Source organism: Xenopus laevis, chromosome 1S (assembly GCF_017654675.1).
Source record: "Xenopus laevis strain J_2021 chromosome 1S, Xenopus_laevis_v10.1, whole genome shotgun sequence".
Taxonomy (NCBI): domain Eukaryota; kingdom Metazoa; phylum Chordata; class Amphibia; order Anura; family Pipidae; genus Xenopus; species Xenopus laevis.
Genome location: NC_054372.1, coordinates 155349286 through 155421374, shown reverse-complemented (window position 1 = coordinate 155421374; position 72089 = coordinate 155349286). Strand labels below are relative to the sequence as shown.

Sequence of the window (72089 nt, the reverse complement as noted above, 5' to 3'; positions counted from 1 at the left end):
GTAAGAATGTAGGAGTCAAAACACTCTTAGTTGCCTTTATTGGCCTACGCCCTATATTGGTGTAGAAGGCAGATAACACCCAAATGTGAATTTCAGCAGTGGGCACCACTCGAGTGACAGACAATTACAGGGGTTTTGATTGCAGTGGTTTTCCCTGAGAGCACTGTGGATGTTAAAATACTACAGATGGAGTCACTCTGTTTTGTACATTTATCGCGCTATAACGCTAGATAAGCTGCAGCAAGCGCGATGTGTCACGAAGCCTAGTCGCGTTTAGTGCATTTACAGGCATGTATTACCAGTTTCTGCCACTAGAGGCCGCCAAACACAAGGCAATGTAGAAACGATGTTTAAGCTTTTCAAGTGGTGGCCTAACGGATTAAGCGCTTCATTTTGGACCAAGGAGTTTAGTGTTCAATCCCCATTTTAATATAACTTACTCCCCCTCTAATTTATACTAAGAACTGAAACGATTTATATGTCATACTCACTGACTTTTTTCTTTTTCTCTCAGCCACCTTCATGTCTTTCTTCCTCTCCCTGAATTTTCTTTGCCCAGTGTCTCACATTATTCCATGTGTCCATCTCTCAGCTCGTTTTTTCATCTGCCCTTTAGCTCTGCCCCTTTGTTTCCCCTATTTTACTTCATTCCATGTGTCCCTGTCAGTCCGATTTTACATCTCTCACCTGGTTTCTATTTCTTCATCGTCCTCCGTGTATCTTCCTGTTTACAAACTGAGCTGTAACCCTATTGTAGTATAGTGGTTAGGGAAACGGATTAGATAATGGAAGGTTATAGGTTCAAATCCCCTCTCAGACCTGTTTTTACTTTCACCCTCTGTCTCCCTGATTTTTACTTTATCCCCTCTGTCACTCTCAGTCCATTATCTGCTCTGTCTCCCCGATATTTACTTCATCTCTTGTGTCCCTATCAGCCCATTACATCTGTCACATGTCTCTCTATTTTTTCATATTACTCCATGTATCTTCCAGAATACATACAGAGCTGTAGTCCTATTGTAGTGTAGTGGTTAGGGAATTGGTTTTGATAATGGAAGGTCATAGGTTTGAATCCCCTTTCATCCTAATTTTTACTTTAGCCCTGTGTTCCTCTCTCAGACCAATTTTTATATTACCCTGTGTCCCTCTCTCGATTTTTACTTTTCTGCCCTGTCCCTCTGCCTCCCCAATATTTACTTCATCCCATGTGTCCCAATAAGCTAGATATTACATCTGTCCCCTGGTCTCTCTATGTTTCCCATCTGCCTCCATGTAGCTGTTGCATAGCAGTTAGACATCTAGTTTTACAAACGTAACATCATAGGTTTGAGACCTGCATTTTTTGTTTAAACTCTTTTTTTTTTTAATTTACAGCACTGAGCTAAACCATTGTGCCTTACACATTGCCAGTGTCTGCTGACACTCGAGGGGGAAGGGGAAAGACATGGACCTGCACAATGTTTGTCTCTATCCACTCAATAGACACTGGCAATGTGTAAAGCACAATGTTTCACTATTCATAAAAGATAATAGTATGTTAGAGTTATACTGTTAATCCACTCAATAGATGCTGGCATTACAGGGGCGGGTTAATGAATAGGCTAACATAGGCTATAGCCTATCTGATCTGATCCTATCTGATCCCCATTGTAAGCAGCAGTTCTGTCCTGCATTATGGCAGCTGAGATTCTAGCTATCTGTATAACAGAGCATTCTGTCCCAGTGGCTGCACAGATCCTGTCTGATCCCCATTGTAAGCAGCAGTCCTGCCCTGTTTTATGGCAGCTGAGTTTCTAGCTATCTGTATGACAGAGCATTCAGGCCCAGTGGCTGCACAGATCATATCTGATCCCCATTGTAAGCAGCAGTCCTGTCCTGCTTTATGGCAGCTGAGTTTCTAGCTATCTGTATAACAGAGCATTCAGTCCCAGTGGCTGCACAGATCCTGTCTGATCCCCATTGTAAGCAACAGTCCTGTCCTGCTTTATGGCAGCTGAGTTTCTAGCTATCTGTATAACACAGCATTCAGGCCCAGTGGCTGCACAGATCATATCTGATTCCCATTGTAAGCAGCAGTCCTGTCCTGCTTTATGGCAGCTGAGTTTCTAGCTATCTGTATAACAGAGCATTCTGTCCCAGTGACTGCAAAGATCCTGTCTGATCCCCATTGTAAGCAGCAGTCCTGTCCTGCTTTATGGCACATTTTAGTGGTGCCAATGATGTGTGAATGCTCGACTTATCCTTGTATTTTCAAATGCTAATTAGCTTTGGTTCTATTCCATTGTGAAACCATTGTGCCTTACACATTGCCAGTGTCTGCTGACACTCGAGGGGGAAGGGGAAAGACATGGACCTGCACAATGTTTGTCTCTATCCACTCAATAGACACTGGCAATGTGTAAAGCACAATGTTTCACTATTCATAAAAGATCATAGTATGTTACAGTTATACTGTTAATCCACTCAATAGATGCTGGCATTACAGGGGCGGGTTAATGAATAGGCTAACATAGGCTATAGCCTATCTGATCTGATCCTATCTGATCCCCATTGTAAGCAGCAGTCCTGTCCTGCTTTATGGCAGCTGAGTTTCTAGCTATCTGTATAACACAGCATTCAGTCCCAGTGGCTGCACAGATCCTGTCTGATCCCCATTGTAAGCAGCAGTCCTGTCCTGCTTTATGGCACATTTTAGTGGTGCCAATGATGTGTGAATGCTCGACTTATCCTTGTATTTTCAAATGCTAATTAGCTTTGGTTCTATTCCATTGTGAAACCATTGTGCCTTACACATTGCCAGTGTCTGCTGACACTCGAGGGGGAAGGGGAAAGACATGGACCTGCACAATGTTTGTCTCTATCCACTCAATAGACACTGGCAATGTGTAAAGCACAATGTTTCACTATTCATAAAAGATCATAGTATGTTACAGTTATACTGTTAATCCACTCAATAGATGCTGGCATTACAGGGGCGGGTTAATGAATAGGCTAACATAGGCTATAGCCTATCTGATCTGATCCTATCTGATCCCCATTGTAAGCAGCAGTCCTGTCCTGCTTTATGGCAGCTGAGTTTCTAGCTATCTGTATAACACAGCATTCAGTCCCAGTGGCTGCACAGATCCTGTCTGATCCCCATTGTAAGCAGCAGTCCTGTCCTGCTTTATGGCACATTTTAGTGGTGCCAATGATGTGTGAATGCTCGACTTATCCTTGTATTTTCAAATGCTAATTAGCTTTGGTTCTATTCCATTGTGAAACCATTGTGCCTTACACATTGCCAGTGTCTGCTGACACTCGAGGGGGAAGGGGAAAGACATGGACCTGCACAATGTTTGTCTCTATCCACTCAATAGACACTGGCAATGTGTAAAGCACAATGTTTCACTATTCATAAAAGATCATAGTATGTTACAGTTATACTGTTAATCCACTCAATAGATGCTGGCATTACAGGGGCGGGTTAATGAATAGGCTAACATAGGCTATAGCCTATCTGATCTGATCCTATCTGATCCCCATTGTAAGCAGCAGTCCTGTCCTGCTTTATGGCAGCTGAGTTTCTAGCTATCTGTATGACAGAGCATTCAGGCCCAGTGGCTGCACAGATCATATCTGATTCCCATTGTAAGCAGCAATCCTGCCCTGCTTTATGGCAGCTGAGTTTCTAGCTATCTGTATAACAGAGCATTCTGTCCCAGTGGCTGCACAGATCCTGTCTGATCCCCATTGTAAGCAGCAGTTCTGTCCTGCTTTATGGCAGCTGAGTTTCTAGCTATCTGTATGACAGAGCATTCAGGCCCAGTGGCTGCACAGATCATATCTGATTCCCATTGTAAGCAGCAGTCCTGTCCTGCTTTATGGCAGCTGAGTTTCTAGCTATCTGTATAACAGAGCATTCTGTCCCAGTGACTGCAAAGATCCTGTCTGATCCCCATTGTAAGCAGCAGTCCTGTCCTGCTTTATGGCACATTTTAGTGGTGCCAATGATGTGTGAATGCTCGACTTATCCTTGTATTTTCAAATGCTAATTAGCTTTGGTTCTATTCCATTGTGAAACCATTGTGCCTTACACATTGCCAGTGTCTGCTGACACTCGAGGGGGAAGGGGAAAGACATGGACCTGCACAATGTTTGTCTCTATCCACTCAATAGACACTGGCAATGTGTAAAGCACAATGTTTCACTATTCATAAAAGATCATAGTATGTTACAGTTATACTGTTAATCCACTCAATAGATGCTGGCATTACAGGGGCGGGTTAATGAATAGGCTAACATAGGCTATAGCCTATCTGATCTGATCCTATCTGATCCCCATTGTAAGCAGCAGTCCTGTCCTGCTTTATGGCAGCTGAGTTTCTAGCTATCTGTATAACACAGCATTCAGTCCCAGTGGCTGCACAGATCCTGTCTGATCCCCATTGTAAGCAGCAGTCCTGTCCTGCTTTATGGCACATTTTAGTGGTGCCAATGATGTGTGAATGCTCGACTTATCCTTGTATTTTCAAATGCTAATTAGCTTTGGTTCTATTCCATTGTGAAACCATTGTGCCTTACACATTGCCAGTGTCTGCTGACACTCGAGGGGGAAGGGGAAAGACATGGACCTGCACAATGTTTGTCTCTATCCACTCAATAGACACTGGCAATGTGTAAAGCACAATGTTTCACTATTCATAAAAGATCATAGTATGTTACAGTTATACTGTTAATCCACTCAATAGATGCTGGCATTACAGGGGCGGGTTAATGAATAGGCTAACATAGGCTATAGCCTATCTGATCTGATCCTATCTGATCCCCATTGTAAGCAGCAGTCCTGTCCTGCTTTATGGCAGCTGAGTTTCTAGCTATCTGTATGACAGAGCATTCAGGCCCAGTGGCTGCACAGATCATATCTGATTCCCATTGTAAGCAGCAATCCTGCCCTGCTTTATGGCAGCTGAGTTTCTAGCTATCTGTATAACAGAGCATTCTGTCCCAGTGGCTACACAGATCATATCTGATTCCCATTGTAAGCAGCAATCCTGCCCTGCTTTATGGCAGCTGAGTTTCTAGCTATCTGTATAACAGAGCATTCTGTCCCAGTGGCTGCACAGATCCTGTCTGATCCCCATTGTAAGCAGCAGTTCTGTCCTGCTTTATGGCAGCTGAGTTTCTAGCTATCTGTATAACAGAGCATTCTGTCCCAGTGGCTGCACAGATCCTGTCTGATCCCCATTGTAAGCAGCAGTCCTGCCCTGCTTTATGGCAGCTGAGATTCTAGCTATCTGTATAACAGAGCATTCTGTCCCAGTGGCTGCACAGATCCTGTCTGATCCCCATTGTAAGCAGCAGTCCTGTCCTGCTTTATGGCAGCTGAGTTTCTAGCTATCTATGCTCTGTTATATATGCGGGGCATGGCAGGCTTTGCACATCTGTTCACAAATGTTTATCTAATATTCCTCTGTATAATTATGTCCAAGGAACTGATTAAAAAACTAACTAGGGGTCGGGGGGACCCTGCCGAAAATGTAGCCAAGGGGCCTCATGTAGTGTTAATCCGCCACTGGCTGGCAATGTGCAAGAACTATGGAATCCCTAGTCGTGTGAATAAACTGGAAACAAAATATATTCCCAAAATGAAAATTGTTTATTTTTTTGCACACTAGTACAGAGTGATATTCACCAAAACACTATAAAAGAAGATTTTTTAAAAATGACACTGTTAAATAATTAGCCTACAGTATGAGTGTTTGTAACAAAAAACAAATAACGCATCAGGCTGTGGACACAATAAAACTTTTACTCTGAACCAGTGCCTGTTGGAAGTCTGCCTTCACTTAGTAAGCCCTTTGGGCTTGTACTGTCTGTGTAGTTTGAATAAACATTTAACTAAAGAACCTCCATTTTGGCTCATCTATTTAGGGCTAGTCCACACGGGGAGATAGCCACGCCGGCGCAGGCGACAGTTTTGTATGGGCGCCTATGTAAAAACGCCTGTGCTAACCACACGAGGCGATGCGCTTTTCAACAGTCGCCTGAAAAAGCCTGGCGAGGCATTTTCAGGCGACTGTTGAAAAGCGCATCGCCTCGTGTGGTTAGCACAGGCGTTTTTACATAGGCGCCCATACAAAACTGTCGCCTGCGCCGGTCGCGGCGACTGGCGCGGCGCTTTGTCGCCGCGACCGCAAACACGTGGCTATCTCCCCGTGTGGAATAGCCCTTAGTCTTAGAGGCCCAAAGGGCTTGTACAGCAGTATTACTTTCATGTACTGGAACTACTGTATATACATCCATTTTGCAAACCATTTGCCTTGTTTTAAATAGCTTTTGTTTAGCAGAGATCAAGCTCCGTCTGCCCTTGTTCAGATGATCTTGGTAGCCGAATAGAACCACAGCTAATTAGCATTTTAAAGCACAAGGATTAGTTGAGCATTCACACATCATTGGCACCACTTAAATGTAACAAAGGGTTTGGACTGACACACTTATTTGTGGATTCTGCAAAGAAAACAGTGAAGGGTGAAGAGAATTACTAGTACCAACGACTTCTCACAACTATAAAAAAGACAATAGTGATCATTAAGTAAGACACTTTTACCAGCTAACACTATTGTGTATTTTGTATCCATGGCAAGTAATTGCTGCTAGTAGCTTTTTATCTGGGTAGCTAAGCCAAGTTTGAAATGTACATCCATTTACTTTAATGTAGCTCAGTGACATGTAATTAAAATGTACTTTTTTAAGTTTGTAAAATTTAAGTTGGCCATAGATGTACAGATTTTTAACAGATCCAATCCTCATCGTGAGACCAAGATCTTCTGAGAACCATCGTACAAACGTTCGAATTGTCCATCAACTAAAACGACCAATTTGCCAGGAAAACAAAGGGGAGCCGCCTGCTTGGCCCTGCAAACACAGATAGATTGTACTGGGACCGACAAAGATTTTTTAACCTGGCCGATCAATTTCCTGACAGATGTCGGATGAAAAAATCGTAAGATGTTCCATCGTTCGAATCCCACTAACCTCACGATAATTTGACGGATCGGTCGGGCTGCGCTGAAATCGGTCGTTCGCCAACGAAGAATCGTCGCGTCTATGGGGGCCTTAACTGTCTAACTGCTATGCAACAGCTACAGCTTTATGTGTAGTGAGAAAGATACATGGAGGCAGATGGAAAAATAGAGAGACCGGGGGACAAATGTAATTTTGGGCTGAGACGGACACAGGGGATAAAGTAAAAATTGGGCTGATTGAGGTTTAAAGGGAATAAAGTAAAAATCAGGTTGAAAGGGGATTCAAACCTATGACCTTCCATTATCAAAACCAATTCCCTAACCACTACTCTACAATAGGGCTACAGCTTTCTTTGCAGAAGATACACGTAGAAAAATGATCAAAGTAGAGAGACCGGGGGACAGATGTAATTTTGGGCTGAGACGGATACATGGGATAAATTAAAAATTGGTGAGGCAGAGGGACAGAGCGGAAAATAAAAATCGGGCTGAGACAGGGACACAGGGATAAAGAAAAAAAATCAGGCTGAGAGAGAGATACAAGGAAAAAGTAAATATTGGGGTGGCAGAGGGACAAAGGGGATAAAGTAAAAATTGGGCTGAGAGAGGTTTAAAGGGAATAAAGTAAAAATTGGGCTGAGAGAGGTTTAAAGGGAATAAAGTAAAAATCGGGTTGAGAGGGGATTCAAACCTATGACCTTCCATTATCAAAACCAATTCCCTAACCACTACTCTACAATAGGGCTACAGCTTTCTTTGCAGAAGATACACGTAGAAAAATGATCACAGTAGAGAGACCGGGGGACAGATGTACACATGGGATAATGTAAAAATTGGGGAGGCAGAGGGAAAGAGCAGAAAATAAAAATTGAGCTGAGACAGTGACACAGGGTTAAAATAAAAATCGGGGCTGAGACAAGGACACAGGGATAAAGTTAAAATCGAGCTGACACAGGGACACAGGGATAAAGTAAAAATCGAGCTGACACAGGGACACAGGGATAAAGTAAAAATCGGGCTGAGACAGGGACACAGGGATAAAGAAAAAAAATTGGGCTGAGAGAGGTTTAAAGGGAATAAAGTAAAAAATTGGGCTGAGAGAGGTTTAAAGGGAATAAAGTAAAAATCGGGTTGAGAGGGGATTCAAACCTATGACCTTCCATTATCAAAACCAATTCCCTAACCACTACTCTACAATAGGGCTACAGCTTTCTTTGCAGAAGATACACGTAGAAAAATGATCACAGTAGAGAGACCGGGGGACAGATGTACACATGGGATAATGTAAAAATTGGGGAGGCAGAGGGAAAGAGCAGAAAATAAAAATTGAGCTGAGACAGTGACACAGGGTTAAAATAAAATCGGGCTGAGACAAGGACACAGGGATAAAGTAAAAATCGAGCTGACACAGGGACACAGGGATAAAGTAAAAATCGAGCTGACACAGGGACACAGGGATAAAGTAAAAATCGGGCTGAGACAGGGACACAGGGAAAAAGTAAATATTGGGGAGGCAGAGGGACAAAGGGTATAAAGTAAAAAATTGGGCTGAGAGGTTTAAAGGGAATAAAGTAAAAATCAGGTTGAGAGGGGATTCAAACCTATGACCTTCCATTATCAAAACCAATCCTCTAACCACTACACTACTATTGGGCTATAGCTTTTGGTGCAGAAGATACACGGAGGAAAATAGAGAGACCGGGGAACAAATGTAAGTTCGGGCTGAGACGGACACATGGGATAATGCAAAAATTGGGGAGGCAGAGGGACAGAGCGCAAAATAAAAATTGGCTGAGAGAGGGACAAAGGAGATAAAGTGAAAATTAGGCAGAGGGGGGATTCAAAACTATGACTTTAAATTACCAAAAGCAGCACCCTAACCACACTTCACTACAATATGGCTATAGCTCTGTTTGTAGTGTGAAAGATACCCTGAGGCAGATGAAAAAAATAGAGATATGGGACAGATATAATATTGGTCTGAGATGGACACAGGAGATTAAGTAAAAATCGGGGAGAAAGTAAAAATGGATCTGAGAGGGAGACGTGTATTAAAGATGTACACTGTAAATGAAGTGCCGATCAGGCGCCACCTGGTGGCCGTTTGTGTAATTGCGCCTATTTTAATTTATGCTCCTCTCTTTGGAGAACGTCGGGGCATCGTGTTTCCCTGCATGTGACGCGACTAGCGCATTTATCTTGATCCGTTACAGCGCGCCAGATGTACAATTCTTTCTGGCTCCATCTGTACATTTGCCATGAACCCAAGCCAGCAAGCATGGAGAGTAGGAAATTAAGAGTGTTTCAAAAAGCTTTGTGTTATATGAGGGTGTTCTCCCTTCTGCTCCAGGTTTTACCTTATTTAACTGCGTAAGTTGTTTCAGCTCCAAAACCCCCAAACCCCCCCGACCTGATCTTTTTTGACCTTTGCCTAGCATCAGCCTGCAGTTAACCTCGGTAATTGTTCATTGAGAAAGTGTTCTGTACAAAACGTGAAAAAATATTTGGAAAGCCGATTAGCAAAGGCAGCTGTGGCGCTTTACAGAATCCGAAGTATCGGTTACGCATTAACGTAGCCAAAAAAATAAGCATCCGGCGGCAAATGCCCTGGCTTCCAACAGACCGCCCCCAAACCGGGACTCAATCTCGGGCTCTTTTGGCGGGAGGTGTGCGATTGGACATGTGCGCCACAGAGAAGACAGACAAGAGCTATTTCGCCCTTGCCAGTTTTGCCTGAATTCAAAGTAGCCGCGACTGGTTAAAAGAGCTTGAAAAAAAAGGGTGGAGATGGCCCCGCAAGGAAAAGTGCAGCTTGTGCACATCCTCTAAGGTCCCACCCTGGATTTGAACTCTGGACTCTGCAGCTATGGTGCAGGCACCTTACCTATCGCCCCACAGAGTCTGTGCGGGTCTGTTTGGCTCTGGATGACTATTAAAACCAAATGTCCCTCTGATTAATGGAGCTTAAAGAAAAACACAGCTTGTGCATATCTTCTAAGGTCCCACCCGGGATTTGAACTCTGGACTCTGCGGCCATGGTGCAGGCACCTTACCTGTCGCGCCACAGAACCTGTGCAGAGTTGTATGCCTCCAGATGACTATTTTAAACAAATGTCCCTTTGTGCAATTGACAAGAGGCACCGGTAGGCAATCGTCTGTCTGACCGAGTCAATACTCCCCTAGAAAGCTTAGGAAAGAAGGCCTTCCGTATGGTCAAGCGGTTAAGGCGCATGTCTGGGGTGCCGATGGTCGTGAGTTCGAATCCCGCCTGCGACAGAAGCTCGTCGTCACTGGAATGGCTCGTTGGGTTAAGGAAGTAAGTCAGATGGCGTGTTGATCAGTGGAAGTTGCTTCGTGAAAGAAACCACTCCGGATGGGTCAGTGCAAGCCGCCGCCTGGGAAGATAGTGCCGCATGGATCAAAGGTAATTGGTAGAGGGATGAGCTGTCGCAATGGCCCAGGTGGGAGCTGCCGCCATGACCAGCGGGGGGGGGACCCCACGAGCGCCTGTGATGGAATGCAGGGGGTCTTGCTGAAAAAAATGGTGGGTGGCTGCTGGTCTTGCTGAATGAAATGGTATGGTTGGCCTGTTATACAAGCAGATGATACAGGGTTGATTAATCAATTCTGACGCTAGTTGCGCTGGTTTCTTTGCTGCCATGTAGTTATTATCCATATTAATTACTAATCAGCCTTATACTGTGACATTTATATTCTAAGTGTACTGTATATTTTGAGTCCGTCCCTACGCTCAGTAGCTGAAAGCAGCACAGAGCATGTGCAGTGAATCAGCTTAAATGAAGACGGGGAGCTACTGAGGTATCTTTGGAGACCCAGATCTTTACTGCTAAAGGGCTGTGGTTGCCTTGCGCTGGTACAGAAGCCCAAAACGTAACGTACAACATTTCTAGCTTACTTCTTTCGTTTCACTTTCCTTGTGCTTTAAACCACCCAGGTATCTGCTTTGGGTGGGTTTCCCATCTGGCCTTCTACCCAGACCCGGACTGGCAATCTGTGAGTTTGGGCAAATGCCCCATGGGCCGCAATTTTTGAATTGTAAATGGGTACCTGGGCCTGTAAATGGGCTCCTGGGGCTACCAAAAAGCCATTCCAAACTACAGCTCACTTACCTGTTGGCAGGAAAGGTGCATGTAGCAGTCAGGCTAAAGGTGAATGTTTATGTGGATCGGTGCAGAGTGGGAAGCTATAGATGAGGTGGAGCGTCAGGCGGAAGCAGCGTTGGTTCAGAATCGGCAGGCATTTTCACTGTCTGCTGACGTCAGGTAAGAATGTAGGAGTCAAAACACTCTTAGTTGCCTTTATCGGCCTACGCCCTATATTGGTGTAGAAGGCAGATAACACCCAAATGCGAATTTCAGTAGTGGGCACCACTCGAGTGACAGACAATTACAGGGGTTTTGATTGCAGTGGTTTTCCCTGAGAGCACTGTGGACGTTAAAATACTACATTTGCCATGAACCCAAGCCAGCAAGCATGGAGAGTAGGAAATTAAGAGTGTTTCAAAAAGCTTTGTGTTATATGAGGATGTTCTCTCTTCTGCTCCAGGTTTTACCTTATTTAACTGCGTAAGTTGTTTCAGCTCCAAAACCCCCAAACCCCCCTGACCTGATCTTTTTTGACCTTTGCCTAGCATCAGTCTGCGGTTAACCTCGGTAATTGTTCATTGAGAAAGTGTTCTGTACAAAACGTGAAAAAATATTTGGAAAGCCGATTAGCAAAGGCAGCTGTGGCGCTTTACAGAATCCGAAGTATCGGTTACGCATTAACGTAGCCAAAAAAATAAGCATCCGGCGGCAAATGCCCTGGCTTCCAACAGACCGCCCCCAAGCCGGGACTCAATCTCGGGCTCTTTTGGCGGGCTCTTTTGGTGGGCGGTGTGCGATTCGACACGTGCGCAACAGAGAAGACAGACAAGAGCTATTTCGCCCTTGCCAGTTTTGCCTGAATTCAAAGTAGCCGCGACTGGTTAAAAGAGCTTGAAAAAAAAGGGTGGAGATGGCCCCGCAAGGAAAAGTGCAGCTTGTGCACATCCTCTAAGGTCCCACCCTGGATTTGAACTCTGGACTCTGAAGCTATGGTGCAGGCACCTTACCTATCGCGCCACAGAGCATGTGCGGGGTGTTTTGGCTCTGGATGACTATTACAACCAAATGTCCCTTTGTTTAATGAAGCTTAAGGAAAAGTGTAGCTTGGGCATATACTCTAAGGCCCCACCCGGGATTTGAACTCTGGACTCTGCGGCCATGGCGCAGGCACCTTACCTATCGCGCCACAGAGTCTGTGCGGGCCTGTTTGGCTCTGGATGACTATTAAAACCAAATGTCCCTCTGATTAATGGAGCTTAAAGAAAAAGACAGCTTGTACATATCTTCTAAGGTCCCACCCGGGATTTGAACTCTGGACTCTGCGGCCATGGTGCAGGCACCTTACCTGTCGCGCCACAGAACCTGTGCTGGCTTGTAAGCCTCCAGATGACTATTTTAAACAAATGTCCCTTTGTGCAATTGACAAGAGGCACCGGTAGGCAATCTTCTGTCTGACCGAGTCAATACTCCCCTAGAAAGCTTAGGAAAGAAGGCCTTCCGTATGGCCAAGCGATTAAGGCGCATGTCTGGGGTGCCGATGGTCGTGAGTTCGAATCCCGCCTGCGACAGAAGCTCGTCGTCACTGGAATGGCTCGTTGGGTTAAGGAAGTAAGTCAGATGGCGTGTTGATCAGTGGAAGTTGCTTCGTGAAAGAAACCACTCCGGATGGGTCAGTGCAAGCCGCCGCCTGGGAAGATTGTGCCGCATGGATCAAAGGTAATTGGTAGAGGGATGAGCTGTCGCATTGGCCCAGGTGGGAGCTGCCGCCATGACCAGGGGGGGGTACCCAACGAGCGTCTGTGATGGAATGCTGGGGGTCTTGCTGGAAAAAATGGTGGGTGGCTGCTGGTCTTGCTAAATGGTATGGTTGGCCTGTTATACAAGCAGATGATACAGGGTTGATTAATCAATTCTGACGCTAGTTGCGCTGGTTTCTTTGCTGCCATGTAGTTATTATCCATATTAATTACTAATCAGCCTTATACTGTGACATTTATATTCTATGTGTTCTGTATATTTTGAGTCCGTCCCTACGCTCAGTAGCTGAAAGCAGCACAGAGCATGTGCAGTGAATCAGCTTAAATGAAGACGGGGAGCTACTGAGGTATCTTTGGAGACCCAGATCTTTACTGCTAAAGGGCTGTGGTTGCCTTGCGCTGGTACAGAAGTCCAAAACGTAACGTACAACATTTCTAGCTTACTTCTTTCGTTTCACTTTCCTTGTGCTTTAAACCACCCAGGTATCTGCTTTGGGTGGGTTTCCCATCTGGCCTTCTACCCAGACCCGGACTGGCAATCTGTGAGTTTGGGCAAATGCCCCATGGGCCGCAATTTTTGAATTGTAAATGGGTACCTGGGCCTGTAAATGGGCTCCTGGGGCTACCAAAAAGCCATTCCAAACTACAGCTCACTTACCTGTTGGCAGGAAAGGTGCATGTAGCAGTCAGGCTAAAGGTGAATGTTTATGTGGATCGGTGCAGAGTGGGAAGCTATAGATGAGGTGGAGCGTCAGGCGGAAGCAGTGTTGGTTCAGAATCGGCAGGCATTTTCACTGTCTGCTGACGTCAGGTAAGAATGTAGGAGTCAAAACACTCTTAGTTGCCTTTATCGGCCTACGCCCTATATTGGTGTAGAAGGCAGATAACACCCAAATGCGAATTTCAGTAGTGGGCACCACTCGGGTGACAGACAATTACAGGGGTTTTGATTGCAGTGGTTTTCCCTGAGAGCACTGTGGACGTTAAAATACTACATTTGCCATGAACCCAAGCCAGCAAGCATGGAGAGTAGGAAATTAAGAGTGTTTCAAAAAGCTTTGTGTTATATGAGGGTGTTCTCTCTTCTGCTCCAGGTTTTACCTTATTTAACTGCGTAAGTTGTTTCAGCTCCAAAACCCCCAAACCCCCCGACCTGATCTTTTTTGACCTTTGCCTAGCATCAGCCTGCGGTTAACCTCGGTAATTGTTCATTGAGAAAGTGTTCTGTACAAAACGTGAAAAAATATTTGGAAAGCCGATTAGCAAAGGCAGCTGTGGCGCTTTACAGAATCCGAAGTATCGGTTACGCATTAACGTAGCCAAAAAATTAAGCATCCGGCGGCAAATGCCCTGGCTTCCAACAGACCGCCCCCAAACCGGGACTCAATCTCGGGCTCTTTTGGCGGGCTCTTTTGGCGGGAGGTGTGCGATTCGACACGTGCGCAACAGAGAAGACAGACAAGAGCTATTTCGCCCTTGCCAGTTTTGCCTGAATTCAAAGTAGCCGCGACTGGTTAAAAGAGCTTGAAAAAAAAGGGTGGAGAATGCCCCGCAAGGAAAAGTGCAGCTTGTGCACATCCTCTAAGGTCCCACCCTGGATTTGAACTCTGGACTCTGCAGCTATGGTGCAGGCACCTTACCTATCGCGCCACAGAGCATGTGCGGGGTGTTTTGGCTCTGGATGACTATTACAACCAAATGTCCCTTTGTTTAATGAAGCTTAAGGAAAAGGGTAGCTTGGGCATATCCTCTAAGGCCCCACCCGGGATTTGAACTCTGGACTCTGCGGCCATGGCGCAGGCACCTTACCTATCACGCCACAGAGTCTGTGTTGGCCTGCTTGGCTCTGGATGACTATTAAAACCAAATGTCCCTTTGATTAATGGAGCTTAAAGAAAAAGACAGCTTGTGCATATCTTCTAAGGTCCCATCCGGGATTTGAACTCTGGACTCTGCGGCCATGGTGCAGGCACCTTACCTGTCGCGCCACAGAACCTGTGCAGAGTTGTATGCCTCCAGATGACTATTTTAAACAAATGTCCCTTTGTGCAATTGACAAGAGGCACCGGTAGGCAATCGTCTGTCTGACCGAGTCAATACTCCCCTAGAAAGCTTAGGAAAGAAGGCCTTCCGTATGGCCAAGCGGTTAAGGCGCATGTCTGGGGTGCCGATGGTCGTGAGTTCGAATCCCGCCTGCGACAGAAGCTCGTCGTCACTGGAATGGCTCGTTGGGTTAAGGAAGTAAGTCAGATGGCGTGTTGATCAGTGGAAGTTGCTTCGTGAAAGAAACCACTCCGGATGGGTCAGTGCAAGCCGCCGCCTGGGAAGATAGTGCCGCATGGATCAAAGGTAATTGGTAGAGGGATGAGCTGTCGCAATGGCCCAGGTGGGAGCTGCCGCCATGACCAGGGGGGGGGACCCCACGAGCGCCTGTGATGGAATGCAGGGGGTCTTGCTGAAAAAAATGGTGGGTGGCTGCTGGTCTTGCTGAATGAAATGGTATGGTTGGCCTGTTATACAAGCAGATGATACAGGGTTGATTAATCAATTCTGACGCTAGTTGCGCTGGTTTCTTTGCTGCCATGTAGTTATTATCCATATTAATTACTAATCAGCCTTATACTGTGACATTTATATTCTATGTGTACTGTATATTTTGAGTCCGTCCCTACGCTCAGTAGCTGAAAGCAGCACAGAGCATGTGCAGTGAATCAGCTTAAATGAAGACGGGGAGCTACTGAGGTATCTTTGGAGACCCAGATCTTTACTGCTAAAGGGCTGTGGTTGCCTTGCGCTGGTACAGAAGCCCAAAACGTAACGTACAACATTTCTAGCTTACTTCTTTCGTTTCACTTTCCTTGTGCTTTAAACCACCCAGGTATCTGCTTTGGGTGGGTTTCCCATCTGGCCTTCTACCCAGACCCGGACTGGCAATCTGTGAGTTTGGGCAAATGCCCCATGGGCCGCAATTTTTGAATTGTAAATGGGTACCTGGGCCTGTAAATGGGCTCCTGGGGCTACCAAAAAGCCATTCCAAACTACAGCTCACTTACCTGTTGGCAGGAAAGGTGCATGTAGCAGTCAGGCTAAAGGTGAATGTTTATGTGGATCGGTGCAGAGTGGGAAGCTATAGATGAGGTGGAGCGTCAGGCGGAAGCAGCGTTGGTTCAGAATCGGCAGGCATTTTCACTGTCTGCTGACGTCAGGTAAGAATGTAGGAGTCAAAACACTCTTAGTTGCCTTTATCGGCCTACGCCCTATATTGGTGTAGAAGGCAGATAACACCCAAATGTGAATTTCAGTAGTGGGCACCACTCGAGTGACAGACAATTACAGGGGTTTTGATTGCAGTGGTTTTCCCTGAGAGCACTGTGGACGTTAAAATACTACATTTGCCATGAACCCAAGCCAGCAAGCATGGAGAGTAGGAAATTAAGAGTGTTTCAAAAAGCTTTGTGTTATATGAGGGTGTTCTCTCTTCTGCTCCAGGTTTTACCTTATTTAACTGCGTAAGTTGTTTCAGCTCCAAAACCCCCAAACCCCCCGACCTGATCTTTTTTGACCTTTGCCTAGCATCAGCCTGCGGTTAACCTCGGTAATTGTTCATTGAGAAAGTGTTCTGTACAAAACGTGAAAAAATATTTGGAAAGCCGATTAGCAAAGGCAGCTGTGGCGCTTTACAGAATCCGAAGTATCGGTTACGCATTAACGTAGCCAAAAAAATAAGCATCCGGCGGCAAATGCCCTGGCTTCCAACAGACCGCCCCCAAACCGGGACTCAATCTCGGGCTCTTTTGGCAGGAGGTGTGCGATTGGACACGTGCGCCACAGAGAAGACAGACAAGAGCTATTTCGCCCTTGCCAGTTTTGCCTGAATTCAAAGTAGCCGCGACTGGTTAAAAGAGCTTGAAAAAAAAGGGTGGAGATGGCCCCGCAAGGAAAAGTGCAGCTTGTGCACATCCTCTAAGGTCCCACCCTGGATTTGAACTCTGGACTCTGCAGCTATGGTGCAGGCACCTTACCTATCGCGCCACAGAGCATGTGCGGGGTGTTTTGGCTCTGGATGACTATTAAAACCAAATGTCCCTTTGATTAATGGAGCTTAAAGAAAAAGACAGCTTGTGCATATCTTCTAAGGTCCCACCCGGGATTTGAACTCTGGACTCTGCGGCCATGGTGCAGGCACCTTACCGATCGCGCCACAGAGTCTGTGCAGGGCTTCTTGGCTCCGGATGACTATTACAAGCAAATGTCCCTTTGATTAATGGAGCTTAAAGAAAAAGACAGCTTGTGCATATACTCTAAAGGTCCCACCCGGGATTTGAACTCTGGACTCTGCGGCCATGGTGCAGGCACCTTACCTGTCGCGCCACAGAACCTGTGCTGGCTTGTATGCCTCCAGATGACTATTTTAAACAAAAAATACGCCACAGAGTCTGTGCGGGCCTGCTTGGCTCTGGATGACTATTACAAGCAAATGTCCCTTTGATTAATGGAGCTTAAAGAAAAAGACAGCTTGTGCATATCTTCTAAGGTCCCACCTGGATTTGAACTGTGGACTCTGCGGCCATGGTGCAGGCACCTTACCTGTCGCGCCACAGAACCTGTGCAGAGTTGTATGCCTCCAGATGACTATTTTAAACAAATGTCCCTTTGTGCAATTGACAAGAGGCACCGGTAGGCAATCGTCTGTCTGACCGAGTCAATACTCCCCTAGAAAGCTTAGGAAAGAAGGCCTTCCGTATGGCCAAGCGGTTAAGGCGCATGTCTGGGGTGCCGATGGTCGTGAGTTCGAATCCCGCCTGCGACAGAAGCTCGTCGTCACTGGAATGGCTCGTTGGGTTAAGGAAGTAAGTCAGATGGCGTGTTGATCAGTGGAAGTTGCTTCGTGAAAGAAACCACTCCGGATGGGTCAGTGCAAGCCGCCGCCTGGGAAGATAGTGCCGCATGGATCAAAGGTAATTGGTAGAGGGATGAGCTGTCGCAATGGCCCAGGTGGGAGCTGCCGCCATGACCGGGTGGGGGGGACCCCACGAGCGCCTGTGATGGAATGCAGGGGGTCTTGCTGAAAAAAATGGTGGGTGGCTGCTGGTCTTGCTGAATGAAATGGTATGGTTGGCCTGTTATACAAGCAGATGATACAGGGTTGATTAATCAATTCTGACGCTAGTTGCGCTGGTTTCTTTGCTGCCATGTAGTTATTATCCATATTAATTACTAATCAGCCTTATACTGTGACATTTATATTCTATGTGTACTGTATATTTTGAGTCCGTCCCTACGCTCAGTAGCTGAAAGCAGCACAGAGCATGTGCAGTGAATCAGCTTAAATGAAGACGGGGAGCTACTGAGGTATCTTTGGAGACCCAGATCTTTACTGCTAAAGGGCTGTGGTTGCCTTGCGCTGGTACAGAAGCCCAAAACGTAACGTACAACATTTCTAGCTTACTTCTTTCGTTTCACTTTCCTTGTGCTTTAAACCACCCAGGTATCTGCTTTGGGTGGGTTTCCCATCTGGCCTTCTACCCAGACCCGGACTGGCAATCTGTGAGTTTGGGCAAATGCCCCATGGGCCGCAATTTTTGAATTGTAAATGGGTACCTGGGCCTGTAAATGGGCTCCTGGGGCTACCAAAAAGCCATTCCAAACTACAGCTCACTTACCTGTTGGCAGGAAAGGTGCATGTAGCAGTCAGGCTAAAGGTGAATGTTTATGTGGATCGGTGCAGAGTGGGAAGCTATAGATGAGGTGGAGCGTCAGGCGGAAGCAGTGTTGGTTCAGAATCGGCAGGCATTTTCACTGTCTGCTGACGTCAGGTAAGAATGTAGGAGTCAAAACACTCTTAGTTGCCTTTATCGGCCTACGCCCTATATTGGTGTAGAAGGCAGATAACACCCAAATGCGAATTTCAGTAGTGGGCACCACTCGGGTGACAGACAATTACAGGGGTTTTGATTGCAGTGGTTTTCCCTGAGAGCACTGTGGATGTTAAAATACTACATTTGCCATGAACCCAAGCCAGCAAGCATGGAGAGTAGGAAATTAAGAGTGTTTCAAAAAGCTTTGTGTTATATGAGGGTGTGCTCTCTTCTGCTCCAGGTTTTACCTTATTTAACTGCGTAAGTTGTTTCAGCTCCAAAACCCCCAAACCCCCCCGACCTGATCTTTTTTGACCTTTGCCTAGCATCAGCCTGCGGTTAACCTCGGTAATTGTTCATTGAGAAAGTTTTCTGTACAAAACGTGAAAAAATATTTGGAAAGCCGATTAGCAAAGGCAGCTGTGGCGCTTTACAGAATCCGAAGTATCGGTTACGCATTAACGTAGCCAAAAAAATAAGTATCCGGCAGCAAATGCCCTTGCTTCCAACAGACCGCCCCCAAACCGGGACTCAATCTCGGGCTCTTTTGGCGGGCTCTTTTGGCGGGAGGTGTGCGATTGGACACGTGTGCAACAGAGAAGACAGAGAAGAACTATTTCGCCCTTGCCAGTTTTACCTGAATTCAAAGTAGCCGCGACTGGTTAAAAGAGCTTGAAAAAAAAGGGTGGAGATGGCCCCGCAAGGAAAAGTGCAGCTTGTGCACATCCTCTAAGGTCCCACCCTGGATTTGAACTCTGGACTCTGCAGCTATGGTGCAGGCACCTTACCTATCGCGCCACAGAGCATGTGCGGGGTGTTTTGGCTCTGGATGACTATTACAACCAAATGTCCCTTTGTTTAATGAAGCTTAAGGAAAAGGGTAGCTTGGGCATATCCTCTAAGGCCCCACCCGGGATTTGAACTCTGGACTCTGCGGCCATGGCGCAGGCACCTTACCTATCACGCCACAGAGTCTGTGCGGGCCTGCTTGGCTCTGGATGACTATTAAAACCAAATGTCCCTTTGATTAATGGAGCTTAAAGAAAAAGACAGCTTGTGCATATCTTCTAAGGTCCCACCCGGGATTTGAACTCTGGACTCTGCGGCCATGGTGCAGGCACCTTACCTGTCGCGCCACAGAACCTGTGCCAGCTTGTATGCCTCCAGATGACTATTTTAAACAAATGTCCCTTTGTGCACTTGACAAGAGGCACCGGTAGGCAATCTTCTGTCTGACCGAGTCAATACTCCCCTAGAAAGCTTAGGAAAGAAGGCCTTCCGTATGGCCAAGCGGTTAAGGCGCATGTCTGGGGTGCCGATGGTCGTGAGTTCGAATCCCGCCTGCGACAGAAGCTCGTCGTCACTGGAATGGCTCGTTGGGTTAAGGAAGTAAGTCAGATGGCGTGTTGATCAGTGGAAGTTGCTTCGTGAAAGAAACCACTCCGGATGGGTCAGTGCAAGCCGCCGCCTGGGAAGATAGTGCCGCATGGATCAAAGGTAATTGGTAGAGGGATGAGCTGTCGCAATGGCCCAGGTGGGAGCTGCCGCCATGACCAGGGGGGGGGACCCCACGAGCGCCTGTGAAGGAATGCAGGGGGTCTTGTTGAAAAAAATGGTGGGTGGCTGCTGGTCTTGCTGAATGGTATGGTTGGCCTTTTATATAAGCAGATGATACAGGGTTGATTAATCAATTCTGACGCTAGTTGCGCTGGTTTCTTTGCTGCCATGTAGTTATTATCCATATTAATTACTAATCAGCCTTATACTGTGACATTTATATTCTATGTGTACTGTATATTTTGAGTCCGTCCCTACGCTCAGTAGCTGAAAGCAGCACAGAGCATGTGCAGTGAATCAGCTTAAATGAAGACGGGGAGCTACTGAGCTATCTTTGGAGACCCAGATCTTTACTGCTAAAGGGCTGTGGTTGCCTTGCGCTGGTACAGAAGCCCAAAACGTAACGTACAACATTTCTAGCTTACTTCTTTCGTTTCACTTTCCTTGTGCTTTAAACCACCCAGGTATCTGCTTTGGGTGGGTTTCCCATCTGGCCTTCTACCCAGACCCGGACTGGCAATCTGTGAGTTTGGGCAAATGCCCCATGGGCCGCAATTTTTGAATTGTAAATGGGTACCTGGGCCTGTAAATGGGCTCCTGGGGCTACCAAAAAGCCATTCCAAACTACAGCTCACTTACCTGTTGGCAGGAAAGGTGCATGTAGCAGTCAGGCTAAAGGTGAATGTTTATGTGGATCGGTGCAGAGTAGGAAGCTATAGATGAGGTGGAGCGTCAGGCGGAAGCAGCGTAGGTTCAGAATCGGCAGGCATTTTCACTGTCTGCTGACGTCAGGTAAGAATGTAGGAGTCAAAACACTCTTAGTTGCCTTTATCGGCCTACGCCCTATATTGGTGTAGAAGGCAGATAACACCCAAATGTGAATTTCAGTAGTGGGCACCACTCGAGTGACAGACAATTACAGGGGTTTTGATTGCAGTGGTTTTCCCTGAGAGCACTGTGGACGTTAAAATACTACATTTGCCAAGAACCCAAGCCAGCAAGCATGGAGAGTAGGAAATTAAGAGTGTTTCAAAAAGCTTTGTGTTATATGAGGGTGTTCTCCCTTCTGCTCCAGGTTTTACCTTATTTAACTGCGTAAGTTGTTTCAGCTCCAAAACCCCCAAACCCCCCCGACCTGATCTTTTTTGACCTTTGCCTAGCATCAGCCTGCGGTTAACCTCGGTAATTGTTCATTGAGAAAGTGTTCTGTACAAAACGTGAAAAAATATTTGGAAAGCCGATTAGCAAAGGCAGCTGTGGCGCTTTACAGAATCCGAAGTATCGGTTACGCATTAACGTAGCCAAAAAAATAAGCATCCGGCGGCAAATGCCCTGGCTTCCAACAGACCGCCCCCAAACCGGGACTCAATCTCGGGCTCTTTTGGCAGGAGGTGTGCGATTGGACACGTGCGCCACAGAGAAGACAGACAAGAGCTATTTCGCCCTTGCCAGTTTTGCCTGAATTCAAAGTAGCCGCGACTGGTTAAAAGAGCTTGAAAAAAAAGGGTGGAGATGGCCCCGCAAGGAAAAGTGCAGCTTGTGCACATCCTCTAAGGTCCCACCCTGGATTTGAACTCTGGACTCTGCAGCTATGGTGCAGGCACCTTACCTATCGCGCCACAGAGCATGTGCGAGGTGTTTTGGCTCTGGATGACTATTAAAACCAAATGTCCCTTTGATTAATGGAGCTTAAAGAAAAAGACAGCATGTGCATATCTTCTAAGATCCCACCCGGGATTTGAACTCTGGACTCTGCGGCCATGGTGCAGGCACCTTACCGATCGCGCCACAGAGTCTGTGCATGGCTTCTTGGCTCCAGATGACTATTACAAGCAAATGTCCCTTTGATTAATGGAGCTTAAAGAAAAAGGCAGTTTGTGCATATACTCTAAAGGTCCCACCCGGGATTTGAACTCTGGACTCTGCGGCCATGGTGCAGGTACCTTACCTGTTGCGCCACAGAACCTGTGCTGGCTTGTATGCCTCCAGATGACTATTTTAAACAAATGTCCCTTTGTGCACTTGACAAGAGGCACCGGTAGGCAATCTTCTGTCTGACCGAGTCAATACTCCCCTAGAAAGCTTAGGAAAGAAGGCCTTCCGTATGGCCAAGCGGTTAAGGCGTATGTCTGGGGTGCCGATGGTCGTGAGTTCGAATCCCGCCTGCGACAGAAGCTCGTCGTCACTGGAATGGCTCGTTGGGTTAAGGAAGTAAGTCAGATGGCGTGTTGATCAGTGGAAGTTGCTTCGTGAAAGAAACCACTCCGGATGGGTCAGTGCAAGCCGCCGCCTGGGAAGATAGTGCCGCATGGATCAAAGGTAATTGGTAGAGGGATGAGCTGTCGCAATGGCCCAGGTGGGAGCTGCCGCCATGACCGGGTGGGGGGGACCCCACGAGCGCCTGTGATGGAATGCAGGGGGTCTTGCTGAAAAAAATGGTGGGTGGCTGCTGGTCTTGCTGAATGAAATGGTATGGTTGGCCTGTTATACAAGCAGATGATACAGGGTTGATTAATCAATTCTGACGCTAGTTGCGCTGGTTTCTTTGCTGCCATGTAGTTATTATCCATATTAATTACTAATCAGCCTTATACTGTGACATTTATATTCTATGTGTACTGTATATTTTGAGTCCGTCCCTACGCTCAGTAGCTGAAAGCAGCACAGAGCATGTGCAGTGAATCAGCTTAAATGAAGACGGGGAGCTACTGAGGTATCTTTGGAGACCCAGATCTTTACTGCTAAAGGGCTGTGGTTGCCTTGCGCTGGTACAGAAGCCCAAAACGTAACGTACAACATTTCTAGCTTACTTCTTTCGTTTCACTTTCCTTGTGCTTTAAACCACCCAGGTATCTGCTTTGGGTGGGTTTCCCATCTGGCCTTCTACCCAGACCCGGACTGGCAATCTGTGAGTTTGGGCAAATGCCCCATGGGCCGCAATTTTTGAATTGTAAATGGGTACCTGGGCCTGTAAATGGGCTCCTGGGGCTACCAAAAAGCCATTCCAAACTACAGCTCACTTACCTGTTGGCAGGAAAGGTGCATGTAGCAGTCAGGCTAAAGGTGAATGTTTATGTGGATCGGTGCAGAGTGGGAAGCTATAGATGAGGTGGAGCGTCAGGCGGAAGCAGCGTTGGTTCAGAATCGGCAGGCATTTTCACTGTCTGCTGACGTCAGGTAAGAATGTAGGAGTCAAAACACTCTTAGTTGCCTTTATCGGCCTACGCCCTATATTGGTGTAGAAGGCAGATAACACCCAAATGCGAATTTCAGTAGTGGGCACCACTCGGGTGACAGACAATTACAGGGGTTTTGATTGCAGTGGTTTTCCCTGAGAGCACTGTGGACGTTAAAATACTACATTTGCCATGAACCCAAGCCAGCAAGCATGGAGAGTAGGAAATTAAGAGTGTTTCAAAAAGCTTTGTGTTATATGAGGGTGTGCTCTCTTCTGCTCCAGGTTTTACCTTATTTAACTGCGTAAGTTGTTTCAGCTCCAAAACCCCCCAAACCCCCCCGACCTGATCTTTTTTGACCTTTGCCTAGCATCAGCCTGCGGTTAACCTCGGTAATTGTTCATTGAGAAAGTGTTCTGTACAAAACGTGAAAAAATATTTGGAAAGCCGATTAGCAAAGGCAGCTGTGGCGCTTTACAGAATCCGAAGTATCGGTTACGCATTAACGTAGCCAAAAAAATAAGCATCCGGCGGCAAATGCCCTGGCTTCCAACAGACCGCCCCCAAGCCGGGACTCAATCTCGGGCTCTTTTGGCGGCTCTTTGGGGGAGGTGTGCGATTGGACACGTGCGCAACAGAGAAGACAGACAAGAGCTATTTCGCCCTTGCCAGTTTTGCCTGAATTCAAAGTAGCCGCGACTGGTTAAAAGAGCTTGGAAAAAAAAGGGTGGAGATGGCCCCGCAAGGAAAAGTGCAGCTTGTGCACATCCTCTAAGGTCCCACCCTGGATTTGAACTCTGGACTCTGCAGCTATGGTGCAGGCACCTTACCTATCGCGCCACAGAGCATGTGCGGGGTGTTTTGGCTCTGGATGACTATTACAACCAAATGTCCCTTTGTTTAATGAAGCTTAAGGAAAAGCGTAGCTTGGGCATATCCTCTAAGGCCCCACCCGGGATTTGAACTCTGGACTCTGCGGCCATGGCGCAGGCACCTTACCTATCACGCCACAGAGTCTGTGCGGGCCTGCTTGGCTCTGGATGACTATTAAAACCAAATGTCCCTTTGATTAATGGAGCTTAAAGAAAAAGACAGCTTGTGCATATCTTCTAAGGTCCCACCCGGGATTTGAACTCTGGACTCTGCGGCCATGGTGCAGGCACCTTACCTGTCGCGCCACAGAACCTGTGCAGAGTTGTATGCCTCCAGATGACTATTTTAAACAAATGTCCCTTTGTGCAATTGACAAGAGGCACCGGTAGGCAATCGTCTGTCTGACCGAGTCAATACTCCCCTAGAAAGCTTAGGAAAGAAGGCCTTCCGTATGGCCAAGCGGTTAAGGCGCATGTCTGGGGTGCCGATGGTCGTGAGTTCGAATCCCGCCTGCGACAGAAGCTCGTCGTCACTGGAATGGCTCGTTGGGTTAAGGAAGTAAGTCAGATGGCGTGTTGATCAGTGGAAGTTGCTTCGTGAAAGAAACCACTCCGGATGGGTCAGTGCAAGCCGCCGCCTGGGAAGATAGTGCCGCATGGATCAAAGGTAATTGGTAGAGGGATGAGCTGTCGCAATGGCCCAGGTGGGAGCTGCCGCCATGACCGGGGGGGGGGACCCCACGAGCGCCTGTGATGGAATGCAGGGGGTCTTGCTGAAAAAAATGGTGGGTGGCTGCTGGTCTTGCTGAATGAAATGGTATGGTTGGCCTGTTATACAAGCAGATGATACAGGGTTGATTAATCAATTCTGACGCTAGTTGCGCTGGTTTCTTTGCTGCCATGTAGTTATTATCCATATTAATTACTAATCAGCCTTATACTGTGACATTTATATTCTATGTGTACTGTATATTTTGAGTCCGTCCCTACGCTCAGTAGCTGAAAGCAGCACAGAGCATGTGCAGTGAATCAGCTTAAATGAAGACGGGGAGCTACTGAGGTATCTTTGGAGACCCAGATCTTTACTGCTAAAGGGCTGTGGTTGCCTTGCGCTGGTACAGAAGCCCAAAACGTAACGTACAACATTTCTAGCTTACTTCTTTCGTTTCACTTTCCTTGTGCTTTAAACCACCCAGGTATCTGCTTTGGGTGGGTTTCCCATCTGGCCTTCTACCCAGACCCGGACTGGCAATCTGTGAGTTTGGGCAAATGCCCCATGGGCCGCAATTTTTGAATTGTAAATGGGTACCTGGGCCTGTAAATGGGCTCCTGGGGCTACCAAAAAGCCATTCCAAACTACAGCTCACTTACCTGTTGGCAGGAAAGGTGCATGTAGCAGTCAGGCTAAAGGTGAATGTTTATGTGGATCGGTGCAGAGTGGGAAGCTATAGATGAGGTGGAGCGTCAGGCGGAAGCAGCGTTGGTTCAGAATCGGCAGGCATTTTCACTGTCTGCTGACGTCAGGTAAGAATGTAGGAGTCAAAACACTCTTAGTTGCCTTTATCGGCCTACGCCCTATATTGGTGTAGAAGGCAGATAACACCCAAATGTGAATTTCAGTAGTGGGCACCACTCGAGTGACAGACAATTACAGGGGTTTTGATTGCAGTGGTTTTCCCTGAGAGCACTGTGGACGTTAAAATACTACATTTGCCATGAACCCAAGCCAGCAAGCATGGAGAGTAGGAAATTAAGAGTGTTTCAAAAAGCTTTGTGTTATATGAGGGTGTGCTCTCTTCTGCTCCAGGTTTTACCTTATTTAACTGCGTAAGTTGTTTCAGCTCCAAAACCCCCAAACCCCCCCGACCTGATCTTTTTTGACCTTTGCCTAGCATCAGCCTGCGGTTAACCTCGGTAATTGTTCATTGAGAAAGTGTTCTGTACAAAACGTGAAAAAATATTTGGAAAGCCGATTAGCAAAGGCAGCTGTGGCGCTTTACAGAATCCGAAGTATCGGTTACGCATTAACGTAGCCAAAAAAATAAGCATCCGGCGGCAAATGCCCTGGCTTCCAACAGACCGCCCCCAAACCGGGACTCAATCTCGGGCTCTTTTGGCGGGAGGTGTGTGATTGGACACGTGCGCCACAGAGAAGACAGACAAGAGCTATTTCGCCCTTGCCAGTTTTGCCTGAATTCAAAGTAGCCGCGACTGGTTAAAAGAGCTTGAAAAAAAAGGGTGGAGATGGCCCCGCAAGGAAAAGTGCAGCTTGTGCACATCCTCTAAGGTCCCACCCTGGATTTGAACTCTGGACTCTGCAGCTATGGTGCAGGCACCTTACCTATCGCGCCACAGAGCATGTGCGGGGTGTTCTGGCTCTGGATGACTATTACAACCAAATGTCCCTTTGTTTAATGAAGCTTAAGGAAAAGCGTAGCTTGGGCATATCCTCTAAGGCCCCACCCAGGATTTGAACTCTGGACTCTGCGGCCATGGCGCAAGCACCTTACCTATCGCGCCACAGAGTCTGTGCGTGCCTGTTTGGCTCTGGATGACTATCAAAACCAAATGTCCCTTTGATTAATGGAGCTTAAAGTTTAAGACAGCTTGTGCATATCTTCTAAGGTCCCACCCGGGATTTGAACTCTGGACTCTGCAGCCATGGTGCAGGCACCTTACCGATCGCGCCACAGAGTCTGTGCAGGGCTTCTTGGCTCCGGATGACTATTACAAGCAAATGTCCCTTTGATTAATGGAGCTTAAAGAAATAGACAGCTTGTGCATATCTTCTAAGGTCCCACCCTGGATTTGAACTCTGGACTCTGCGGCCATGGTGCAGGCACCTTACCTGTCGTGCCACAGAACCTGTGCAGAGTTGTATGCCTCCAGATGACTATTTTAAACAAATGTCCCTTTGTGCAATTGACAAGAGGCACCGGTAGGCAATCGTCTGTCTGACCGAGTCAATACTCCCCTAGAAAGCTTAGGAAAGAAGGCCTTCCGTATGGCCAAGCGGTTAAGGCGCATGTCTGGGGTGCCGATGGTCGTGAGTTCGAATCCCGCCTGCGACAGAAGCTCGTCGTCACTGGAATGGCTCGTTGGGTTAAGGAAGTAAGTCAGATGGCGTGTTGATCAGTGGAAGTTGCTTCGTGAAAGAAACCACTCCGGATCGGTCAGTGCAAGCCGCCGCCTGGGAAGATAGTGCCGCATGGATCAAAGGTAATTGGTAGAGGGATGAGCTGTCGCAATGGCCCAGGTTGGAGCTGCCGCCATGACCGGGTGGGGGGACCCCACGAGCGCCTGTGATGGAATGCAGGGGGTCTTGCTGAAAAAAATGGTGGGTGGCTGCTGGTCTTGCTGAATGAAATGGTATGGTTGGCCTGTTATACAAGCAGATGATACAGGGTTGATTAATCAATTCTGACGCTAGTTGCGCTGGTTTCTTTGCTGCCATGTAGTTATTATCCATATTAATTACTAATCAGCCTTATACTGTGACATTTATATTCTATGTGTACTGTATATTTTGAGTCCGTCCCTACGCTCAGTAGCTGAAAGCAGCACAGAGCATGTGCAGTGAATCAGCTTAAATGAAGACGGGGAGCTACTGAGGTATCTTTGGAGACCCAGATCTTTACTGCTAAAGGGCTGTGGTTGCCTTGCGCTGGTACAGAAGCCCAAAACGTAACGTACAACATTTCTAGCTTACTTCTTTCGTTTCACTTTCCTTGTGCTTTAAACAACCCAGGTATCTGCTTTGGGTGGGTTTCCCATCTGGCCTTCTACCCAGACCCAGACTGACTCTGCGGCCATGGCGCAGGCACCTTACCTATCGCGCCACAGAGTCTGTGCGGGCCTGTTTGGCTCTGGATGACTATTAAAACCAAATGTCCCTTTGATTAATGGAGCTTAAAGAAAAAGACAGCTTGTGCATATCTTCTAAGGTCCCACCCGGGATTTGAACTCTGGACTCTGCAGCCATGGTGCAGGCACCTTACCGATCGCGCCACAGAGTCTGTGCAGGGCTTCTTGGCTCCGGATGACTATTACAAGTAAATGTCCCTTTGATTAATGGAGCTTAAAGAAAAAGACAGCTTGTGCATATACTCTAAAGGTCCCACCCGGGATTTGAACTCTGGACTCTGCGGCCATGGTGCAGGCACCTTACCTGTCGCGCCACAGAACCTGTGCTGGCTTGTATGCCTCCAGATGACTATTTTAAACAAAAAATACGCCACAGAGTCTGTGCGGGCCTGCTTGGCTCTGGATGACTATTACAAGCAAATGTCCCTTTGATTAATGGAGCTTAAAGAAAAAGACAGCTTGTGCATATCTTCTAAGGTCCCACCCTGGATTTGAACTCTGGACTCTGCGACCATGGTGCAGGCACCTTACCTGTCGCGCCACAGAACCTGTGCAGAGTTGTATGCCTCCAGATGACTATTTTAAACAAATGTCCCTTTGTGCAATTGACAAGAGGCACCGGTAGGCAATCGTCTGTCTGACCGAGTCAATAATCCCATAGAAAGCTTAGGAAAGAAGGCCTTCCGTATGGCCAAGCGGTTAAGGCGCATGTCTGGGGTGCCGATGGTCGTGAGTTCGAATCCCGCCTGCGACAGAAGCTCGTCGTCACTGGAATGGCTCGTTGGGTTAAGGAAGTAAGTCAGATGGCGTGTTGATCAGTGGAAGTTGCTTCGTGAAAGAAACCACTCCGGATGGGTCAGTGCAAGCCGCCGCCTGGGAAGATAGTGCCGCATGGATCAAAGGTAATTGGTAGAGGGATGAGCTGTCGCAATGGCCCAGGTGGGAGCTGCCGCCATGACCGGGTGGGGGGGGACCCCACGAGCGCCTGTGATGGAATGCAGGGGGTCTTGCTGAAAAAAATGGTGGGTGGCTGCTGGTCTTGCTGAAATGGTATGGTTGGCCTGTTATACAAGCAGATGATACAGGGTTGATTAATCAATTCTGACGCTAGTTGCGCTGGTTTCTTTGCTGCCATGTAGTTATTATCCATATTAATTACTAATCAGCCTTATACTGTGACATTTATATTCTATGTGTACTGTATATTTTGAGTCCGTCCCTACGCTCAGTAGCTGAAAGCAGCACAGAGCATGTGCAGTGAATCAGCTTAAATGAAGACGGGGAGCTACTGAGGTATCTTTGGAGACCCAGATCTTTACTGCTAAAGGGCTGTGGTTGCCTTGCGCTGGTACAGAAGCCCAAAACGTAACGTACAACATTTCTAGCTTACTTCTTTCGTTTCACTTTCCTTGTGCTTTAAACCACCCAGGTATCTGCTTTGGGTGGGTTTCCCATCTGGCCTTCTACCCAGACCCGGACTGGCAATCTGTGAGTTTGGGCAAATGCCCCATGGGCCGCAATTTTTGAATTGTAAATGGGTACCTGGGCCTGTAAATGGGCTCCTGGGGCTACCAAAAAGCCATTCCAAACTACAGCTCACTTACCTGTTGGCAGGAAAGGTGCATGTAGCAGTCAGGCTAAAGGTGAATGTTTATGTGGATCGGTGCAGAGTGGGAAGCTATAGATGAGGTGGAGCGTCAGGCGGAAGCAGCGTTGGTTCAGAATCGGCAGGCATTTTCACTGTCTGCTGACGTCAGGTAAGAATGTAGGAGTCAAAACACTCTTAGTTGCCTTTATCGGCCTACGCCCTATATTGGTGTAGAAGGCAGATAACACCCAAATGTGAATTTCAGTAGTGGGCACCACTCGAGTGACAGACAATTACAGGGGTTTTGATTGCAGTGGTTTTCCCTGAGAGCACTGTGGACGTTAAAATACTACATTTGCCAAAAACCCAAGCCAGCAAGCATGGAGAGTAGGAAATTAAGAGTGTTTCAAAAAGCTTTGTGTTATATGAGGGTGTTCTCCCTTCTGCTCCAGGTTTTACCTTATTTAACTGCGTAAGTTGTTTCAGCTCCAAAAACCCCAAACCCCCCCGACCTGATCTTTTTTGACCTTTGCCTAGCATCAGCCTGCGGTTAACCTCGGTAATTGTTCATTGAGAAAGTGTTCTGTACAAAACGTGAAAAAAATATTTGGAAAGCCGATTAGCAAAGGCAGCTGTGGCGCTTTACAGAATCCGAAGTATCGGTTACGCATTAACGTAGCCAAAAAAATAAGCATCCGGCGGCAAATGCCCTGGCTTCCAACAGACCGCCCCCAAACGGGACTCAATCTCGGGCTCTTTTGGCGGGAGGTGTGCGATTGGACACGTGCGCCACAGAGAAGACAGACAAGAGCTATTTCGCCCTTGCCAGTTTTGCCTGAATTCAAAGTAGCCGCGACTGGTTAAAAGAGCTTGAAAAAAAAGGGTGGAGATGGCCCGCAAGGAAAAGTGCAGCTTGTGCACATCCTCTAAGGTCCCACCCTGGATTTGAACTCTGGACTCTGCAGCTATGGTGCAGGCACCTTACCTATCGCGCCACAGAGCATGTGCGGGGTGTTTTGGCTCTGGATGACTATTACAACCAAATGTCCCTTTGATTAATGGAGCTTAAAGAAAAAGACAGCTTGTGCATATCTTCTAAGGTCCCACCCGGGATTTGAACTCTGGACTCTGCGGCCATGGTGCAGGCACCTTACCGATCACGCCACAGAGTCTGTGCAGGGCTTCTCGGCTCCAGATGACTATTACAAGCAAATGTCCCTTTGATTAATGGAGCTTAAAGAAAAAGGCAGTTGGTGCATATACTCTAAAGGTCCCACCCGGGATTTGAACTCTGGACTCTGCGGCCATGGTGCAGGTACCTTACCTGTCGCGCCACAGAACCTGTGCAGAGTTGTATGCCTCCAGATGACTATTTTAAACAAATGTCCCTTTGTGCACTTGACAAGAGGCACCGGTAGGCAATCTTCTGTCTGACCGAGTCAATACTCCCCTAGAAAGCTTAGGAAAGAAGGCCTTCCGTATGGCCAAGCGGTTCAGGCGTATGTCTGGGGTGCCGATGGTTGTGAGTTCGAATCCCGCCTGCGACAGAAGCTCGTCGTCCCTGGAATGGCTCGTTGGGTTAAGGAAGTAAGTCAGATGGCGTGTTGATCAGTGGAAGTTGCTTCGTGAAAGAAACCACTCCGGATGGGTCAGTGCAAGCCGCCGCCTGGGAACATAGTGCCGCATGGATCAAAGGTAATTGGTAGAGGGATGAGCTGTCGCAATGGCCCAGGTGGGAGCTGCCGCCATGACCAGGGGGGGGGACCTCACGAGCGCCTGTGATGGAATGCAGGGGGTCTTGCTGAAAAAAATGGTGGGTGGCAGCTGGTCTTGCTGAATGGTATGGTTGGCCTGTTATACAAGCAGATGATACAGGGTTGATTAATCAATTCTGACGCTAGTTGCGCTGGTTTCTTTGCTGCCATGTAGTTATTATCCATATTAATTACTAATCAGCCTTATACTGTGACATTTATATTCTATGTGTACTGTATATTTTGAGTCCGTCCCTACGCTCAGTAGCTGAAAGCAGCACAGAGCATGTGCAGTGAATCAGCTTAAATGAAGACGGGAGCTACTGAGGTATCTTTGGAGACCCAGATCTTTACTGCTAAAGGGCTGTGGTTGCCTTGCGCTGGTACAGAAGCCCAAAACGTAACGTACAACATTTCTAGCTTACTTCTTTCGTTTCACTTCAGTGTCGGACTGGCCCGGCGAGACACCGGGAAAAAACCCGGTGGGCCCCGACCCTCGTGGGCCCCCGCTGGGCCAGACCCTATCTACCAGTATAAAAATGTTGAGAAAAGTTTACGGCGATGCGCATCGCATCGCCGTTTGCGCATGCGCACCGAGCGGCGCATACGCACAGTTTGGCGCGTCGCAGTAGGGGGGCGGGGGGCCCTGGACCAGCAGTCCCGGTGGGCCCCGGGCCCCCCAGTCCGACCCTGTTTCACTTTCCTTGTGCTTTAAACCACCCAGGTATCTGCTTTGGGTGGGTTTCCCATCTGGCCTTCTACCCAGACCCGGACTGGCAATCTGTGAGTTTGGGCAAATGCCCCATGGGCCGCAATTTTTGAATTGTAAATGGGTACCTGGGCCTGTAAATGGGCTCCTGGGGCTACCAAAAAGCCATTCCAAACTACAGCTCACTTACCTGTTGGCAGGAAAGGTGCATGTAGCAGTCAGGCTAAAGGTGAATGTTTATGTGGATCGGTGCAGAGTGGGAAGCTATAGATGAGGTGGAGCGTCAGGCGGAAGCAGCGTTGGTTCAGAATCGGCAGGCATTCTCACTGTCTGCTGACGTCAGGTAAGAATGTAGGAGTCAAAACACTCTTAGTTGCCTTTATCGGCCTACGCCCTATATTGGTGTAGAAGGCAGATAACACCCAAATGCGAATTTCAGTAGTGGGCACCACTCGGGTGACAGACAATTACAGGGGTTTTGATTGCAGTGGTTTTCCCTGAGAGCACTGTGGACGTTAAAATACTACATTTGCCATGAACCCAAGCCAGCAAGCATGGAGAGTAGGAAATTAAGAGTGTTTCAAAAAGCTTTGTGTTATATGAGGGTGTTCTCTCTTCTGCTCCAGGTTTTACCTTATTTAATTGCGTAAGTTGTTTCAGCTCCAAAACCCTAAACCCCCCCGACCTGATCTTTTTTGACCTTTGCCTAGCATCAGCCTGCGGTTAACCTCGGTAATTGTTCATTGAGAAAGTGTTCTGTACAAAACGTGAAAAAATATTTGGAAAGCCGATTAGCAAAGGCAGCTGTGACGCTTTACAGAATCCGAAGTATCGGTTACGCATTAACGTAGCCAAAAAAATAAGCATCCGGCGGCAAATGCCCTGGCTTCCAACAGACCCCCTCCATGCCGGGACTCAATCTCGGGCTCTTTTGGCGGGAGGTGTGCGATTGGACACGTGCGCCACAGAGAAGACAGACAAGAGCTATTTCGCCCTTGCCAGTTTTGCCTGAATTCAAAGTAGCCGCGACTGGTTAAAAGAGCTTGGAAAAAAAGGGTGGAGATGGCCCCGCAAGGAAAAGTGCAGCTTGTGCACATCCTCTAAGGTCCCACCCTGGATTTGAACTCTGGACTCTGCAGCTATGGTGCAGGCACCTTACCTATCGCGCCACAGAGCATGTGCGGGGTGTTTTGGCTCTGGATGACTATTACAACCAAATGTCCCTTTGTTTAATGAAGCTTAAGGAAAAGCGTAGCTTGGGCATATCCTCTAAGGCCCCACCCGGGATTTGAACTCTGGACTCTGCGACCATGGCGCAGGCACCTTACCTATCGCGCCACAGAGTCTGTGCAGGCCTGTTTGGCTCTGGATGACTATTAAAGCCAAATGTCCCTTTGATTAATGGAGCTTAAAGAAAAAGACAGCTTGTGCATATCATCTAAGGTCCCACCCGGGATTTGAACTCTGGACTCTGCGGCCATGGTGCAGGCACCTTACCGATCGCGCCACAGAGTCTGTGCAGGGCTTCTTGGCTCCGGATGACTATTACAAGCAAATGTCCCTTTGATTAATGGAGCTTAAAGAAAAAGGCAGTTTGTGCATATACTCTAAGGTCCCACCCGGGATTTGAACTCTGGACTCTGCGGCCATGGTGCAGGCACCTTACCTGTCACGCCACAGAACCTGTGCTGGCTTGTATGCCTCCAGATGACTATTTTAAACAAATGTCCCTTTGTGCAATTGACAAGAGGCACCGGTAGGCAATCTTCTGTCTGACCGAGTCAATACTCCCCTAGAAAGCTTAGGAAAGAAGGCCTTCCGTATGGCCAAGCGGTTAAGGCGCATGTCTGGGGTGCCGATGGTCGTGAGTTCGAATCCCGCCTGCGACAGAAGCTCGTCGCCACTGGAATGGCTCGTTGGGTTAAGGAAGTAAGTCAGATGGCGTGTTGATCAGTGGAAGTTGCTTCGTGAAAGAAACCACTCCGGATGGGTCAGTGCAAGCCGCCGCCTGGGAAGATATTGCCGCATGGATCAAAGGTAATTGGTAGAGGGATGAGCTGTCGCAATGGCCCAGGTGGGAGCTGCCGCCATGACCAGGGGGGGGACCCCACGAGCGCCTGTGATGGAATGCAGGGGGTCTTGCTGAAAAAAATGGTGGGTGGCTGCTGGTCTTGCTGAATGAAATGGTATGGTTGGCCTGTTATACAAGCAGATGATACAGGGTTGATTAATCAATTCTGACGCTAGTTGCGCTGGTTTCTTTGCTGCCATGTAGTTATTATCCATATTAATTACTAATCAGCCTTATACTGTGACATTTATATTCTATGTGTACTGTATATTTTGAGTCCGTCCTTACGCTCAGTAGCTGAAAGCAGCACAGAGCATGTGCAGTGAATCAGCTTAAATGAAGACGGGGAGCTACTGAGGTATCTTTGGAGACCCAGATCTTTACTGCTAAAGGGCTGTGGTTGCCTTGCGCTGGTACAGAAGCCCAAAACGTAACGTACAACATTTCTAGCTTACTTCTTTCGTTTCACTTTCCTTGTGCTTTAAACCACCCAGGTATCTGCTTTGGGTGGGTTTCCCATCTGGCCTTCTACCCAGACCCGGACTGGCAATCTGTGAGTTTGGGCAAATGCCCCATGGGCCGCAATTTTTGAATTGTAAATGGGTACCTGGGCCTGTAAATGGGCTCCTGGGGCTACCAAAAAGCCATTCCAAACTACAGCTAACTTACCTGTTGGCAGGAAAGGTGCATGTAGCAGTCAGGCTAAAGGTGAATGTTTATGTGGATCGGTGCAGAGTGGGAAGCTATAGATGAGGTGGAGCGTCAGGCGGAAGCAGCGTTGGTTCAGAATCGGCAGGCATTTTCACTGTCTGCTGACGTCAGGTAAGAATGTAGGAGTCAAAACACTCTTAGTTGCCTTTATCGGCCTACGCCCTATATTGGTGTAGAAGGCAGATAACACCCAAATGCGAATTTCAGTAGTGGGCACCACTCGGGTGACAGACAATTACAGGGGTTTTGATTGCAGTGGTTTTCCCTGAGAGCACTGTGGACGTTAAAATACTACATTTGCCATGAACCCAAGCCAGCAAGCATGGAGAGTAGGAAATTAAGAGTGTTTCAAAAAGCTTTGTGTTAAATGAGGGTGTGCTCTCTTCTGCTCCAGGTTTTACCTTATTTAACTGCGTAAGTTGTTTCAGCTCCAAAACCCCCAAACCCCCCCGACCTGATCTTTTTTGACCTTTGCCTAGCATCAGCCTGCGGTTAACCTCGGTAATTGTTCATTGAGAAAGTGTTCTGTACAAAACGTGAAAAAATATTTGGAAAGCCGATTAGCAAAGGCAGCTGTGGCGCTTTACAGAATCCGAAGTATCGGTTACGCATTAACGTAGCCAAAAAAATAAGCATCCGGCAGCAAATGCCCTGGCTTCCAACAGAACGCCCCCAAACCGGGACTCAATCTCGGGCTCTTTTGGCGGGCTCTTTTGGCGGGAGGTGTGCGATTGGACACGTGCGCCACAGAGAAGACAGACAAGAGCTATTTCGCCCCTGGCCAGTTTTGCCTGAATTCAAAGTAGCCGCGACTGGTTAAAAGAGCTTGAAAAAAAAGGGTGGAGATGGCCCCGCAAGGAAAAGTGCAGCTTGTGCACATCCTCTAAGGTCCCACCCTGGATTTGAACTCTGGACTCTGCAGCTATGGTGCAGGCACCTTACCTATCGCGCCACAGAGCATGTGCGGGGTGTTTTGGCTCTGGATGACTATTACAACCAAATGTCCCTTTGTTTAATGAAGCTTAAGGAAAAGCGTAGCTTGGGCATATCCTCTAAGGCCCCACCCGGGATTTGAACTCTGGACTCTGCGGCCATGGCGCAGGCACCTTACCTATCGCGCCACAGAGTCTGTGCGGGCCTGTTTGGCTCTGGATGACTATTAAAACCAAATGTCCCTTTGATTAATGGAGCTTAAAGAAAAACACAGCTTGTGCATATCTTCTAAGGTCCCACCCGGGATTTGAACTCTGGACTCTGTGGCCATGGTGCAGGCACCTTACCGATCGCGCCACAGAGTTTGTGCAGGGCTTCTTGGCTCCGGATGACTATTACAAGCAAATGTCCCTTTGATTCATGGAGCTTAAAGAAAAAGGCATTTGTGCATATACTCTAAGGTCCCACCCGGGATTTGAACTCTGGACTCTGCGGCCATGTTGCAGGCACCTTACCTGTCGCGCCACAGAACCTGTGCAAGCTTGTATGCCTCCAGATGACTATTTTAAACAAACGTCCCTTTGTGCAATTGACAAGAGGCACCGGTAGGCAATCTTCTGTCTGACCGAGTCAATACTCCCCTAGAAAGCTTAGGAAAGAAGGCCTTCCGTATGGCCAAGTGGTTAAGGCGCATGTCTGGGGTGCCGATGGTCGTGAGTTCGAATCCCGCCTGCGACAGAAGCTCATCGTCACTGGAATGGCTCGTTGGGTTATTCTATGTGTACTGTATATTTTGAGCCCGTCCCTACGCTCAGTAGCTGAAAGCAGCACAGAGCATGTGCAGTGAATCAGCTTAAATGAAGACGGGGAGCTACTGAGGTATCTTTGGAGACCCAGATCTTTACTGCTAAAGGGCTGTGGTTGCCTTGCGCTGGTACAGAAGCCCAAAACGTAACGTACAACATTTCTAGCTTACTTCTTTCGTTTCACTTTCCTTGTGCTTTAAACCACCCAGGTATCTGCTTTGGGTGGGTTTCCCATCTGGCCTTCTACCCAGACCCAGACTGGCAATCTGTGAGTTTGGGCAAATGCCCCATGGGCCGCAATTTTTGAATTGTAAATGGGTACCTGGGCCTGTAAATGGGCTCCTGGGGCTACCAAAAAGCCATTCCAAACTACAGCTCACTTACCTGTTGGCAGGAAAGGTGCATGTAGCAGTCAGGCTAAAGGTGAATGTTTATGTGGATCGGTGCAGAGTGGGAAGCTATAGATGAGGTGGAGTGTCAGGCGGAAGCAGCGTTGGTTCAGAATCGGCAGGCATTTTCACTGTCTGCTGACGTCAGGTAAGAATGTAGGAGTCAAAACACTCTTAGTTGCCTTTATCGGCCTACGCCCTATATTTGTGTAGAAGGCAGATAACACCCAAATGCGAATTTCAGTAGTGGGCACCACTCGGGTGACAGACAATTACAGGGGTTTTGATTGCAGTGGTTTTCCCTGAGAGCACTGTGGACGTTAAAATACTACATTTGCCATGAACCCAAGCCAGCAAGCATGGAGAGTAGGAAATTAAGAGTGTTTCAAAAAGCTTTGTGTTATATGAGGGTGTTCTCTCTTCTGCTCCAGGTTTTACCTTATTTAACTGCGTAAGTTGTTTCAGCTCCAAAACCCCCAAACCCCCCTGACCTGATCTTTTTTGACCTTTGCCTAGCATCAGCCTGCGGTTAACCTCGGTAATTGTTCATTGAGAAAGTGTTCTGTACAAAACGTGAAAAAATATTTGGAAAGCCGATTAGCAAAGGCAGCTGTGGCGCTTTACAGAATCCGAAGTATCGGTTACGCATTAACGTAGCCAAAAAAATAAGCATCCGGCAGCAAATGCCCTGGCTTCCAACAGAACGCCCCCAAACCGGGACTCAATCTCGGGCTCTTTTGGCGGGAGGTGTGCGATTGGACACGTGCGCCACAGAGAAGACAGACAAGAGCTATTTCGCCCTTGCCAGTTTTGCCTGAATTCAAAGTAGCCGCGACTGGTTAAAAGAGCTTGAAAAAAAAGGGTGGAGATGGCCCCGCAAGGAAAAGTGCAGCTTGTGCACATCCTCTAAGGTCCCACCCTGGATTTGAACTCTGGACTCTGCAGATATGGTGCAGGCACCTTACCTATCGCGCCACAGAGCATGTGCGGGGTGTTTTGGCTCTGGATGACTATTAAAACCAAATGTCCCTTTGATTAATGGAGCTTAAAGAAAAAGACAGCTTGTGCATATCTTCTAAGGTCCCACCCGGGATTTGAACTCTGCGGCCATGGTGCAGGCACCTTACCGATCGCGCCACAGAGTTTGTGCAGGGTCTCTTGGCTCCGGATGACTATTACAAGCAAATGTCCCTTTGATTCATGGAGCTTAATGAAAAAGGCAGTTTGTGCATATACTCTAAGGTCCCACCCGGGATTTGAACTCTGGACTATGCGGCCATGGTGCAGGCACCTTACCTGTCGCGCCACAGAACCTGTGCTGGCTTGTGTGCCCCCAGATGACTATTTTAAACAAATGTCCCTTTGTGCAATTGACAAGAGGCACCGGTAGGCAATCTTCTGTCTGACCGAGTCAATACTCCCCTAGAAAGCTTAGGAAAGAAGGCCTTCTGTATGGCCAAGCGGTTAAGGCGCATGTCTGGGGTGCCGATGGTCGTGAGTTCGAATCCCGCCTGCGACAGAAGCTCATCGTCACTGGAATGGCTCTTTGGGTTATTCTATGTGTACTGTATATTTTGAGTCCGTCCCTACGCTCAGTAGCTGAAAGCAGCACAGAGCATGTGCAGTGAATCAGCTTAAATGAAGACGGGGAGCTACTGAGGTATCTTTGGAGACCCAGATCTTTACTGCTAAAGGGCTGTGGTTGCCTTGCGCTGGTACAGAAGTCCAAAACGTAACGTACAACATTTCTAGCTTACTTCTTTCGTTTCACTTTCCTTGTGCTTTAAACCACCCAGGTATCTGCTTTGGGTGGGTTTCCCATCTGGCCTTCTACCCAGACCCAGACTGGCAATCTGTGAGTTTGGGCAAATGCCCCATGGGCCGCAATTTTTGAATTGTAAATGGGTACCTGGGCCTGTAAATGGGCTCCTGGGGCTACCAAAAAGCCATTCCAAACTACAGCTCACTTACCTGTTGGCAGGAAAGGTGCATGTAGCAGTCAGGCTAAAGGTGAATGTTTATGTGGATCGGTGCAGAGTGGGAAGCTATAGATGAGGTGGAGCGTTAGGCGGAAGCAGCGTTGGTTCAGAATCGGCAGGCATTTTCACTGTCTGCTGACGTCAGGTAAGAATGTAGGAGTCAAAACACTCTTAGTTGCCTTTATCGGCCTACGCCCTATATTGGTGTAGAAGGCAGATAACACCCAAATGCGAATTTCAGTAGTGGGCACCACTCGGGTGACAGACAATTACAGGGGTTTTGATTGCAGTGGTTTTCCCTGAGAGCACTGTGGACGTTAAAATACTACATTTGCCATGAACCCAAGCCAGCAAGCATGGAGAGTAGGAAATTAAGAGTGTTTCAAAAAGCTTTGTGTTATATGAGGGTGTTCTCTCTTCTGCTCCAGGTTTTACCTTATTTAACTGCGTAAGTTGTTTCAGCTCCAAAACCCCCAAACCCCCCCGACCTGATCTTTTTTGACCTTTGCCTAGCATCAGCATGCGGTTAACCTCGGTAATTGTTCATTGAGAAAGTGTTCTGTACAAAACGTGAAAAAATATTTGGAAAGCCGATTAGCAAAGGCAGCTGTGGCGCTTTACAGAATCTGAAGTATCGGTTACTCATTAACGTAGCCAAAAAAAAAAAAGCATCCGGCGGCAAATGACCTGGCTTCCAACAGACTGCCCCCAAGCCGAGACTAAATGTCGGGCTCTTTTGGCGGGAGACGTGCGATTGGACACATGCGCCACAGAGAAGACAGACAAGAGCTATTTTGCCCTTGCCAGTTTTGCCTGAATTCAAAGTAGCCGCGACTGGTTAAAAGAGCTTAAAAAAAAGGGTGGAGATGGCCCCGCAAGGAAAAGGGCAGCTTGTGCACATCCTCTAAGGTCCCACCCGGGATTTGAACTCTGGACTCTGCAGCTATGGTGCAGGCACCTTACCTATCACGCCACAGAGCATGTGCATAGTGTTTTGGCTCTGGATGACTATTAGAACCAAATGTTCTTTTGGTTAATGAATCTAAAGAAAAAGGGCATCTTGGGAATATCCTCTAAGACCACACCCAGGATTTGAACTCTGGACTCTTCGGCCATGGCGCAGGCACCTTACCTATCGTGCCACAGAGTCTGTGCAGGGCTTCTCGGCTCCGATTGACTATTACAAGCAAATGTCCCTTTGATTAATTGAGCTTAAAGAAAAAGGCAGTTTGTGCATATACTCTAAGGTCCCACCCGGGATTTGAACTCTGGACTGTGCAGCCATGGTGCAGGCACCTTACCGGTCTCGCCACAGAACATGTGCAGGGTTGTATGGCTCCAGATGACTATTTTAAACAAATGTCCCTTTGTGCAATTGACAAGATGCACCGGTAGGCAATCTTCTGTCTGACCGAGTCAATACTCCCCTAGAAAGCTTAGGAAAGAAAGCTTAGGAAAGAAAGCCTTCCATATGGCCAAGCGGTTAAGGCGCATGTCGGGGCTGCCGATGGTCGTGAGTTCGAATCCTGCCTGTGACAGAAGCTCGTCGTCACTGGAAAGGCTTGTTGGGTTATGGAAGTAAGTCAGATGGCGTGATCAGTGGAAGTTGCTTCGTGAAAGAAACCGCTCCAGATGGGTCTGTGCAAGCGCCGCCTGGGAAGATAGTGCTGCATGGATTAAAGGTAATTGGTAAAGGGATGAGCTGTGGCAATGGCCCAGCTGCCGCCATGGCCAGGGGGGTACGCCACGAGCGTCTGTGATGGAATGGAGGGAGTCTTGCTGAAATAAATGGTGGGTGGCTGCTGGTCTTGGCCTGTTATACAAGCAGACGATACAGGGCTGATTAATCAATTCTGACACTGGTTTCTGTGCTGCCATGTAGTAATTATCCATATTAATTATTATTATTAACATGTATTTATATAGCGCCAACATATTGCGTAGCACTGTAAAGTAAATGTGATTATACAACTACATCACATGAATTACATATATAGAATATATGGAGTAACAAACATCACAATCAATACTGGTACAAAAAGGTGAGGAAGGCCCTATGCATAGGCATACAGTCTAAAGGGAAGGGAGTAATACACAAGGTGTGGGAGTGGGCAAGATTGAAGTAAGTGGGTGAGAACTGTGGTGTTGTATGTGGTGCTGCGTTTGGTAGTTAAGCAGAGTGAGGGTAGGCTTCTCGAAAGAAGTGCATTATCAGAGATTTTTTGAAAGCAGAAAGGTTGGGAGAAAGTCGGACAGACCGTGGGAGAGCGTTTCAGAGGAGGGGTGCAGCCCTTGCAAAGTCTTGAATGCGAGCATGTGAGGAGGTAATGAGAGAAGAGTTGAGTAGCAGGTCAGTAGAGGAGCGTAGTAAGCCAGTGGGTGAGTATATAGAGATGAGTTCAGAGATGTAGGGTGGAGCAGAGTTGTGAAGTGCTTTGAAAGTCAGTGTCATTAATTTGAATTTGATTCTGAAAGGTAAAGGAAGCCAGTGCAGGGATTGACAGAATGGTGATTTACTAATTACAGAATTACAGAATCAGCCTTATACTGTGACATTTATATTGTATATGTGTACTGTATATTTTGAGTCGTCCCTACGCTCAGTAGCTGAAAGCAGCACAGAGCATGTGCAGTGAATCAGCTTAAAAGAAGATGGGGAGCTACTGAGGTATCTTTGGAGACCCAGATCTTTACTGCTAAAGGGCTGTGGTTGCCTTGCGCTGGTACAGAAGCCCAAAACGTAACGTACAACATTTCTAGCTTACTTCTTTCATTTCACTTTCCTTGTCCTTTAACCCACCCAGGTATCTGCTTTGGGTGGGTTCCCCATCTGGCCTCCTACCCAGACCCGGACTGGCAATCTGTGAGTTTGGGCAAATGGGCCGCAATTTTTGAATTGTAAATGGGTACCTGGGCCTGTAAATGGGCTCCTGGGGCTACCAAAAAGCCATTCCAAACTACAGCTCACTTACCTGTTGGCAGGAAAGGTGCATGTAGCAGTCAGGCTAAAGGTGAATGTTTATGTGGATCGGTGCAGAGTGGGAAGTTATAGATGAGGTGGAGCGTCAGGCGGAAGCAGCATTGGTTCAGAATCGGCAGGCATTTTCTGGTGACGTCAGGTAAGAATACAGGAGTCAAAACACTCTTAGTTGCCTTTAGCGGCCTATGCCGGATATTGGTGTACAAGGCAGATAACACCCAAATGCGAATTTCAGTAGTGGGCACCACTCGGGTGACAGACAATTACAGGGGTTTTGATTGCAGTGGTTTTTCCCTGGCTCTTTTGGAGGGAGATGTGCGATTGAACACGTGCGCCACAGAGAAGACAGAGAAGAGCTATTTCGCCCTTGCCAGTTTTGCCTGAATTCAAAGTATGTAGGGTGTTTAGCGGGCGAGAAAGCCATTCCACACACATGGGATAAAAAATCAGTGTCCAGCTTTATTGGAAAAATTAAAACAACAAACAGGCATCCTTAGCAGATGTACTCCTACCCTATGACATGTTAGATCACCTGACGCGTTTCATGCCCCTTTCTGGCACTTCATCAGAGGTGAGGTCACAGGATATCCTGTGCCTTATATACCTATGTTCATTAAAAAAATCTCAGATATAAAACAAAGCAAAAAAAAAGAATATGTTTTGTTTGTTACAAGTCATATTGGTCACAACAGATATTATCATAATGTGATATAAAGACATATTAGTTTTTACACTTCCTTAACAGCGATGTTATTCACTCATACATCATTACATATGCACATTTATGGGTTGTTATACACACATTATGGCTGAAAAAAGCATGTTACTTCCCAGTCATTATTGAGACCATGTGGATGCCTAGTCTTCAAAGTGAAAATCCAAAAGATTTCCCTTTGATCAATTATTTTCTTAATATCGCCTCCACGTGGTCCCAATTTGACATGTTCTATGCCCTGAAATTTAATGTGTGAAAAAATGCGAACAGTTCGCGAACTGTTCGCGAACTTCGAACATCCGAAAATCGTTCGATTCGAACGATCGTAGGATTTTTAATCGTTTGATCGAACGATTTTCGTTCGAATCAAACGAAAATCGTTCGATTTTAGCGATCGAATGGTCGAACGATTTTGACGCGAACGCCTATTGGCGAACGTCGCGCGACGTTCGCGAACTTGCGGCGGACGCGAACAGCCGATGTTCGCGCGAACAAGTTCGCCGCAGAACAGTTCGCTACATCCCTAATGTTTACTATATTAATATAGGGCAAGATGACAACAGTTATGCTTAACTATACATCAGCAGGCCCGGACTGGTAATCTGTCCTGTCGGGCAAATGCCCGAAGGGCCGATCTACTCTGAGTTCAAGTGGGCCGCCCGCTGCTTAATTAGATGCGGTGCTCTTATCTTTGAACTCATGGCCGGTGGAATGACACGCTGCGTCCGCGTGTATAAATATATAGGTTGCAGACACCTGGAATATAACTTTATACACAGACAAAATGTTTACGCTCTAATCGCTGCCTCCAACACTGTGGTAGTTCGCCGGCTGCTTCTGGTGACGCACTTCCGACAGCCTGACCCCTGTTTGTTCTCATACGCTGTACTACAGACATGTCCTCTTCCGATCTGCCCCTAGAAACTTTGCAGGGAGCAGCGAGAAGCCCCAGCATTGAGAAGGAAGATGAGGATGACGAAGAGGTGATTCTCTGCTGTAGTGCTTCTATTAGTTGGGAATCCTTATGCTGAAACTGGTGCAACCTGGCCCTTTATAGTTCCTGCTGTCAAACTGGCGAGTCTGTGCCCAGGCGCTACACAGGACCAGAACTCGTTAGTTCATTGTCTGTGTGTTTGAGGGACTATTTGTAACTAGTGCTCCTGCTTGTCACTTGGGGCTCATTTGGCAGGAGGAGATGTTGGGAGTTTGTCACATGCTGCATTTGTGCTTCAGAGAACACAACGCAGACTTGAAACAGAAAGATTGTGGGTGGGACCTGGGCTGCCATTGCCCAGTGCTGCATGTCACTCACAGCTATGACTAATTCCTGTGTGTTAATGAAAGGATACACCCAGCCTTCGTTTCACACCAGACACAGAGAAAAAATAATTTCTCTGTAGCTTTAAGTACATTTCTAAGAGGTAAAAATGTCATTTAAATCCTTTTCTGTTTCTGGGGCTCTGTATGTTTAAAGGAAGGAAGCATATATTACAAGAATTTGATCATGACATGAAATCTCTGTGCAGTCCTTTGCTAGTGTGACTGACATGTTCCTGTCAATTATAGGAAGGTATCAGAATCACTTTAAAAAGAAACATTACCTATCTATCTATGAATGTGGTTAAAATTTCAGTTTAACCCCTTAAAATTCAGTTGATTAGAGTGGCTGTGCTGTGTGTTTGAGTTCATGCATACTACAATTATAAAGATGCTAAGGGGGCTAGTAGGAACCTGTTCCCCCCCCCATTTCTACTACTTTCTAAATTAAATAAAACACTGGTAAAAAGAGCTGGCACAACTGCTGTAAATTGCAGTTTAAGATGAGGGGGAGTTTACTAAAAACAAATGATAAGGATATTAGAAGTCACTGAGGGGTTGTTCTGTGACCATATAAAGGCACAAGGCTGCAGGCTGAGTTATACAGGGAACTCTGAGTATCACTCATGTATTATAAGGGATAATGTACCCCCTACTGTAAATGATAAGGATATTAGAAGTCACTGAGGGGTTGTTCTGTGACCATATAAAGGCACAAGGCTGCAGGCTGAGTTATACAGGGAACTCTGAGTATCACTCATGTATTATAAGGGATAATGTGCCCCCTACTGTAAATTATAAGGATATTAGAAATCACTGAGGCGTTCTGTGACCATATAAAGGCACAAGGCTGCAGGCTGAGTTATACAGGGAACTCTGAGTATCACTCATGTATTATAAGGGATAATGTGCCCCCTACTGTAAATGATAAGGATATTAGAAATCACTGAGGCGTTCTGTGACCATATAAAGGCACAAGGCTGCAGGCTGAGTCATACAGGGAACTCTGAGTATCACTCATGTATTATAAGGGATAATGTGCCCCCTACTGTAAATGATAAGGATATTACAAGCCCCTGAGGGGTTCTGTGACCATATAAAGGCACAAGGCTGCAGGCTGAGTTATACAGGGAACTCTGAGTATTACTCATGTACTATAAGGGATAATGTACCCCCTACTATAAATAAGGATATATATATATATATATATATATATATATATATATATATATACAGATATAAAATATGTGTGTGTATAAGTAAAACACCAGCACACATCAATGTGTGGGCTGCTTTGATTTTTTTGCGGGGGCTGCTTTTTACTCCCAGTCCGGCCCTGTACATCAGTGTTGCCCAAACTGCAACCCTTCAGCTGTTATTGAAGTAGAGCTCCCAGCACCCACAACCCTGCTTGTATGCAGCAGCACCCACAACTCTGCTTGTAGTCAGCACCATAAGTTAAACAGCCCTAGCTTATTTAAAGGAAAAGGTAAGGTAATATCACTGTACTATACATGTACATATATATTTTGTACAGCATAGAAGAGCATTGGGAAAAACAGGGACCATGTCTGTGGGGCACTTCCGAATGATCCTTCGGCTGCTGAATTATTTAAAGAAGAGTAGCACTGACCCAGAGTCTCTGCCTTGCGTCTAATAAGATGACAAAGCAATTTACCTTTTCATGTTTTGACCTGGGCCTCACTCACTGCTACATACAGCTCTCTTAAAGGAAAACTATACCCCCCAAACAATGTAGGTCTCTATTAAAAGATACTGAGTAAAACAGCTCATGTGTAAAACCCTGCTTCATGTAAATGAACCATTATCATAATAATATACTTTTTTAGTAGTATGTGCCATTGGGTAATCATAAAAAGAAAATTGCCATTTTAAAAAATAAGGGCCGCCCCCTGGGATCGTACGATTCACTGTGTACACATACAAACCACATGTAAGGTCACATGAGCCAATTAACAGACAGAGTTCTGCCTTTTGCTTCCTCACTTCTTCCTGTTACAGTTAGTGTTGTAGTATTTCTGGTCAGGTGATCTCTGAGGCAGCACAGATAAGAGTCATGAAATGGTGGCTCAAGGCAAGAGATGTAAAAGGGCAATATTTATGTAAATATATATTCCAGTTTGGTAAGATTCTTTAATATGTCATTCAATTTGATATAAACTATCTGCTGCTTAAGTATTCATTTTGGGGGTATAGTTTTCCTTTAATAGCAGTGGTGCCATAAATGTGTTAACCAGAACAGGTGGGAGGAACAGAGTATTTATCAAACAACCCTGTGCAGAATCGATATTGCTATATAAAAATAAATATAATAGAAATTATTGGTAGGAAAAATTGTTCCTGTTCTCTGGTTGTAGTAAAGGGACAAACATATTTAGCAGTATAAATTATCCTGCAATAAGCAGTATATAAAGCAGGTTATCTTAGAATGTTACTTTGATCTTTTTCTATCTTAAAGTGGCCAAGTGCAATAATTATTATATATAAAAATGTAGTATCAAAAAAAAAAAATTGAAAACATGCAAGAAGGTTAAAAAAAAGTTTATCTCTCATAAGAAACACGTATAACTAAAATTCTCGTTAAGGCCCTTTGATGTGAGTGTTTTTAGCTGCCAAATAACTCACACCAAAGGGCCTTAACAAGAATTTTAGTTATACGTGTTTCTTATGAGAGATAAACTTTTTTTAACCTTCTTACGTTTCTATTTTTTACAGATAAGAACTGCTGAATGATCACATATAATATTAAGGGTTATTAGAAAATTCAGAGGGCAGTAAGGTATTATAATATTTATACAACACATGGATTTTTACAATATGGTGTTCAATGTATGTGAATTTTTTGAAAAAAATGTTTTTTTTGATACTACAGTTTTATATGTAATAATTATTGCACTTTGACACTTTAAGATAGAAAAAGATCATTTTGTAACCTGTCTTATCAAAATTGATTGTTTCATTGTATGTTATATATAGGTTAAATTTCCTGTATTCCACATAAGGGTTAATTTTTGTGGCAAGTTGCATGATGGGAAAAGAAGGCGTGGGAAGTTGGGTTTAAATGGGTTACTGCACAAATAATTGTATCCTGATGAAGGGCGGGTGTTCCCCCCCGAAACGTTGATGTTTGGTGGCTGAATAAAAGGGGATATTCCCCGACTGCATTAATCAGTGTGTGTGCAGATCCGTTTCTTATACACATTGGTTGCTAAGGGACCCGGCCGGGTCAACGGAAGGAACGCACCACCAACTGCAGGATTGGTGAACTACAGGTGTGCGGTAGGAGAATTACATTGTAATTAAGTAGACAACAAAGACATTTTTAACATCTAAATATCTGGCTCAGGTATTACCGAGTGCTTCTTTCCAAACACCAGAGCACAGCTGCTTGCAGATTATGTCCATTTGGAAAAGAAATTCATTTTTTATGTTGTCCAGATGGAGATATTTGATTCTGTTTTGTTGATTTCTCTTCTAAACTGAGTATACTCATTTGTATAACTACACAAATCAGTCTGAGAATCCCCTTCCCTGTAATTACACCCAAAGACTCCACTTTGGTTAATTTAAAAACACTAATCTTATGCATAGATATTTCTGAAACATGCTGTTAAATGAAAGATGGAAATAGCTGGATTGCTTGTGCTTGAGGATAGTTATTACAGGGCATTACAGAATATATCTGCAAATGTCAAACTTATTTTGTCAATTAACATAACTCTCACGTTCTCCATGATTTATGCTTTTTGATATGAAGGTTGGACACTTTTCTTTTTAACTCCATAAAACAGCAACACAGAATTTAAGGGAAAAACACACTGAATTAGTCTTGTATAGCACTGATAACTAAATACCTAAATACCTGTATCAATATGCCTATAACCGTTAAGTCATTCTAGTACATACTTCCCAACATTTTGGAAATAGAAAGAGGGACAAACCTGAAAAATCCTATGATTTGGATTTTTTCTTTTCCCACACCAGATTTTTTTGAGTTAATATATTGATAAATAAGGTAAAAATGTGCACGGAAGTTTGGTCAAAGTGGTTTTAATAAAATAATGAGAACTTTTTGGATTTTAGTAAATAACCCCCCCTAATGCACATTAATATTTTGAAGAGTTGTTTCTTATGGGGTTATTTATTAAAGACCAATTTTTCCGGATTATACTTTTAAAGGGGAAAAAAATTTTTTTTCGAGTAAAATAAAACTTGATTTTTGTGCGATTTATTAAACCCCTAAGGTGTTAAAAGTCTGAATAAAAAATTACTTCAACTCAGACAATGCTGAGTTCATGTCCCGATGATATCCTGATTTGTGCCGGATTTCCGAAAAAAGTCATGGTATTCAGATGTCAAATTGAAAAAAGTCAGTATTTGGGCTTTAACTGGGAAGAGTGGGAGCTACAAGATGGATCTGGCCACTGTTCCTGTATAAACAATAGCAAAAAAGGGAAAGTTGTGCTCTCCACTAAATTTTAAACCATTTAAACCCCCTCCTAATTGTGTAAAATTTAGTGGTGAGCATAACTTTGCTGTAGTTTATACAGGAGCAGTGGCTAGCTCCCTGTTGTAGCTCCCATCCTTTCCAGCTACAGTGAGAGTTTTTCCCTTTTAAAAACCCTTTAATTTTATCACTTTATTTGAATTGGATGCAATCCCTATAAGTGTAACTATATGTATGCCATACATGGTTGCGTGCTGCCTAAGTTGTGGCATGAGCTTGCAGTATATAGCAAGGTACTTTTCCTATATTAAATCCGTTCTTGGCTATTCAGAAAATAACTCTTTCTATATATACCATGACTTCTAGATTTATAGTTGAGATGCAAAGCAAATGTAGTCTTAAGAGCACATCATTCTAGTACGTCTGCAGTTTTGCATTAAAGGGATACTTTCACTTTTAAAAATGCATCGGTTAAAAGTGCTGCTCCAGTAGACTTCTGCACTGAAATCCTTTTTTATATTTAATTTTGAAATCTGACATGGGGCTAGACATGCTGTCAGTTTCCCAGGTGCCTGCAGTCATGTGACTTGTGCTCTGATAAACTGCAGTCACTCTTTACTGCTGCACTGCAAGTTGGAGTGATATCACCCACCTCCCTCCCCCACCCCCCTCCAAAAGCCTATTAACAGAACAATGGGAAGGTAACCAGATAACAGTTCCCTGACACAAGATAACAGCTCCCTGGTAGATATAAGAGTAGGAGAAACAATAGCCTGTCTGAAAGTAGTTTGATTATGAAGTGCTGGCTCTTTCTGAAAGCACATGACCAGGCAAAATTACCTGAGATGGCTGCCTACACACCAATATTACAAAACAATACACTTGTTGGTTCAGGAATTAAATTTTAAATGGTAGACTGAATTAAGACGTGTCTTTTTTCAACCTTACTTACTATGTTAGTGTAAACAGTGTAATTTAGAAATAAAAACTGCATTATAAAAATCATGACAGAATCAGAAGTATGTATGATAATTTTATTATTAAAACTTTATATTAATAAAGGGCTAATATTTTCCTCAGCATTGTCCAACAGAAGAAGAAGAGCCCATATATGAAAACATTCAGATTACATTGTAATAGGAGAAAGTGGCAATTGGTACAAGATGGTTGGGCAAATCTCAGGAAAGAGAAAAATATGACTGTGTGTACTGTACAGATTGCGATGACTTAAAGCAAATAAATAAAGCAATAATTGGGAGAGAGTCTAATGGAACATTGTGAGGTTTCAGCGTGCATAAGCGTCAAAAACGTCCGCTAACGTGCGCTGCATCTGACCCCAGCCTGTTTATCCGTTTACGATTGAACTCTGCCTGCATCCAACTCCGGCCTGCCTTTCCGATAATGACTGAACTCCGCCTGCACCGACCCCGGCCTGCCTTCAGACTACTTTGCTAACCATAATGTCAATTAGCATAAGACTCTGGCTCCTGCATGAAGTGAGAAAGGCTGTAGAGAGGGGTGAAACTGAACGTAACATAATATAATTATATTAGAAATGGTACAGAAATTGGATTTAAATATAATATAATATATATATATATATATATATATATATATATATGCTTCTTATTTCCATAACATGAAGATAATTTTACATTTTCATTTTCTTCAAAACTGACATCAAAAATAACAGAAATAATTCAAATCTTAATTCAATCCCATTGGGGCCATGGTGTTCAATTTATCAAGCCACATGATTTCTTCTGTAAAAGTATGTGATTGTACCCCCAAGAGAGAGAGAGCATGGACTAAGGGTAAGCAGAAGACCCATTAACAGGTACCTGCTTAGCGTCCCCCAATAATTGAGCCCTAGGCAGGTGCCTCTTTTCTTACCCCTATGTCCGGCTAGAAAAACTGTAATTATCTTACATTTATATAGTGAATAAAGTACCCCCTCTTGTAAAATATAAGGATATTATTAGTAACCGAGGAGTTTCATGACCATATAAAAACACGAGGCCGAAGGCCGAGTGTTTTTATACAGGTCATGGAACTCCGAGGTAACTTCTAATATCCTCATATTTTACAACTGGGGGTACTTTATTTATTATAATACACAAATTTTAGTAAGTCATGTGACAGAAATGACATCACTACTCTCCGTTTATAACTGATGACATCACTACTCACCGTTTATAAGGATATAATTTACAGGATATTCATGGCTTTTGTGTATTATAGTTATATAAACACCTTCTTTTTGCACAAAATACATAGGAGTCACTGGGTATTTTTTCACAGCAACTTTTTTCTTGCAAAATACATTGCAGGCAACGACCATTTTATCACCACATTTTTTTAAATGTCAAATCAATGCCTGGTGAAAAAAATTATGCAAAATGAAATGCAATATAACACAATATTGTATTGATATGATCTAGTGGTGCCATACATTAAGTCACCATACTTTGGCTACTACATTTTGCTGTTAGGTGTAAATGCTTATGGCATGATTCCTCACTTGCTTTTGACCTATTAATTGGAAGAGTATTCTAACTAAGTTTTGGGAATGACATTCCAACATCAGGGTCTGCCCCTAAAAAACCTTGGGTAGATACACAACACACTAAAGCCATGAATAACTTTTAAAATATATTCTTAGATACAGTGCTCTGTGATGACATTGGTTATAGTCTGTGATGTCAGTGATGTCATATGACTAATTTTTTTTTTTAATCCAGCTATTACATGTACAACAATGGGAAACCTATACTTTACATGTAAAAAAAAAAAAAGGAAGCTGGCTTAAAAACACAAATCTCATATGAACAAAATGAGGTCGACAGCAAGGCTAACATCTGTGTGTATTATGTCATCTTTTTGTGAATAAATAATCATAGGCAGAGCAGAACTTCTGGAAACACATTGGCTCATGCTAATTCTTGGCAGATTTAATTCATCTTTTGTTTTTTGTTTTTTTACTTTCTGAATGGGAAAATTTAGATTCATTATTTAAAAACATGTGTCTGTGAAAATCTCTCATTACGTTCATGTCAAAAGTTAACGCAGCTGTTCAGCCTCTTCCTCGACAGAGTAATTTCAATATCATAATATTGCGCTTAACCATTAAACAAATTAAATCAAGGTGTATCAATGAAAGGAACTGCATCTCTTTGAGCTGCAAATCAATATCTAGCAACCAAGCCCTTTCTGATGCTTGCCACACATGAGTCAGTGTTGGCACTGTCATTTAGGTTTGATGGCAATGGCCAGATTATTAAGTACTATCCAGCAGGGCAAACATTAGCATGTAATAATCCTTGAAAGAAGCATTAACAAGGTATTAAGGTGATAAATTAATGATATTATAAAGCTTGCCTTGACTTTTTTTCATCTGCAAACCTTTAAACTGCAAAGCAAGAACAAATCCTTGTGTGTACACAATTTCCAGATGGGCTACTAGAATGCATCTGCAGATAAAACAAGGTAAATCACTAATCGAGTAAAATAATGTTAACAGACTGGGCCTCACTATGATAGTCGTTACTAATACTGTAAATACAAGAAAAAGGTCTGTTTAAAAAACAAATAAAGAAATCATTTACAACTGTAATTATAATGCAAAGTATTTGACACTTGAAGGCAGATTTATCAAGGGTGAAAGTGAATTCGAGGGAATTTTCGAAGTAAAAAAATTCGAAATTCGAAGTAGAATACTAGGATAGGATACTACGACTTTGAATTTACTTCGACTTCGATTCGAAGTAAAAATCGTTCGACTATTCGACCATTCGATAATCGAAGTACTGTCTCTTTAAAAAAACTTCGACTTCAATACTTCACCAAATTAAACCTGCCGACATGCTATGTTAGCCTATGGGGACCTTCTACAAACTTTTTTAAAGTCTTCACACATCGAATAAAAATCCTTTGATCGTACACTAAAATCGTTCGAATCGTTCGATTCAAACAATTTAATGGTTCAAACGATTTTTATTCGATCGTACGATTGCCAAATTCGGGGAAAAAACGTTGAATTCGATATTTGAATTCGAAGTTTTTCAATTTGATCGAATTTCAACGTTTTTTGTACTTCGAAATTCGACCCTTAGGGGGTTATTTATCAAAATCCAGATTTTTCTCACTATTTCCTGTAAACCACTCTGACCAAATTTGTACTGACTTTTCCCCCTATTTATGAATACATTTTACTGAAAATTTCTTGAGTGGGAAAAGACTCAATAAAGTCATGAAAAAAATCTGAATCGTACTGTTTTTTCGTATTTGTCGCCGAAAACTGCGTCTTTTATAAAATTTTAGTTTATTTTTACAAAAATGTGTTTTTCCCCTTTAAAAGTCTGACCAGAAAAAAATCAGACTTTAATTTTAACATTAATCATTCATGTCAGGAGTTTAAGAACAACATTTTTCAAGTAACAAAAATGACATTCTTCTTTCTTTACAAAGCAATTACAGCTGTGTAGGGATAACTTCAGGATCATTCCCACATATTTAGGCTTCCTATTATAGTAAATGCTTTAAGTACATAATTTTATTAAGGAATTAAATTAACGGCGAATTTCCGCATTTCGCCTCCGGCGAATAAATTTGCTGGCGTCAAAAAATTTTGGACGTGCATCTGAAAAGTCAATTGCGTCTAAATCGGCACACGTCAGCACTATTGGGATGACCATTGACTTTAAAGCCAGCGTCAAATTGACGCAAGCGACATTTCGGACATGAGTCCAAAATTCGACGCGGGAGTAAATTTTCGAGTTTCACTAATTTTTTAGACGTAAACATGGGACAGAAATATGAAAGTGTACTAATAGTAGTTTGTTAATAAATATTGTATACTGTACACAAAAATTGTTTAATAGTAAAAAAATAATAGTAAATAATATTTAATATGTAATGGGCATTACAAAATAATTCATAGAGAAGAGATTCTAAGATGAAGAAAGATGTGAAATGTGTGTAAAAGCACTGTCAGGTAGTAGACTTATTAAAGCTTCAAGAGTTAATTAACAGAAAAAATATTTACATAATTAAGATGGAAAACATATGCACATTTCATGGAGTAATAATGTTCATAGAAACATAGAAATTTTACCTCACTGCAAATTTTAACTGTCCTAAGTAATTTCAGGATATGTATTTACATAAGACCAGCAAACATTTTAAAACTATAAGGCTCAGGAATACCACTTGGTAACTGAAGGGACAGCATGCAGGATTATTGAACAACAGATAATAATTGCTTTGAAACATTTGCCATTTTTGGATAAGGAAAGTCTTGTTGTGCCCTTTTTTGTTCCCATTTGGCTTCATTGGGGATTAACTCCTTTACTCAAGATCACTATGTATTAAATAAAGGTCTGTTTAGTGTAAGTCTTTATGGAATTTGCTGTCCTTCCTTTAATTGCCTTGCAAGATGTGTTTTGTGGTGTGGGAATCTGTCATTTAGATTATATGAGCCCATCTGCTGATTTTATTATAATGTTAAAATGTGTCTCCTCAAGAATTGGCAGGCCTGCCTTCACATTTAACCTTTATTATCTTTAAGTTACATCTAACTATATTGTTAGATTTCTAACAATCTAACATTATGTACTCTAGATCTACTTTATGTGCGCTCAGTCCTGTCCTGCCAGTTCTATTTTTGTCAGCCAGATTTTTATAGAGAACTCTGTATCTGTTCTATTCCATTCCAGCCTATTTTCTTTGTCTAACCTGTTTACCCAAACCGAGAGTTGTGGCTTTCCTGTCTCAGTGACTTGACAGATCCCAGACACTAATATGCTTATTATAAAAAAAAATTATATATATATATATATATATAAAGCTAATCTGGACTATCAAGACCAGATAGTTAAGTGTCCAGCTAATGGTAATGAGCATGGGTTACATTGGACTCACACATCAGGATCAGGGCCTTCGCTAAGTGGAAGTTTCCCATAAGGTTGTAGTGGAACTACAACACTCAGGCTACTGTATAACAAAAATATGATTAATTGGACGCGGGGAGGTTCTTATGATGAAAACAGAAAGATGGTTTATTATGTCAGAGACAATATGACCACAGGTTTACTCACGGATGAGGAGGTATTAACATCACAGAGGGGATTGGATAGAGGAGGACTGTACAGCATTTACAGATGTGACTCCCATAAGGCAAATAGCGTGCATCAATTCCCTCAGGCAGATATACCTTTAAGTGGTCCGGATCCCATCCAGTGGAGTGGTTAGGGAGAAGAATTCTAGCCTAACACCCTATCTACTTTGATCCCTTCACTAAAGGCATACAGGGAAGTCTTTTGGGAAGCTACTCCCTGCTACTTATCCTTGATGGAGCACACAGCTGCTAAAGGTGCTGTCCCTTTAGGGAGGTGGCTTTACTGGGCCTTGGTGTACCCAGGCTCAATGGGAAACACCTAGCTGGAAAGACACCAGGAGCCAAAGAGGAAGATCCACCCCTTTCCACACAATATATTGAAGTGTGGTAGGAAGTGGTTATTATGCCCTTTGGCCAATAACTACTGGTTATGCAAATAGAACTAGAAGTTAGATACATGGGCTTCTGCCTAGTAACTAAGAATAAGGAAGGGTAGGGCTTAAAGCCATATGAACATATTAAAACCTGTGGGTCCCCAACTAACCCCTGCTGGCCACTTTGCAGCAAGCTATCACTAGGCAGAGAGTGTTAAAGGAACAGTAACGTCAAAAAAAAGTGTTTGAAAGTAATGAAAATATAATGCAGTGTTGCCCTGCACTGGTAAAACTGCTGTGTTTGTATAGAAACACTACTAATGTTTATATAAATAAGCAGCTGTGTAGCAATGGGGGCAGCCATTCAAAGTAGAAAAGGCCCAGGTTATACAGAAAATAGTAAATAAGCTCTGTCTGTCTAATGGTGTTATCTGTTATCCATTAGTTAACCTGTGCCATAAAGCCATTTTTCAATTTCTGCCATTGCTCCACAGCAGCTTGTTTATATAAACTATAGTAGTGTTTCTGAAGCAAACAGATCAGTTTTACCAGTGCAGGACAACACTACATGCTATTTTCATTACTTTAAAAATTACTTTAAAAAAAAAATATTTTTTGACATTACTATTCCTTTAAGTGGGCTGGGAAAGGCTCTTGTCCTGGGGATACTACCTGTAGCTTCCAGCAAACTGCCTTAGGGGAGCACAAAATACATAAAAGGCTTCTTAGCCAGCAGCAATGAAATAGGAGGACTGGAAGAAAGTCATTGATAATGAAAAGTGGAGAATATAAAAGATAATGGAATGCTGTAACAGAAAAGAAATGAGACGAAGAATAAAAGGGAACAGCAGAAGCAAAAAGAGGGGGCAACAGATCTTTCTAATTTCAACCAGGAGGTCAATATTGACGGTATCAATAACTCTGGATGAAAGTAAAACGAAGACTTTGTAATTTATATATGATAGATATATGGAGAAAGAAGACTGTTGGAGTAATTATTTTATTCTGTTATTTCATCTATGGAAAAAATAAACCACATGAAAACTATGAAGATGTGAATGGGGTTTTATTAATAATATAAAAATACCAATAAATAAGTTAGGGCCAGAACTGTATATATGACTCAGCAATATGTTATACTCTGTTATCTAAACACTTATTTTACTTAAAAGTAGTTGGATCTAGTTTTAGCAAAATGTCATTGCTATTAAAAGGAGAGCGCTTCCTCATTATGGACATGCCATTGATAGCTGGTAGTGGCCTTAGTGACCATAGTAGTCATACCACAACTTGATTCAGAAAGCAGTATTTAACTGAGGCCCTATTTTACTTGTTGGCAGATCCCTTTGCCCAGGAGCCCAGATGACTAATGGTAAAATATACTAATTAAAGCTATCATCATGCCATAAGAATTCAAATAATGCATACAGTCTATCATTGCAATATAGATGCCTTTCATAGACATAGTGGAGTCTCTCTACTAAATCAAGTTCTATAGATTTTACATTGTAATTAGATTAGTTTCTACTCATTTTATGCATAGCAAAAATTCTACACAACTTTCTAATATTAAATAATGCATATTTTTATTCCCTCTTTTTGCTATAAAGCCATCATCTTTCTTAGGGAAATGCACTCTGCTGGTATTAGTAAATCTGCACATTAGCGTGCTTCATTCAAACTCGAAATGTGCGAAACGGAGAAAGTTATAAAGAGAGGGGTCACTAAATAATATTGGAACCCAAAGCTAAATCATTTACAGGATCCCAAAGTTTTAGAAAGGTGATCTACTACTACTACTACTTATAACTGAGGGCTTAGCATACTTTTCTTGCACACCCCAACAGCACTCGCAGTCTGGTCAGCGAAATAGTTACATAAATGACCCATAATCATATGTACATACACAATTCCTGCGACTGACCAGCCAGTCAAAAATATCAAAGCCATAAAATGCAACAAACCTTGCCAATGCATTTTAGTCCTGTCAGCACAGACCAGCTTAGTTTGCATCTCCTAAATGTGCAGATTTTTGGTCACAGTTGTTCAGCTTGCATTATATTTTGCTAGTTTACAAATCACAGCAAGCAATAAATATTCTTTAGAAGAAGAAAAAATATTTAAACCCATTTCAATTTAGTATAATATAATATAAGAAATACATGCTTACAGGTTATGGAGATACTTCTGTAAGCCACTGTTTATATACCTTAAGCTGACATCTAAGGAAATAACATGATAATCAAATAAGTAACTTAGCGGTAAAAAATCAGTTTATTATAATTACTCAGCCTGTCTCAATGGAGATTACTAAATGACCTTTCAAATAACTTTCTCCACTGACCCATATGATTGGATAGTTATAGAGAACAACAGGAAGGGAACCTAAGGGACTTCCAGGTAAATTACAAATCCTGGCATTCCAAGAAAGTTAGCAAGAAAATCTTATTGCTATTTAAATGTATTGTTGTATTGCCTGGCTAGAGATGTGTTTAAATCGGCTACATTTGACAACAAATGTCCTCCTAATCTGCAGTAGGTAGCAGCTTGGTGGTGTCATCATGTTGTGAAATGGTTCCCTGATCTAAATTAGATGACAATATTATAATATGATTACAAATAAAAATATGCATAAATAACATAATGCAATTGTACCTTAAAGAATAGAGAAGACCTCTCCGTCCAATTAAGGAGGGAAGAGCATGGGGGCCACATGCCAATGCACCTTTTTGTTAAATGTTTAGTTTTAAATAGCTGTAACCAATAAATGTTTTTTGTATGCAACACTGCTAGACTGTTGTTTGATTAAAAGAACAGTAACACCAAAAATTGAAAGTGTACTAAAGTAATAAATATAATGTACTGTTGTGCTGCACTAGTAAAACTGATGTGTCTGCTTCAGAAACACAACTATAGTTTATATAAACAAGCTGCTGTGTAGCCATGGGGCAGCCATTGAAAGCTGAAAAAGGAGAAAAGGCACAGGATACACAGTAGATAACAGTAGAATACAGTAGGATCCTTCAGAGCTTATCTGTTATTTACTGTGAATCCTGTGCTTGAATGGCTGCCCCCACGACTTCTCAACAGTTTGTTTATATAAACTATAGTTGTGTTTCCAAAACAAATACACTAGTTTTTGCCAGTGCAGGACACCAGTACATTACATTGTCTTTGCATTAAAACACTTTCATTGTTTGGTGTTACTTTAACCATTGCATATCTAGGGCTTTAGCATTTTTTCTATTTTTGAACTGTTCAAACTTTATAGAAATTCAATTGCTTTTCAATTTATTTAAATTTGTTTGCTACCTCACTGTAATCTGTATTCAGTCATATGAAGAGACAGTTTTATTCAGTAGACTAAGGGCTACAGTGTAAAGGACAATTTCCTATCATACTTACCGTAAAACTTCTTTTCATGGCCACTTATCATGTCAGCAATACTACAGGTATTTGCCCATACCCCAGTTAGCTCTGTCCCTCCCCCAAAGAAAACAACAGGACCCAGCCCCTCCTCACTTACTTTTCTCATAATTTAGTCATAAGAGGGTGAGTTTACTGACATACTCTTTGAGGACTTTTTTCTTTTCTTGACTTTTCTTGACAATGTTAGCCCACAGGCTAACATTGGTGCTCGGTAGGTTTTAGGTGGCGAAGTAGGTGGTCGAATTTTTTTTTTAAAGAGACTGTACTTCGACTATCGAATGGTCGAATAGTCGAACGAATTTTAGTTCGAATCGTTCGAGTCGAAGTCGAAGGTCGAAGTAGCCAAATCGTTGGTCGAAGTAGCAAAAAAAACATTAGAAATTCGAAGTATTTTTTATTCTATTCCTTCACTCGAGCTAAGTAAATGTGCCCCTAAGTTAGGTGACTTTTTCCATGAAGCATACATTCATGTGTATTAGTGACTGGATACTAAGCAAAAATAACATTAACATTTATTGAAATAAATGATCTCCCATAATATCCATCATGTTACAGTAAATGTATTCCATATGTGTATAGGTAATCAGGGAAAAATAACAGTAACAGATATGTTTTCAGCAGCTGTTATTATGCTGTAATATATATATAATATAAAACATTTCCAACTTTTCAAGGTATCACAGGTCTACAATTTAGATGTTTAGATGCCATGTAATTTTTCAAAATCTTGTAAAAAAAAAAAGATCAGTATGGTTTATAGTATAAGCTTCAAGGGCTTTTTTTCTGTATGAATTCTATAAAGACCAGCAATAGGCACGCTTTTCTCTACCAGAGACATTTTTTAATATATTTTGCAGTGTCCAGGAGTATTATCTGTCAGTAATTATACTGAAAGAGTGTGATGAGCCCTTGAGTCTGGTTGGTCAGGAGTAGACTTTTAAAATAAGTCAATTAAATTGGCATTGCCATATTGGTTATCAAAGAAGAAAAAGACCTGGCATCAGGAAAACAAGATTCTGAGGGAAAAGACAAATATGATACTATAGGGGTATGTAATAAAAGGCACTATGTTTGCTCAGGAACAGCAACCTATAGCAACCAAGCAGCAGGTAGAATTTCACTGGTCACCTGTTTAAAATAAAACATCTTATTGGTTGCTATTGGTTACTGCTACTGGGCAAGCTATGAGTCTTTTATTACACATGTGGGTGTATATGTAAGGCAGGGAAATGGGATACACTAGGGTGGTTATTTATCAAAGTCCGATTTTATCTCAACATTTTCTGCTGCAAACTCCAATCAAATCCGCTTGGGTTTTTTACGCTTTTTTATTATTACATTTTCCCAAAAATTTGCTTTGCGGTAAAAAAATCAGATTTTCACAATTTTTTTGGGATTTTTCACCCAAAAACTTAGATTTCTTGTGCTTTTTGCCCAAAAACGTTGGGGATATTGCACGAAACCCTGCACACATCAAAAAATCATTGGGACCTCTGCCATTGACTTATATGCAACCTCGACAGGTCTGAGATGCTGGATTTTTTGATTAGGACTTTTCCATCCTCGGGGTTTAATAAATTCCCCCCCAAAAAAATCGTAAATTATGCTTATGTTAAATCCTTAGTTTTTATATAACTCTGTTATATATTTGCACAGTTTATTAAAATGTTACTGTTATGTAAATAGCAATAAAAATATTGCACATTCACAATAGAAACAAAAAACCAAATAGCAGCTACACTGAAAGCAATTTCATGATACCAATACCAATTAATGCCATGTCTTTGAACCTGCCAATTTTTTTTAGATAATGTTTAAATCTATAGTTACAGACTTGTACAGATTGTGAATTGTGATTGTGACTCCTGCTATTTTTTTTTCTATTCATTGCTAAGATGTTTTTTTTAGACCTTCTGCAGCTGTATGTTGCCTGCTAGCTATAATTTCTTTTTTTAAACAATTTCCATTTCCGGTTAGCCTGAAGGAAATTCATTTAATTTATAAGAGCCATGCTTTTTACTGCAATTTAAGTGCATAACCTTCTATTTATCTTGTACGTCATCTATCATTTACACTGCATTTCGATTAGCCCACTTTAGTTGGATAAATATTTTTTTCTATCCAGTTCTAAAGTAGTTATATCAAACTCAGGATTTTCCATCTTCTGAACACTAGAATCCACCAGCAGCGTGAAAGATATATATAATTCAAGTAGAGAGATCAGTTAGTGTGTATGGTCACTCTGAGACGCTTTGTGCCAACTGCTATCTTCTCAGGACAGTTTGCTGAGCACAACTTGAATACAAAACCTTTGAAACACTGTATATATTTACACTGTATCACTGTTGCACTGTAAGATAAACAAAACCTTTTCAGATCTTTATTGTCAGTTGCTTCACTGGATTTATGCAATTTATTTCAACAAGTCAATCTTCATGGCATTACCTTATATTACTTTGAGCAGAAGAAACACTGAGTGCAATGTACCTGTAAGAAAGCTCTTAGGGTCAGATTATCAGTCCATTAAAAGAACCAAATTTATGAAGAAGTAACATGCAATCAGCTACAGTGTCGGACTGGGGTTCCAGGGGCCCACCAGAAAACCTTAGACCATGGGCCCACTTTCCAAAGTATTATTCTTCCTCTCCTTACTCAGCCTCTTTATTCTCCCAGTCTTTTATATCTACTTACTCTATTCTTCCATTATTAAGCATGTTTTCCCATAAAGAAAAAGGGAATGACCATGAAATAGGCCAAATGTTACGAAGCAAGAGGCCCACTGACACCTGGGCCTACCGGGAGTTTTCCTGGTATCACGGTGGGCCAGTCCAACACTGATCAGCTATCTGGGATAAAGTTTCTGAATACCGAATATTACTGCACTATTAGTTAGTTAGGTGATACCTGTAGCCGAGGTGACAGGGAAGGATATTTCTTCAAAAGTAGCATTATACAAGACAAATGAAAATGTCTTAGTGAACTTTACTGGAAGAGGGTTATTTATCAAAAAAAATTCTTCTGATTTTTTAAATGATAGAAGTCTGACCAAACTAGAATTCACAATGTGACCTTAGTTATTATTAAAAAAACAGGAATTAATCTATTCAGGGAAAACCCCCAAAAAATCATATGAAAAATATTATTGTAAAATATTCCCAAATCGTACATTTTTTTCTGTCTTTTTCCCGAAAAGCACAACATTTTTGGATTTTTGCCTGAAAAGTCTGAAATAGTTAGATTTTCAGGCTAATTCCTGCGGAGACGACAGAAACTTCCATATAGGATGGGGATCTCTCCTATTGACTTACAGTATATACAACCTCGGCAGGTCTGAGATACTATATTTCCAGATTTAGACTTTTTTCATCCTCGAGGTATAATAAATCTCAAAAAATCCGATTTTTTTTTAATCCACTAAAAATTCAGATTTTATAGTATAAAAAAAATTAGCATTTTTCGAGTTTTTGGCATTGGACCCCTGAAATGCACTGCATATAATTATGTAATAACCCATAGACTAAAGCATAATGTTGGAGCAGGGGTGATGTTGTCCACCGGGGAAATCAAGAATAAAAACGAGAAAAAGTAGAAAGAACCCCAACAAATGGAGCTACACCCCAGCCTGGGTAGTCAAAATAAACAATAGCTCTCATTATTAGTAACTAATGCAAAACAACAAATGATTCAAAATCAAAATGAATGTTAATAATTAAAACCATAATTAAAACAGCTCAAATAGTCAATGCTGGACTCTTCAAATCTAGACAAGGGGCTCTTGCATCCCACAGATGAGATCAACTGTGTTAAAATAAAATTAATTAATTATTATTAATAATTACCTAGATACACAGAGCCTGGTCATGTCAGAGCAGAACTGCCAGCTAAATATAGTAATAATAATAGGTTCCTGTCACAAACAAATTGTGCATACATAAGTGATTTAACCTGTAGTCACATATTGAAGTGTTGATAAGAAAATAAGCCGTGATCAGACACAAAACACCCACAAATCTCACCATAACCACATATAGCAAAATATGAAAGGGGAGTCATATATCCCATAGTCACTGGCCTACCCAAGACTAACACTGTTTCTTCTTGCTCTCTTCACTATCATTATCTTCTCATATTATCTTCAATCTATTATCATATATCTATATATACAGTTTCCACTGATTCATGGCTAGCCTGATACGAACAACTGCCAAATACAATATATGGTTTAAACCTATGTTTACATCTTTTATAGAAACAATCACAACACCTTGTTATAGGTATTATCTGTGTCTGCAAGATTGAAACGATTACAAGTGTCAGCAAGGACTTCCCTGTGCTAATGAATTGTACCTTGCTGGATTCAGCATACTAAACTATACCCAACTATAAAACAGGTATAATTAAGTCCTGCCGTGTGTCTATTTGGCTTGGAATCATGTAATATCATAACCCTAACCCTAATTTAACCTGTCCAATCCAAGCTATTCCTACATAATACAAAGTACCAAGTATACACCACGAATGGGAATTCTACTTTATGGCATCATGGATAAATTATATATCTTTTTCTTCACCTTCACACCCCACAATCTTTTAGAAAGGCATACAGAAGGAAAACTGATAAATAAATCACAGCAGTATTTCCAATTATACAATCTAAGAGCCAAAGAAAAGATTCTAAAAATGATCATACTGTAATCAAAGGTGGGTCTTATTTCTAACTTTATTTTATCTCAGGAATCCTGATGTTTCTGGTACAAACTTACATTTAACCTACTTTTCCTTGGTAACAGAATGTTTAAAGTGCTTTACTGTCATTGTTAATGATAATGTAGTGACTGTGGAAGAGAAGAAACCTGCTTTCCCTTGTGTAGAGCAGCAGTGGATAGACCTGCAGTGTCTAGAAAGGAAATCCAAGTAGACCTGACTATTGCCACTCATTTTTACTTTTTCTTATCATTGTTACTGTATTTCCATTATATTTACAATAAAAGGTCTATGTAAACAGAGCAATAATCCAATGTTCTTTATGAAGATATATTGTGCGAGTAAAAAAAAATCTACATTGTCAATTAAGGAAGCTTTACTGCTTTTTTTGCCAATTGTGTCATTTTAAAAATGTAACTTTCTAAAAAATGCAGGTGTTTAGCTACATGTGATCTGTGGGGAACACAATGTAAGATCTTGTAAAGTATAACAAAGGTGTGCAATGACTTTTTTATGTCATGAAACACTGATATCACTGAACTGACAAACAACACTGAAAATCATTCTACATGTTGCTGCAACAATTACACAGAAACTAGGGCTGTCCAACACACATCCTCCATTTCTTGTTATTCGGATATGGGACCTGTTATCCACAAAGCTGGGGTTTCCATAATTTGGATCTCCATACATTAACTCTATTAAAAAAATCATTGAAACATTAAATAAACTCAATAGGATTGTATTGCCACCAATAAGAATATCTTATTTGGCATATAGTACAAGGTACTGTTTTATTACTACAGAAAAAATTTAATTATTTGATTAAAGTGGATGATATACAAGTGATATACAATGATGATATACAAGTCTTTTCATTATTCTGAGCTTTCTGGATAACGGTTTTCCAGATAACAGATCCCATACCTGTACTACAAAACTGCAGCTGTGTAACTCCCAGAATCACATGTTTGTCCTTCCATATGTATCTAAGTAGCTGCCCAGGTGCAGGTTTGAAAGAAATTGGCAACACGAGAGGCTTTTTTTCCTATGAAGAACACGTGTAACATAATGGAAAGTAGCTTTTCGAACAAAACAGGCAATGTCTGTGCTATTGTTGAGCTAACACCACCTTGACAACAATGAAAGTTCCCCTTTTCGTTGACTCCAATGTATTTCAGCAGTTTATCTAAATTTTCTGCAATTTTAAGAAATCTTCAGCCAAGCAAAACACAACTTCAGTTACTATTTATGGTTACTACTTGCATACATTATGCACTATTTTATAAGGAATGTCCCATATTCTGCCTTCCTTTACATATAAATAAAACTGCAATATTTCGTAAATGTCAAGGTACTCATTTCTTACGGATTTATTCTCACACTACAAACATATTTTGTGTGCCTATACATTGAAATGCTGCACATGTCTGAATCCTACAATGAATTGGAGAAGAAATTAGGACAGTGTAGAGCTAGAATTTCATTTACCTACAGTATCATTATCTATCTTCATGAATAATTCAGATTGTATGTAGTTCCATCTCCATGCAGTCTTCCTCCTGTATGCGATGAACCACAAGGATGGATCTTTCTGTTTTGCCGAATAACAATCATCCTGACAAATTTCTCCGTCTTGATGTACAAACTTTAATAGCTAACTCTGCATTTTTACATGCTAGGCAATGGCGCAACAAACTGTATTTGCAGGTAAGACAATGGCTCACAAACATGCTTGTATAAGGTTCTAATGAAGCTGTACTGTGGTGTAGATACTATGTTCTGAGGGCTTTTATTTAAAAAAAACTGCAAAGAAGTTAAAGATCAATATTTTGTCCTGTTGGTCTTGAAAAAAAGTCTCATTGGAGATGAGACCGAAAGCTTTTCAGACCGAAAGCCTTTAGTATATTATATATTTGCTTGCAGATCTTTAATTTGTGAACTGAGCAAATATATCAATACATGATCCTGCAAAGTGATCCTAATTTATTTGAAGGATCCTACCATATATGTAGGCTTTTAGTGAATCTTGCACTACTAATATGGAACAATTAAAATGCAAGTTTGTTCAGTGTAGAATTTTATATTTCATGGAGGTTATTGGTTGAGTGAACTGTGTGTAAACCTGCTGCATATTTGAAACCTAGCTAGATTGATAAAAATATAATCCCATCATATGTGTTGGTAAAAATCTTCATTTACACATGTATGGTGCAAAGTTAAATTTCCAGATGCAAAGAAACATCTTGCACTATTCATCAAAACAAGCTGGCCTTTGCATTCCTGCGGGTACCCACATTTGTTAGGACTGTGTATTTCAAACTCCATACCTTTTTTTATTTTTTTAACGTATTTTTTAAAGTCTATGGGCATTTTTTCTGAGTGAAACCTGGCAAAAAATGTTGCCCATCACTAAACACTTTGCCAAAAAAACATGGTGCTATATATTTGTCTATGAAGGTTCTCATTCATCCAGGTTATGGTATATCTAGTAGAAGTAAATCTAGAGCAACTGAATTTGCTGAATAATCATTGAAGACTTTTCACTACTCATCCAAGCAGCTTATTCAGTTCAACTGCGTCTCACCTGCGGGGATGCTGCCACCTGTGGGATCTCGTCAAGTTTGACGCTGAGTTCCGACACTTCTGGCTTGCATGGCGCTCAGGTGTTTCCGGATTTACCCATAGTTCCGTGTGACGTCATCTCGCAGTGGCGTGAATTTCAAATATTTAAAGGGCAATCTGACAAATTCTTTTTGCCCAATGTAAGGTCTATTTTCTTAGTTCCTGGGTGCGATTCTCAAGTGTGTTGTTATGTTGCATAAGAGGGAAAACTCTGCAGGGCAAAACTCAGCCGTCTATTTACACATGAAAGACAAGGGATGCTCCTTTGAAGATAGCAATGTTCACATTTTGGACAGAGAAGACCGCTGGTTTGAAAAAGGCATGTTAAGGTAGAGAAACATCCCTAAACAGAGGAGGGGGCTTCAACACCACCCGTCTGCTACATACAATACAGTTCTAACATCTTTACAACACTTTACACCTCCATTCAAGATACTCTCACAAGTAACACCTGTTTCTCTGAGTTGCATGACACTTTGGTAATTCTATCACAATAACTTCACAGCATTCACAACCTCTTTGAGTTTCCTTTGTCATATCTCTGCATAGTTACAGATGGGATTGGATTATGCCAAGGACTTCCCGTACCAGTCAATTAAACTGAAGAATTTGCTTGAATGAGTAGTTAAACTTCTTCAAATGATTAATCAGCAAGTCCAGTTGCTCTAGATTTACTTCTGCTATGTACTTTATATTAGACATATATGTTAAGACTAGCAAGTCTTAATACAGTATATACCTAAGAGACAAAAACTGCCCATCTGGAATACATTTCATCATCTACATGCAATAGGGTATTCAGTGTAATAGGTTTATTGTACACGGTAGTTTCAATGCCCCCTATACTGCCTTCTGCTAGATAGCAGCCTAGTTGATGTGGCAGGGACTAGAAAACTCAATATTTCTGCATCCTTGCTTGCAGGACTGCTCCTGTCATTAGGCAATGTTAGAACCTTGCCTCACGCAGCAGTGAGTGGCCAATTACAAGGGGCGGCAAAAAGCCGCCTCCTATAACTTTAAGAGACAAATTTACATTTTTAAACCAGAAATTCGGCTCCGCCAGTGCAGAAAGCACTATAGCACTCATTGCACTAATGATACAACCCCCTTTTGACCCGCTCCGATGCTAATGTTTTAAGCATGATGTGGGGGCGGCATCGGGGGATCACCCCTGCTTGCTTGTTTTTAGGTAGGGAGTGGAGGAAGAAGAGTAGGTCACAGGAACAGTGACTTCAGGAAATGGGGGTGTGGTATGTAAAATGTACAGTATGTGTCATGCAACTTTGTTGGGAACATTATTCATTTTGCAGGGACTCCCTTCATACTGTAGCTCTGTAGGTATATAGGACCCAGTGATAAAGCAGTAGGCACAGTCATTATCTCTGTTCTTGCTAATTCTTGCATGTTCCACTCCTAATTATCCTGTAAAGTGCAAATTGCTATAATAACAGCAGCTTTACAGACAGGACATTTCTTTGCAAGACTTTTTATTTTTCTATTAGCCAATTTCTCCAAGAAAATAAACATAAAAGAAAACAAACACCATTACATGACTCCATGATTTATCAAATATATTCATTCTCTAATGTAAACAATTTAAAAAGTCAGGATGCCAGTATCAGGATACACCCCATATATATACCTCTGGGCATAGGGCCGTATCTTCCATCTTGGTTGCATTTTTTTGTTTTCTGGCTAGCACATTCCTACAGGTTGATCCTACCACATTGATGTGTTTAATACTGTGGGGATCTCTAGCAAGTACAAATGGTGGGTCACTTGGACTTGCATTTCTGTAGAAAACATCTAAAATACAATGAAGGCAGTTGGTGAAACACATCGAAAATATGAGTATTACCTGTGAGCAACAGGAACTGCCCTGCATTTAGATGTCTGTAATGTTTGGTTGCACAGAACATGGCACTATTAAACAGGTTTTATACATGACCATTACATTAACATAAAATCCCTGATAGCGACACAAAGCTGATGCTAATATTGAGTTTAAAAACATCATCACTTCAAAAGTAAGGAGGTGAGGCTTTTTTTTTTTCTTTTACATTTATTCTCATTACAAACAAAATATTGTTCACCATTGCAGTCATTCTACTCTGAAATCTCTCTTATTATTGTCATCCCCAAACTTACATTGGAGCAGGAGAATGTTGTGCCTGTAATTGTTTATACAAGTATTGAATCAATTATCCAGAATGTGGGGCACCTGTTGTTTTCCAGATAAGGGACCCTTTCATAATTCTGATCACCATACTTTAAGTCTGCTGAAAAACATGATTCATGCAGCTTAGTTACCATCAAGTACAAGGTATTGTTTTATTATTACAGAGAAAAAGGAAAATATTTTTAAAAATTAGAATTATTTGCTTATAATGGTCTCTATGGTGAGATGGCTTTCCCGTAATTTGGCGCATTTTGGATAAAGGGTTTCCAGATAAGGCATCCCATACCTGTATAATACTTTGCATTAAACTGCAAAAAACTAGCAGCATATTTTATGAAATGATATTAAAAGCACAGTTATAATATTAAAGTGATATATATTAGAAATTGCAGTGGTATTTACAGCAAAGGTATTTATATATATATATATATATATATATATATATATATATATATATATATATATATATATATATATATATATATATATATATATATATATATATATATATATATATATAGTAAATATATATTATATATATTTTTATATTAGAATGAACGCAACAATATTCCAGAAGCTGTGAAGCCACCAAAGGAGGAGAGTCCCGTTCTGGTTGATAGGACATTACGTGAACACTTTTCACCAGAAATCATAACATCCACAATTAAAAATAACCCCTTGTATCAGGACAAAGAGAGAGTGGACAAAAGTGAAGTCAAACAGAAGAAGCCTTCCTGGACTGTTCAAGAGTACGACAAGCAGTCTGTGAATCTTAAGCTTTCGATATACCTTAAGGTAAGAGGCAGATGACCTGGAAGTTCTACACATGCATGTGGATTTCCAGGGAATTAGGATTACCTAAACTCTTTTCACCTACCAGTTTAAATCCCAATTAAATCACTAGAGACTCAATGGCTAGATTTTATTTTATGCAAAAAGATGCTTCATGTTCAATGTAGTAGTAACTGTCTTGGCATGTCTTTCGATGTGGAATTTACTGTTGTGTTGTACTCAATGATGTTTAGTTTGTTTCAGTAATTCAACTGTGTTGATGTTTCAATTAGGAGTTTATATTGGTTAATTGTTTCTCAACCTCTAGTTGAATATAACTTGTAACTAGTGCTAATGTGCACCATTCAGTAGCAAGTGTATAAAAGAATAACATGCAACGCTGGGTCCAGAATAATAAATAGCAACTTAATAGGATCAAGAAACCTGACACATTTCAGGCCTATCTTACGAGTAAGGGCAGGAACACACACATAACCATCGTTTTTTTTATCCTTGACTTTGTAAACAAACCTATTATATTATAATCACTATAATATAAAAAAGATGCCGCTGTTTATTCTAATTCTGGTGCTGTGGCCTAGCATTTTGTCTAGCACTTGTCTACATAAGGAACACTGTCTGGCCTGCACCCAGGTTTGTGAATATGAGGAGATGGATCACTAGATTGAGTCAGAGCTCTTTGCATCCTGTTCTTTTATTCAGTAACTTGTAGTTTTCCAGTATCATTTACTAATAAGATACTTCCAATATTTCAGGAGAATCCTAATGACTTGCACTACTGGCTAGAAGATATTTACACTCCTGGGTATGACTCACTGCTGAAGAAGAAAGAGACAGAAAGGAAAAAATCAAAATACTGTAAAATATTCATGTTTTTGGTCTTAATTTGTTGCATTTTGGTTGCCATAATAACTGTCTCTGTTTTGTTTACTTGAAAATCATCCTTTGTATGTTTTATATAATTGAAATAAGTATAAAATGGTATTATATAGTGATGAGCGAATTAGCGCCGGTGCCCAGTTTTTTTTTACGCCGGCGTCCGTTTTTTTTGACACCAGCGAATTTCGCCAGCGAATTTTCACACCCGTTTTCGTGAATTTATTCACCGGTGGCGAATCGTGCAATTTTGCCGCAAATTTGCACCTGGCGAATAAATTCGTCCATCACTAGTATTAAACAGCTAATAAAAGAATAAGGATGCTGCAAATGGCTAGCTTTGAGAAGCAACTGCCAAACAGGAACATTTTATGAGATCCCTGTACATGATTGTAGGCTTAATATGTCTGTACCCCATGATTGGTTGGCTGGAGTCATGTTCCTTTGTGCTATGGTGATTCTTAGTATATAATGACATATACTGTATAAATGTGTTTTCAATCAACTATAACTCAAAAATGCATTCGCAAAAACATAATAGACTTCTCTACAGTACCTGATTAGAAGTAACTAGATTGGATGTGATAGTTTCCAAAGTTTACTCACATGTCAATCTTGTGCCCATGGGAAAAAAGCAAAAAGAGGAACCAGCACATACTGAAACTGAACCCTAATGGATTAAAGAGAAAAATATTTTTACTTCCTTGTTTTGTCACATGATTTTAAACATAACTCCAACTGTCCCGTTTTCTGTGGGACAGTCCTATTTTTGACAGCTCAGCCTGCACTGATGCCAGAGAGCCCAGAACACTCAGCACCTGCACTTCAATAAATTTGTAACAATTTAAGATAAGCAAATATATGTAACTATTTAAGAAAAGTAAGTCTCTTGGGAGAACTGTGACTCACATCTTTAAGGGCAATTTCCCCTTCATTTTTAGCAAAACTGTTATAACACCTAAAACATAGCCCTAAAAACGTCCATAAATGTGTTCAAACTTTCATAACCTGCCATATGTTGTAAAATTGATATGGTAATTAGGATGTGTGGCCATAAAATGGGCGTGGTCAAAAATGTTCACCGCCATATATGCGCCTGATATTTTTGTCCCTTTCTACATTTTTAAATGTTGGGAGGTATGTTTTAAGGATTTGGTTTCAGTTGGACCAGGCACACAAATTCAGCTGAATCCTGCTGAAAAAGGCTAAACCTTGGATTTGGTGTATCCTTATTTATGATAACAATTGCAGTGAGCAAAGTTAAATTTCAAGTGCAATCCCCATGTTTTTTCACGATAATGCAGCATTTTCCCCAATATTCCAGTTAGCCATTGCTAAGGGAGGTAGTGCCTGACACAATTGCGGCTGATGTGCTGAAAATTTTCTAAATCCATTGGCATCATTTCCAATATATGGCGTGAGAGTAATGCCTGTACCCGATTCTTTAGACAGAAGTGTGTTGCACCAATTGACAAAGGGCCAACGGAACACTGGGAGAAATCCCAGTGGACCCAACCCTTATGGGCCCCCGACGACCCAGGCCCACACCCCTGCCTGGGCAGCCCAGTGAAAAATTCAAACTACAGAGCAAAAACATACGCATTGCAGTATTCACATGCTTACTTGCTGGGGGGGGGTCCATATGTTGGGATGGGGGATTACTCTTCATGTTGCAGCGCCGGTGGGCCTCTGCTGCCACTGTCCGATGCTGCTTAGAGATACTGCTTGGTCAGGAGGTGGCAGTAATCAAAAGTTCCTCTGCCTCATTAGGTGCAACAGCAATAGATTTGCAAGTGAGACTGTATGATATGCAAGCAGTTTTGATGCAAGTACCTGAATACTGACTAAAATCATGCAACAGTGATATACATGAAACTTATACACAAAAGCAAAGCAATAACATTTTGCTTTATTTCCTGGTACCTATACAGATCTGAGACATATCTGCAACACTTTACAGAGATTATTCAACATTCCCATCAGCCCCTGCCCCAGTGGAGCTTATGATCTAAGGTACAGACACAAATATCTCCATGGGTCTCTCATTGTTCCAGGTATCTCTCTGTAAACTGCAAGTAACTGTTATGTGCACAATGGAGTACGTGTGTGGGGAAATGATTAACAACCCCTAACTTGGCAGGGCCCATACAGATAAAATGTATCCTCTGCACTTTCCATTACATTTTGGTGGGCAGTTTTACAGGTGCAGAATAGAGGACAGCACATAATCTAACAGAATATCTGTTCCCACGTTGCTGGATGCCATCTGTTATGATAAAACAAGGTAACAATGCTGGTTATGTGCCACCCATAACAATCATTTTATTGATGATGCCTTTGTTACTGTAAATTGCAGACAGTAATATGACTACTCTCTG

General features: G+C 42.9%; 1 protein-coding gene across 1 annotated transcript; it reads left to right on the top strand.

Moving 5' to 3' along the window:
* Positions 1 to 43728: 43728 nt before the first annotated feature.
* On the top strand, positions 43729 to 70432 carry minar2.S (membrane integral NOTCH2 associated receptor 2 S homeolog). The gene is made up of 3 exons (XM_041578926.1): positions 43729 to 43815; positions 68596 to 68838; positions 69591 to 70432. The coding sequence occupies exons 1-3, from the start codon at positions 43729 to 43731 to the stop codon at positions 69768 to 69770; spliced, it is 510 nt and encodes a 169-aa protein (XP_041434860.1). The 3' UTR covers positions 69771 to 70432.
* The last annotated feature ends 1657 nt before the right edge of the window (positions 70433 to 72089 follow it).

Coding starts and splice junctions, on each gene's coding strand:
- minar2.S (XM_041578926.1), top strand. CDS start 43,729: ATGTCCTCTTCCGATCTGCCCCTAGAAACTTTGCAGGGAGCAGCGAGA. Junction 43,816..68,595: donor AAGATGAGGATGACGAAGAG/GTGATTCTCTGC, acceptor TTTTTATATTAG/AATGAACGCAACAATATTCC. Junction 68,839..69,590: donor AGCTTTCGATATACCTTAAG/GTAAGAGGCAGA, acceptor CCAATATTTCAG/GAGAATCCTAATGACTTGCA.